The sequence below is a fragment of the Microtus pennsylvanicus genome, chromosome 11 (genome assembly GCF_037038515.1).
Source record: "Microtus pennsylvanicus isolate mMicPen1 chromosome 11, mMicPen1.hap1, whole genome shotgun sequence".
In the NCBI taxonomy this organism is placed as follows: domain Eukaryota; kingdom Metazoa; phylum Chordata; class Mammalia; order Rodentia; family Cricetidae; genus Microtus; species Microtus pennsylvanicus.
In genome coordinates, this window is record NC_134589.1 from 54,695,675 (window position 1) to 54,766,187 (window position 70,513).

The following is a 70,513-nucleotide window of genomic DNA, read 5'->3' on the forward strand; positions in this document are numbered from 1 at the left end:
TTGCTACAACTGAGTGGTTTAAACAGGAGACATCTATTTTCTTAAGGTTCTGGAGATCAGCAGTCTACAATGGAGATGTCAGAAGTTGGTTTCTTCTACACACCTCTTTCTGTGGTTAGTGGATGGGCACCAGTTTCCACCTGTTCTCCTGGGTCCTCATTTCCTACGTTTTTAGGACACCAATATTACTTTAGGGAGGGCCTAACCTAACAGCCTCATTTTAACTAAATGACCTCCTTAAAGACTTAAATCTCCAAATACAGTCACATTCTGAAGTGACTGATTCCAGGACGTGGACACATGAATTGTGAATGACATGATTTGGCCTGTAATAGATACAGGGTATTCTTTCACAGTGATGTAGGTACTCACATTACGCTTAATGTATGTACTGAGACGTTACAAAGCAGGAGATAAGCCCGCATCATGTGCATATAAAAGCTGACTGGTTTATGGAAAGAATGCTTTCCAGCAAGGGTTATTTGTAGCATTTTTGGATTTACTGGAAAGGCTCAAGTTGAAAATGTGCGAGCCAAACCCTGGTATTAGGACAGTTTAATTCAGAAATAAAGTCAAGATGCACCATTACTCAACTAGCATGGTCTTTCTTCTTTTCTTTTTCTGGAGACAAAGTTTCACTGGGTATCCCGCCTGTCCTCAAACTCATAGAGAACCACCTGCCTCTGCCTCTTCCCTGAGTGCTGGGAACCAGCCCAGGCCAACAGCATTTTCTGGAATAGCTGCTGACAACCCCTGGTTATGCTGTTTCTCCATGAGGCACCTGGTCCAGGTGTGGACTCGTATCATTAGCCTGTCAGTCGTCTGTCCCCAGGAAACCCAGGTGTCTGTATGTCACCCAGACAAGAGGTGAGCTCCAAGTCTGGGAGCCTGCATTTAACAAGCACCAATCTACCCACCCATTTCAGCCTGCAGCCTCTGCCCCGAACAGGGGTGCACTAGGCACCCACTCTCCACAGAAGCCAAGTGACACATTTCCAAGCTGCTAAATTGATTACATCTTTATTTTATATGCTGTATAATCTGGTATATGAAAAAAAACTAGACCAGTCATAATTAATATCCTCATTTCCATTTGGTCTATCACTGAAAACCAGCCAAATCATTTAGTTTTTTAAATAACAAAAGCAAGAATTGAGCCAACGGTTACGTCTACACAGAAGTTTTCTCCCTCAGTCGTCCAGGCAGCAGTTGCTGAGGGAACGAAATGCAAACCTGGCAGTCACACTCCTCTCCAAGGAAGACCGAACTCTGCGCTCAAGTATAAAGATGGCTTGGAAGTCTATCTTGACTATTAACCATCGAGCACACAAGTTGAAAATCCAAGAGCACTGTGGAAATTATACGCTGCTGTAGAATCTGGCCCCACAATTTGTCCGAGCAAGGTCCCAGATGCTGTTGGGGTATCAGTGCTGCTGCAAGGGCCATTCCTATGGCCCTGGGAGGCCTGTTCTGCTTACCATGGCCCTTTGGACTTATGGTAGCTACGGGGCAGACTTCAGTTGTTGAGCCCAAGGGTAACATCTTAAGTAGAACGATGATCTCAGGATATGAAAGCCATGTTGTAGAGGCTCCTCTGGGAGATCAAATCTTCAACAAGGCAGTCCTGTGTCTGGTGACACCACTCTAGCTACCTCTTCCTGTGTGATCTCATGTGGGCAGCAATTGAACCAGCTATTTCTGCCGCCTTCTTGTTTTGGCCAAAGTAATCAAGAAACTCTCCATCTGGTCCCACCAAGTACATTATTATTGTATGATCAACCTGTAAAGAGGAAAGAAAGAGACATGTTACTGAAGAGAAAGAGGCTGCAGGGTAAGAGACATTAACATCGGTGCTTAACTAACCATTGTAGCATCTGCTCAGAGAAGCACTGTCTACCAAATGAGCCTTTGCTGACTGCAGCACACCCACAGCCAGGGACTACCTGAAACCTCACGTCCCAGAAATAAGCAATGGCCACTGCTGTGAGTCAGCTTAGGAATATTTTGGTACAATTTTTCATATACTCACCCGAACATTCTTTGAGAGAATTCACCTTCTATCAGCCTTCATAAATACCCTATGTAGTAAAACAGCGATGCTGTTTTGAAACACCTTCCATTTCTGAGGGTATCTCATCTAACCCCTTCTCCATTCATTCATGGAAGCCAGAGCTGGGCTCAGAACTACTCTGAGTAGTTCAGAACACAGTCTGGGTGTCCAACCTCATGTTTAAGAAGAACTGGCTCTCATTACTGCCTAATCTCCGCTTGCCATGGTTTATGGAGAAGCCAGAAAGCCAACCACTAGCTGAAGCATGTAATTTGCAAATCCTAATAGTGATTTAGTCAAGATATTAGTGATTCAAACAAAAACTGGAAGATGTTTTTCTCCCCTGGGAATTGTATTTGCTATTCTGAGCTTTGCAGCTGAAGCAGGCTGCTTGGAAACCCCACAAATGCTGCTCTAGGAGCCTCTTCAATCCATCATCAATTCTCTTGACTATGCTCTTCAAATGCCTCAGTTCCAGTTCAAGTTGAGACTGGTCATTCCTTTTTACTATTCATTTTAAGAGTAGATATGGCATCCTAAGTCCTTGGAATTTGTTGCAGGCTTGTTCAGCAAGACAGGAAAAGATAGGAATGCCATCACACATACCAAATGGAAACTCCCCAGAATATACCCCAACCCACATTATCTGGCCATGAGGCCATTACCTTTTTATACACACACATTCATAAGGAGATAGCAAATGGAAAGAGCCACTTGTCTGCCATCAGGAAAGAATGCCACCAAGGGCTGAGACAGCTGGTGACTTCATGTGGAGAATTTACAGTAGGAGCCAGGCAAGGCCCGACAGAGGATTCAGTACTAAAACTCTGGCTGTCCCCTCAAGCCTTTCTCTGAAGCTTACACTCCTCTTTCCTTCACTGTTTCCTTTTTTAGAGAATTAATTTTTGAAAATTTCATACACACACACACACACTCCATATACACTTTCCTTTTTCTCTATGGACTTTTCTCCTTAAAGAACAGAATTCAGTATGTTGGACTTCTTTTAGCTGTCTGTAGTACAGAAACACAAACCCAGCACTTTCCTATCCTTACTTCCTCAGTGTGTGTGGTGCTTATGTACATGTGGGGTGAGTATGTACACCCACACAGATGCAGAGGCCAGGGGGCCATGTTGGGTGGCCTCCTTTGTCACTTTCAGTCTCATTCCCTTGGAACAAGGGCTCTCACTAAGCCTGTAGCATCGAGCCACTACCATGTTACCGCCCCAACAGGGCTGGAGTTTCAGGAGGGCATGACCATGCCTGGTTTTAAACATGGCTCCTGGGACTGTGATCTCATTCCATGCTTACACAACAGGCACTGTTACCCCCTGAGCTACCGCCCCACCCCTCGCTGTCATTTCAACAGCTATTTTAATATACATTTTTATCGCCTAAAAGAGTAGTGCACGCACACTAGTCTTCCATTCTGGATTCCCCATGTCCTCTGGCTCTTCCAGCAGGGAACCGCTGTCACTAGTTACTGCTATATTCACAGAGAAATCCTCTCCATTTGCTATGTCCATACCCAGCACCATCTACCACTGCCACACAACTGACATTTCTTGACAGCCTCCTGTCCGGGAACACAGAAACCACTCTTCTACACCAGGACAGATAAAGTAACTCTTCAAAAATAGTTGACTCGGGTTTCAGTCCTTGGTCTTTCCCAACAATGCTGTAAGATTCACCTGTGAGCTAATTTCCAAGTAGCACCCATGTTGGTGAAAGCAGCTTTTACACCCTTCCGCACTGCCTGAAGAGGGCCCACCGGATGCATCCTATCTACAGTGCACGGAAACACCTCTTGTTTGGAACTCACGCCAACAACTCTAACAACAGGTGTTCAAACTTCCCAATCACAGCCAAACTAACAGGATTTTAAAAAGATGTACCACTAAACAATCCCACTTTTTTCTTATGAATTTGTCTTAGCTTAAATTTAAAAAGCCATTTGTACTCGTCCTGAACTATTTCTAACATTTATATACAATAATGTGGCATTATGTCTATAATAATTATGCATATAGTATTGTGCAAATTTGGCTTTGTGGTGAATCCTATTTGGCATGCTCAATTTATATCCACTGTCTACAGATTCTACTTCTCTCCCCACTGTCGGAAATCATGAAAATATCATCCCGTTACACCAAGGATAATCTTTAAGCGCTGCCCCCACTGGTCCTTAAACCCTAACATATTTCTATCTATCTACAGCCTTAAGACACAGAGTCACACTAAAGAAAAACTCTAAGAACCTTGGAAGTGTCTCCAGCTCCCCCTGTTGGCTGATGTAGCAAATAAATGCACAGCAATAAAGTCCGGGAGTTCTGTCAGACCAGCAGGCCAGTATGCAGTCTAGGATACATCTTAGAAGGTCAAGGAAGTCTCCATAAAAGCTATGTATGTGTACTTTATCCTTTAAGACAAAAATAACAACTATACTTCAGATTACCTGAATCACAAGTACAGATTTCAAGGCCTAACATGTGCTTGTTTGTGATGAACTCACTGGCTCCAGGCGATGGACTGCTGCAGACCCACAGCTAACAAGGAATGGCAATTTTTACTATATAAAGGGCACCCGATGGAGGTAGACTATGCAATCAAGGGAAAAAAATCAGAAAATTGTGAAGGGGTAGTTGACAGCATTGTGGGACAACACAGGCTAGCTGCCAACCCCATCCCTGCAGTTAAGAACAGCTTTGGCTTCAGTGAAATACTTGCCATTTAAATGGAATGTTTCACTTGCTTTTATTTTTGAGACAGGGTCTCACTTATGTAGCCCTAGTCGGCCTGAAACTTGCTATGTAGATCAGACTGACCTCAAACTCACCAGGTCTGGTTGAACTCAAATGCTACAAATAAAACCAGCCATTGTGTTTACTTGAAGGTTTTTAACTTCGGGTCTATAATAGAATTTAACAAAATTTGTTTATGGCTGGAAGATTAGCCCCTCTGAGGTGAACCAAACCAGTCACTCTAACTGTGTGAAGGGGAGTCTGACAATCCTTCACCAGTCACTCTAACTGTGTGACAGGGAGTCTGACAATCCTTCACCAGTCACTCTAACTGTGTGAAGGGGAGTCTGACAATCCTTCACCAGTCACTCTAACTGTGTGACAGGGAAGTCTGACAATCCTTCACCAGTCACTCTAACCATGTGACAGGGAGTCTGACAATCCTTCACCAGTCACTCTAACTGTGTGAAGGGGAGTCTGACAATCCTTCACCAGTCACTCTAACTGTGTGAAGGGGAGTCTGACAATCCTTCACCAGTCACTCTAACTGTGTGAAGGGGAGTCTGACAATCCTTCACCAGTCACTCTAACTGTGTGACAGGGAGTCTGACAATCCTTCACCAGTCACTCTAACTGTGTGACAGGGAAGTCTGACAATCCTTCACCAGTCACTCTAACTGTGTGAAGGGGAGTCTGACAATCCTTCACCAGTCACTCTAACTGTGTGACAGGGAGTCTGACAATCCTTCACCAGTCACTCTAACTGTGTGACAGGGAGTCTGACAATCCTTCACCAGTCACTCTAACTGTGTGACAGGGAAGTCTGACAATCCTTCACCAGTCACTCTAACTGTGTGAAGGGGAGTCTGACAATCCTTCACCAGTCACTCTAACTGTGTGACAGGGAGTCTGACAATCCTTCACCAGTCACTCTAACTGTGTGACAGGGAGTCTGACAATCCTTCACCAGTCACTCTAACTGTGTGACAGGGAGTCTGACAATCCTTCACCAGTCACTCTAACTGTGTGACAGGGAGTCTGACAATCCTTCACCAGTCACTCTAACTGTGAGTCTGACAATCCTTCACCAGTCACTCTAACTGTGTGAAGGGGAGTCTGACAATCCTTCACCAGTCACTCTAACTGTGTGACAGGGAAGTCTGACAATCCTTCACCAGTCACTCTAACTGTGTGACGGGGAAGTCTGACAATCCTTCACCAGTCACTCTAACTGTGTGAAGGGGAGTCTGACAATCCTTCACCAGTCACTCTAACTGTGTGACAGGGAGTCTGACAATCCTTCACCAGTCACTCTAACTGTGTGACAGGGAGTCTGACAATCCTTCACCAGTCACTCTAACTGTGTGACAGGGAAGTCTGACAATCCTTCACCAGTCACTCTAACTGTGTGACAGGGAGTCTGACAATCCTTCACCAGTCACTCTAACCGTGTGACAGGGAGTCTGACAATCCTTCACCAGTCACTCTAACCGTGTGACAGGGAAGTCTGACAATCCTTCACCAGTCACTCTAACTGTGTGACAGGGAGTCTGACAATCCTTCACCAGTCACTCTAACTGTGTGAAGGGGAGTCTGACAATCCTTCACCAGTCACTCTAACTGTGTGACAGGGAGTCCGAAAATCCTTCACCAGTCACTCTAACTGTGTGACAGGGAAGTCTGACAATCCTTCACCAGTCACTCTAACTGTGTGAAGGGGAGTCTGACAATCCTTCACCAGTCACTCTAACTGTGTGACAGGGAGTCTGACAATCCTTCACCAGTCACTCTAACTGTGTGACAGGGAGTCTGACAAGCCTTCACCAGTCACTCTAACTGTGTGACAGGGAGTCTGACAATCCTTCACCAGTCACTCTAACTGTGTGACAGGGAGTCTGACAATCCTTCACCAGTCACTCTAACTGTGTGAAGGGGAGTCTGACAATCCTTCACCAGTCACTCTAACTGTGTGACGGGGAAGTCTGACAATCCTTCACCAGTCACTCTAACTGTGTGACGGGGAAGTCTGACAAGTCCTTCACCAGTCACTCTAACTGTGTGAAGGGGAAGTCTGACAATCCTTCACCAGTCACTCTAACTGTGTGACGGGGAAGTCTGACAATCCTTCACCAGTCACTCTAACTGTGTGACGGGGAAGTCTGACAAGTCCTTCACCAGTCACTCTAACTGTGTGAAGGGGAAGTCTGACAATCCTTCACCAGTCACTCTAACTGTGTGACAGGGAGTCTGACAATCCTTCACCAGTCACTCTAACCGTGTGACAGGGAGTCTGACAAGTCCTTCACCAGTCACTCTAACTGTGTGACAGGGAAGTCTGACAATCCTTCACCAGTCACTCTAACTGTGTGAAGGGGAGTCTGACAATCCTTCACCAGTCACTCTAACTGTGTGAAGGGGAGTCTGACAATCCTTCACCAGTCACTCTAACTGTGTGACAGGAAGTCTGACAATCCTTCACCAGTCACTCTAACTGTGTGACAGGGAAGTCTGACAATCCTTCACCAGTCACTCTAACTGTGTGAAGGGGAGTCTGACAATCCTTCACCAGTCACTCTAACTGTGTGACAGGGAAGTCTGACAATCCTTCACCAGTCACTCTAACTGTGTGACAGGGAGTCTGACAATCCTTCACCAGTCACTCTAACTGTGTGACAGGGAGTCTGACAATCCTTCACCAGTCACTCTGTGTGACAGGGAGTCTGACAATCCTTCACCAGTCACTCTAACTGTGAGTCTGACAATCCTTCACCAGTCACTCTAACTGTGTGACAGGGAGTCTGACAATCCTTCACCAGTCACTCTAACTGTGTGAAGGGGAGTCTGACAATCCTTCACCAGTCACTCTAACTGTGTGACAGGGAAGTCTGACAATCCTTCACCAGTCACTCTAACTGTGTGACGGGGAAGTCTGACAATCCTTCACCAGTCACTCTAACTGTGTGAAGGGGAGTCTGACAATCCTTCACCAGTCACTCTAACTGTGTGACGGGGAAGTCTGACAATCCTTCACCAGTCACTCTAACTGTGTGAAGGGGAGTCTGACAATCCTTCACCAGTCACTCTAACTGTGTGACGGGGAAGTCTGACAATCCTTCACCAGTCACTCTAACTGTGTGAAGGGGAGTCTGACAATCCTTCACCAGTCACTCTAACTGTGTGACAGGGAAGTCTGACAATCCTTCACCAGTCACTCTAACTGTGTGACGGGGAAGTCTGACAATCCTTCACCAGTCACTCTAACTGTGTGAAGGGGAGTCTGACAATCCTTCACCAGTCACTCTAACTGTGTGACGGGGAAGTCTGACAAGTCCTTCACCAGTCACTCTAACTGTGTGAAGGGGAAGTCTGACAATCCTTCACCAGTCACTCTAACTGTGTGACGGGGAAGTCTGACAATCCTTCACCAGTCACTCTAACTGTGTGACGGGGAAGTCTGACAATCCTTCACCAGTCACTCTAACTGTGTGACAGGGAGTCTGACAATCCTTCACCAGTCACTCTAACTGTGTGACAGGGAAGTCTGACAATCCTTCACCAGTCACTCTAACTGTGTGAAGGGGAAGTCTGACAATCCTTCACCAGTCACTCTAACTGTGTGAAGGGAAGTCTGACAATCCTTCACCAGTCACTCTAACTGTGTGACGGGGAAGTCTGACAATCCTTCACCAGTCACTCTAACTGTGTGACGGGGAAGTCTGACAAGTCCTTCACCAGTCACTCTAACTGTGTGACGGGGAAGTCTGACAATCCTTCACCAGTCACTCTAACTGTGTGACAGGGAGTCTGACAATCCTTCACCAGTCACTCTGTGTGACAGGGAGTCTGACAATCCTTCACCAGTCACTCTAACTGTGTGAAGGGGAGTCTGACAATCCTTCACCAGTCACTCTAACTGTGTGACAGGGAGTCTGACAATCCTTCACCAGTCACTCTAACTGTGTGACGGGGAAGTCTGACAATCATTCACCAGTCACTCTAACTGTGTGACAGGGAGTCTGACAATCCTTCACCAGTCACTCTAACTGTGTGACAGGGAAGTCTGACAATCCTTCACCAGTCACTTTAACTGTGTGAAGGGGAAGTCTGACAATCCTTCACCAGTCACTCTAACTGTGTGAAGGGAAGTCTGACAATCCTTCACCAGTCACTCTAACTGTGTGACGGGGAAGTCTGACAATCCTTCACCAGTCACTCTAACTGTGTGACGGGGAAGTCTGACAAGTCCTTCACCAGTCACTCTAACTGTGTGACGGGGAAGTCTGACAATCCTTCACCAGTCACTCTAACTGTGTGACAGGGAGTCTGACAATCCTTCACCAGTCACTCTAACTGTGTGACAGGGAGTCTGACAATCCTTCACCAGTCACTCTGTGTGACAGGGAGTCTGACAATCCTTCACCAGTCACTCTAACTGTGTGACAGGGAGTCTGACAATCCTTCACCAGTCACTCTAACTGTGTGACGGGGAAGTCTGACAATCCTTCACCAGTCACTCTGTGTGACAGGGAGTCTGACAATCCTTCACCAGTCACTCTAACTGTGTGAAGGGGAAGTCTGACAAGTCCTTCACCCCTTCCTCTCTTGACACTTGCACACTTTTCCACTTCTCACACTGCAGGGGCAGCAAGACATGCTGCAGAGGAGCCTGACTACGCTTTCTACAAACGTAGGGCTTCAGGAAAAACTCACTTTTTTTCTTGTCCTTTCCCCCCACGAATCCCAAGTTTCCTCAATGCTATAAGGCCTCAGGCTTGAAAACTATGGTGCCATGTTGGGCTTAACTGAGGCACTGTGGTCAAAAGTCTGTTTTATTTTGGCCACAGGCTATATGGGCAGAAAAGATGCTATAGGCTCAAAAGGGCTAGAGAGGGGCTGAAGGGATGGCCGCATGTGCCAGCGCTTACTGTGAAAGCAAGAAAAGCGAGAATCGCCTGCATCCAGGTAAAAGTCAACTATGGCCACAGACATCTGTATGTGCAGTGCAGGGGAGCAGAGACTGGCAGATTCTGGAAGCTTGTTTATCAGCATCATAGTCAGCATGTACACACACACACTCACACACATTCACGCACATTCACACACACACACACACACACACTCACGCACATTCACGCACATTCACACACACACACACACTCACACACATTCACGCGAGAAAAGGCACAAACTATAGTGGAGACACTATGCATATTGCTGTAGGGGCAGCCTCAGGATACTGGTGAATCAGTGACTCAGGGTCAGCCTCCCTATCAGTTTTACACATAAAATGAAATTTATAATTAATCACTTTACTCAACTAACATTATAGAAAACCCAGAGACAAGTGGAAAAAAAAAATCAGTAACAATACTATAGCACCATGTCAACTCTGAATGTGCTGAGAAACAAGAACCTAACAGACAAGAAAAGTCAGTCCTTTGCACACCATGAAACAACCAATCGGAAATGGGCTCAGTCGCTCAAGACTTCCCCGACAACACTGATTAACAAGGAAACAGGTCCTTAATTAAAGAACCACAAAGGTAAACTGGGCACATGTCCCATCTCTCATTATTGAACCCCAAGCTGAACTAAACTGTCGCAGACATTAAAACTTGTAGTCTGTTATTTGAAGACTTTATTTTTCCTCTTGCTTTTCAATGAAATAAAAGACTCCCTGGGGATTACACTGCTTCTAAAAAGGAGCACTTGCCTTCCACTTCATCAAGGACCCAGGGCGAACCAATGCAGATACCGATGAACTAAAACTGAAGACCACTGATGCCAGTGATGCTCTTTTGAATCCAACATGGTGCCCGAGTATTTGCTTTTTTTATAATTGTATGTAACTAGGGAAGTCAGACAAGCTATGGAATGAATATAAATTAATCAATAAACACCCACCTTTCAAAAACGTGTGCTACTAGATTTTCAAATAATTTACGGTAGCCTCAGCTTCATTTTTAAAAGTGATTTTTGTTTTACGTATTTGAGTGTTTGCCTACATGTATGTATGTGTAATCATGTGTGTGCCTAATGCCTGTGGAGTCCAGACATTGGATCCCTTGGAACTGGACTGACAGTCAACTACGAGCCACAATGTGGGTACTGGGAACTGAAGCAGGCTCTTTGGAAGTGCTCTTAATCACTGAGCCATCTCTTCCGCCTTTCAGGTTTTCCTTTATCTCAGAAGCCAGTCAGCATGTAAAGAGTGTGAGAACCTGGGACCTGAGGCCAGGCAAGGAGCTGAAAGCTGAGCATTTACTTACTATGTAGTCCTCATCTTCATCCTTAGGGCCAGGGCTGTAATAGACCCTGTATGCTCTGGCCACTCCATCAATCTCTTCTTTTGTGCCAGTCAAACCAACCAATTTGGGAGAAAATTCTAGATATAAAAATAAGAAAGACAGTGAAAATGAAAGACAAGAAATATAACCATCTTTATTTAAAATAAAGACACATGAATAAAAACCCTAATGAATAAAAACACTGTAAAGCAGCTTTGGTGCCACTTTGTTCCCCAGTCACCAAACATTTCTGCATGATTTAAAGAGAAACAAACCCAGAGAAGAAATGAAAATTCTCCCATGATAGATGTTGGATCTTCAGTGACTACAATAAAGATCTAGAGGAAACATATTCTAGTTACTTAGACTATGTTTTAAATTAATTTAGTTACAAACACTTGTAAGTGAGGATTCCTGAAGTACTTCAGGCTTTTCACTGCATCAGATGGAAAGATAATTAGTTCAAGAGGCTGGTAAGATGGCTCAGTGGGTGTGAGAGGCTTGTGTAGTGGTCTGAAAGATTTTGGTCCCCAAGAGAGTGGCACTATTAGGTGTGGCCTTGATGGAGCAGTATGATCTTATTGGAGAAAGTATGTCATATGGAGGTGGGCTTTGAGGTCTCACATACGTTCATGATACCACCCAGTGTTTCCTGCTGCCTGTGACCCTCAGCTCCTGCTGGAGCGCCCTGCCTGTCTGCATGTTGTCCTGTCACATCACGATGACAGTGGACTACATCTCTGAAAATGTAAGCCACCCAATTAAGCGTTTTCCTTTATAGGAGTTGCTGTGGTCATGGTGTCTTCACAGCAATAGGAGACAGCTGGGGAGGACTCAGTCTGAAATGGGATGTCTTCATCAAACCCACTCCCCTCAAGGCTCAGGATCCACATGGAAGAGGTGGAAAGACTGTAGGAGGCAGAAGGGATGGAGGACTCCAAGGAAATAGGCCTGATGCACATATGAACTCAGAGACCGTGACAGCATGCACAAGTCCCGCACATGCTCAAACTGGACAAAATGTGAGCTGAGAAGGGAAAAGTGGACACAAGTTCTTCCCCCAGTCAAGAAGCTATCTGCAACTGATGATGGTTGGGAAAAGGAAGCTCAGGTTTCCCCAGTGAGGTGTTAATGGGACTATCAACTGCTCCAGGACAGGCCCCATGCTCAGGAGAAGTTGGTGCCCAACACAAAAAGGACTCCATGCTTCTTTTGTGAGCTTTTGTCTCATTGTATGAGCACTTTTTGTCTTCTTGGTTTTTTGCCTGTTGGATGGGTGGGAAAACCTGCGAGTAGTTGAGTGGAGAACATGATCAAAATAAACTGTATGAAAAAAACCTTTTTTGTTGTTTTTGGAGAATTTTGAGACAGGCTATCCCTATGTAGCTAAAATGGTTGCTAACACTACCTGTCTATTTAGATGGTTTGCTACTGCAAACTGTTAAATAAGTCTGTGTAAATGATCAGCAAAACACACCTTTCACATAAGCTGAGATGGCTTCTTTTGTGTCCCTTTCTGGGTCAATGGTGATGAAAAGTGGAGTTAAATTCGGCAGGGATGGAATACTGTCTGAAAGAAAGTTTCAATAGTCACCATAAGGGCAAAGGGGGAGGGAGGGAGGGAGGGAGGGAGGGAGGAAGGGAGGGAGGGAGGGAGGGAGGGACGGAGGGAGGGAGAGACCCAGCAACACTAGAGACAGTGGTGCAGCAGCAAAATGTAAGGGGAGCATGGGACAGATTAGACTACCTGGAGTGGAGGAGGAGCCAGCCAGCCGTTCCAGCAAACACCTCTACTGATACATAACTGCTGCTACCCTAGATTCCGTCTTAGCCATCTCACTTCCTAATGCAATCCAATCCCTGCAGTTTTTCCTACCGTAGCTCAGGGACGAGGTTATCAATAAAGACTGAATACACCAAAACAATTTAAAGAGGTATGCTTCCTTCTAATTGCTTTTAATTGACACAAATAAAACATAACCTGCCACTCCAGATTTCCTAATCTAATAACTATCAATGTCACTGGGGAAGCACAATGAGAATGCTTCAGTAAAAGGAGATAGAGGCACAATGACATTTTGAAGTGACCCAACACTTGGCACCCAAACAAGCCTCCTTAGGTAGAGTAGGGTCCTGGAATCACAGCATCTAGCTGAACATGGAAACTTATGTTCTTACAGACCAAACAGTTACAATACCCTGTCTGACACCCTACAGGAGGTGAGAAACAGTACCGTTCAATAGTGCAGTTAGGGCTGCGCGCTTACCTATTTCATCTACAACTTGAATCATTTTTTCTAGTTCTTCTGGACAGATATCAGGGCAATGAGTGAAGCCAAAATAAATCAATACCCACTGGCCCAGGTAGTCCTTGTCAGTCTTGGGCTCGCCATCATGAGTTACGAGGGAAAATGGTCCCCCTAGCAAAGGCTTTCCAATGCTGCGATGCCGCTGCTTCTCCAGCTCTTAAAGAGATACACCAAACAAGTCACTGTAACCAGAGTCACTGAAACATCTGACAGATAATTAGCATAATACTAGGAACAGTATGTGGGTGGAGTAGGAAGTAGAAAATAAATATATCAGCTTTCAAGACACTAACAAAAATATTGTCAGAAAAACAAGCATAAAATAAGAAAAGTAAATGCTGTAACACACGGTAAGCACTGAAATGAGTGGTAAAAAGTCTTCTCCTAGAACAACCCAGCACTAAGCTGTTCAGCGTGGGGGTGAGGGCTGGGTGTGCTAGAGGCAGCCTCAACGGAAAGGGAATGTTTATGGGACCTTAGTTTTATATAGAAAATTAAATAAACAGGAATAAGTGTTACTAATGGAAAGCCGGAACAATGGGCGGGAAAAAACTGGAATGATCTCTGTAGTATTAAGACAATCAGACGTACTGGTATAACTTGATGGTTTCCATATACAGGAATTCTCCAACGAAAAGAAAAAGTTGTTTTTGTTGTTGAGAAATGCTGAAATAAGCTGAAACAAATAAAGTTCAAGGAGAGCCGGTGGCAGAAGGAAAAGCCAAGGATGACTGAAAACAGGTCCTGTGTGAACAGCAAGCTCTTGTTTCCGGTTTCATTTCTGACACTGTGATAAAATAGTCTGTCAAAAACAAACTCAGGGCCGGGAGGTGCTGGTGCCTGCCTTTAATCCCAGCACTCAGAGGCACAGGGTCTCTGTGAGATGGAAGCCATCCTCGTCTATAAGAGCGAGTTCCAGAATAGTCAGGGCTACACAGTGGGACCCTGACTCAAAAACAAAAGTACAAAACAAAACAAAAGAAACTCGGATGAGAAAGGGTTTATCTAACAATTCCTGGTAATAACCCATGTGTGGGGAAGTCCGAGTGGGAGGCCCGAGCAGCAACTAGTCATATCACACCCACAGTCTAGAGGAGAGAGATAGAAACTATGCATGCATAGTTTAGCTAGCTTTCTCTATTCTTACAAAGTACAGGGCCCCAAACCAGGAAATGGGGCTGCCTGCCACTTTCAGGCTGGGTTTTCCCAAAGTCAATTAGGGCAATCAGGAAAATTCCCAAGGTGATATATGTTCACAGGCCAACTGCTAAAATTCTAATGCCTGTGCATTCTCACTCCCATATTCTAACATTTTTCTGTATTAACAGCATCAAGAAACTCTAATTAACTCATTTAAACAATATTTATCCAAATTTTTAAACCAAATCTTAAAGTCTTAGAATATCCAGTAAAATATAAAGTTTGTTTTCTTTTAATCCTGTCAACATTTCGAGATGGCATTTCCTAGTAGTTCCTGGCTTTCCCTCCATCACAGGCAGCCTGTTCCTGTCCACTGCTGCCGCCCTAACTGGTCTGCAGTACCTACTCTCCATGCATGACCTCTAGGAAGTCTTCTCAGATCCCAATGTCAAAGGCCCTCACATACCCTGCCCTGCCCTCCAGCCTGGAAGAACGCCATCCAGTGAAAGCTTTGGTTTCTGTGTCTGTTTCCTCATCAACTGCATTCCAACCGCTGGGCATCTCGGTCATCTTTGTACCCACCCTCGGGACTTCCAACTGCCCACATCCAACCTATTTATAGCTGTCTTTTCAACGATAAAGCAGCGTCATTTTGGATTCCATCCTTGAAAAGTTAAAGACAACGATGGAAAAATACGCAAAATTAAATGCCGCAGTCCGGTTAATTATATCAATTTTAATTTCCTAGTTGTCCATGGCCATATAAAATGTCAACAATGGGGGAGGGGTTGGATGAAAGGTATATGGAGACTTTTCTTTGCCGTCTTCACAACATTCTAAATTAGTAAATCTAAAATCATTTTTAAATTAAAAAAAATTAAAAACAGGGCAGGGCAACAGCTCAGTAGATAAAAGTATTTGATATAAAAACCTGACGGTGCACCCACACACTGAGACAACGGGGGATGTTCTATTGGGAACTCACCAAGGCCAGCTGGCCTGGGTCTGAAAAAGCCTGGGATAAAACCGGACTTGCTGAACATAGCGGGACAATGAGGACTGCTGAGAACTCAAGAACAACAGCAATGGGTTTTTGATCCTACTGCACGTACTGGCTTTGTGGAAGCCTAGGCAGTTTGGATGCTCACCTTACTAGACCTGGATGGAGGTGGGTGGTCCTTGGACTCCCCACAGGGCAGGGAATCCTGATTGCGCTTTGGGCTGATGAGGGAGGGGGAGTTAACTGGGGGAGGGGGAGGGAAATGGGAGGCAGTGGCGGGGGGGGGGGGGGGGGGTAGAGACAGAAATCTTAAACAAACAAACAAACAAACAAACAAAAAAAGACCCTGACTTCAGGAACCCACCATGAAGTAAAGAAGACACTAGCCAGGCAGTGGTGATGCATGCCTTTAATCCTGGCACTCAGGAGGCAGAGACAAGCAGATCTCTGAGTTTGAGGTCAGCCTGGTCTACAGAACTAGTTCCAGAAAGCTAGGGCTGTTACACAGAGAAACCTTGTCTTGGAAAGAAAAAAAGAATACACTAGAACCAACTCCCAAAAGCTGTCTTTTGGCTTCTGCCATGGCATGCTTGCACCTGAACTCATATACACACAAGTATAAATAAACAAAATAAAAAGTTCAAAGACAAAACAAAAAAAACAATGGTCCAAAAGAATGACTACTTACGTTCGATCTTTTCTTTCTTGAAGTACTTCATTCCAGCCAATAAAGATCCTCCAATGGCAAAAGTCAACGCTAAAGACTTCCAAGAAACAGGCTACTGGGGCAGAAAGTTCAACCAAATAAACAAGTAAGATGCAAACCTTTAACCATGCTTACCTATTACAAAGTTTTCAAAGCACGTATATGCACACAAACCATTATCACACACGTTGAATGTGTTAGGCTACTTTGGGATACATCCTGAAAATTTCTGTGAATACAGTTATATCTACTACAAAAGCACTCGTTTCCAGGGCAAAGTTAGTTACCCAAGCTAATTTAAAAACAAAGTAAGGGTTGAAGATGGAGCTCAATTAACTGGCGGAGTGCTTGTTTGGCAAGTACCAAAGCCCTGGGTTCCATGCCAGGCACTGCATAAAACTGGGTGTGGTGATGCACACCTGTAACCTTAGCACGCTGGGAGGGGAAGGCAGGAGGATCAAGCTCAAAGGCATTCTTGGCGAAATATCAAGTTCTACGCCAACCTGAGATATGAGAGACCTGGTCTCAACAAACAGTGCAGAGCCCATAACTGATTACTACTGGCTCAAGCTGCTACTGTACTCTTTAAAACCTAAAATGTTTGCCACCTGTGCCTAAGATTTGCCCCGCTCCCCAAGTCCACATTTCTTACTAGCACGAGCAAGGCAGAGGCTCTGAATTTGAGATACAACTAGAACGAGAGGAAGATAAAAAGGAACAGAAGAGGAAAGGAGGAAAAAAGGAAGAAGAGGAATACCCAAACGCAACAGAGGCCCACATTTTTGCTTCAATTTCAACTTACATAATGAAGCATTGAAGGGGGAATTCAATTCAGTGAGATTATAAAAGTGCTCTGAATTTTGAATCATGATAAAGTTGAGATCCTTAAAACCTAGAATTGATTTTTTTTTTCTGGAGCAAAATCCCGGGCTGTGATGGCGCGGAGGGTGAGTAAATTTCTCAAGTTCTTTCGAGGCAGGGACTACGGGCTGACTAGCAACCAGTTCTGCCAAGGCTAGGACTACCGGCGGACCAGGAAGCAAAGTGACTCTATGGCCCTTTCAGGGCACGCCAGGGAGTTCTGAGGTTGTGACCTAGCCGGATGTAGAGATACCGGGCTGCAGAGAGCAGTGAGTCCGGAAGGCTCCATGTAAACACTCACCCCGGGCTTCATGCGGCGCGACCCGGCTTGGCCGCCCTTGGGCTCTGGCCCTTTGGCCCCCGGCGGTGGCGGCGCGGCGCTGAAAGCCCGGATCCCCAGGCAGCAGCGCGCCTCTCGGGGCCACGGACTCCCCACCGGACCCCAAAGCCCATGGCCGTGAGGGAACAGACGCCAGAGCTGGCGACACTGCGGTCGCATCCCCATACAGCAAGCCCGCACCAACGCCGCCATGAGTTTAGGAGACCACGCCTCCTCTGGGCCTCCCCTCTATTTCCGCAGGAGCTTCCGCTTCCGCAGGAAGCCGGGTGAGGCCGCTCTTTCCTCTCGGCTCGGTGGTGATGCAGTTTACCGGCGGGTTGTCAAGGAGTCCGTGGTTGCACAGCTGCCAGCGGTAGGTGCTTCTCTGGCAGGGAATGGGTGGTGTGGGCAGTAGGCGGCGTACCCTGGGCGGCAGTGCTTCTGGGTCCTGAGCTGAGCCTGGCGGGTGCTGGAACAACCAAACATCCTTGGACAGGACGATGGGACAAGGTGGCCCCGGGTCTCCTAGCGGGGTTCTTGGCCCCGGGTCTCCAAGCGGGGTTCGCTCCTCCCAGTAAGAGACCGGAGATCCCCTCCTCTTGCTCAGTCAAAAAACGGGTCAAGTAGAACAGCAAAGTCTCGGACCTCACAATTAGAAGTCGTCTCATGTCATTTGAAGAAATCCATGACTTAGGGAAAAAAAATACTAATAAGACTTTGGGTGCCTAGGGTGATGATAAGACTTAAGACCAAAGTGCCCGCGCTTGTAACTACCGTACAAGCCGCCTGAGAGCAAGGCACTGCAAAAGTGTGTGCTGCGTCATACATACCACATCCTTCATTTATCCACCGGATCGTTTCGGTTCCGTCGTTTCTCATAAAGGTCTCGCCACTCCCACCCCCCGACCCCCGATTTTAAAGTTTGTTGAAGGTTTCCTCCTTTGGGACTGTTTAGTTAGTTGGCTACAGCTACATACTTAGTTTTCGTTTCTGGAGAAATTTTAACTCGTATTCCGCTCATTTGCTTGTTGTTATTTGCTGTGCCTGGGCTGGGTAGTTACCGGCTCTTCTTTCTGTCTCAGTGTCAGCAACCTTTGCCCCTCCCTTCCCACCTTGCCTCCGTGGTTGCCTGGGGTTTGTAAAGCAACAGCCCCTACCCTTTAATAAAAGCTTTTTTTTCCCAACCCCAGTGAGATCCCATCATTGCTTCGGTAGTTGTTGCATTAAAGCGTGATATTGTTTATCTCAATGTTTGGACCGTCTGACCTATTGTGCTGCTCTCCAACACAGCAATTATCTTCTGAAATTTATGCTCAAAGCTAATAGTTTTTTTTTGTTTGTTTAAAGAAATCATTGTTGAAGTTTATGGAGAGGTTTTTCAAATTTAAAGAACAGCATTAACAGAAATATGGTTAGGAGGAGAGTACACAGCCAAAAGCATGGGTGCGGGCCTCTTAGGAGAGTCACACTTACTTGTCTTTATAACATATAAGTGTGTGTGTGTGTGTGTGTGTATGATTTGGAAGGCTTCTGAAGGTATATCTCAAAAGACTGTCTAACATATTTTCATTTTCATTTTCCTGGGAAATGAGATTATAGACTGGCTCCGGCGGTGCACTACATAGAATTACACAAAGGCCGTGAGATGTATTTAGTGCAAATAAAGTTTATAGTCTTGTTTGTAAAGTTTCCAGAAACTGTAGCTTTGTGTCTGGGAAAGGAGCAGGACCACACTCCAAGGTGATAATTGTGCTTAGGCCTTAAGCATAGTTCATTGCTGTCTTAACATTATTTGAAATCTCTATATAAAGGGAATATTGTTCCTTTGTAGGCAACCTTCACAGCAAACACTATTAATAGTGGGAAGATCCTGACTCTCGGCTGACAAGGGACTCCAACCCAATCCCTTTCCATGTCTCCTACCTCACTTCCCCTCTGAGACTTTGATCCCTTGATTTTAAGAGTTAATGGTAGTTGTAGTTGGTGTTGGTTGTATAACTTATTTGCTGGACAGGGATATATACCCTGCCTATCCAGCCATCAGCTGTCTCAAGCTGTCTCGTTTGTATAGGATGAGAGGGAATCTGAGCATGCAAGATCATCATTCCACGGGGATGTAGATGAGAGGATGTCATTACTCGCCACATCTAACCACGGAAACAATAAAGATTGTTACACCTGGTCCTAAGATTAGCACCGAAGTAACCAGGCCTTTAGCTACATGGTACCTGAGACCTGTGATGCTAATGAATCATTAGAACTTGCCACAAAACCCTACAGTGATTTAATTGTGGTGTGTAAATCTTGGAGGATTGAGGATACATGTCCTGGTTGTTGGTATATATACCCAACACTTTAATGGTGGCGCAGGTTCTCCTTGTGCTATTGACAGACTACCAGGGGCCATCAGTGTGACTGTCCTCATCTTCACTTTTGGGTTAAGAATTGGAAGAAGTATACACCTGATTATCTACTGAGAGTACGGGAAAATACAAAGAACAATGCTAGAAAAGTTCTGAAAATGTGTGTGTGCATATGAGTGCGGGTGCCCAAAGAGGCCAGAGGTGACAGATCCTCTAGAGTTGGAGCTCCAGGTGGTTGTGAGCCAGCTGACATGGGTGCTGGGAACTGAACTCATATACTTTGCAAGGACAGTCTTCACTCTTTAATTTTTGAGCCATTGCTTCTGTCTATGGATTCTTAATTTTTTTAAAGACTTACTTTGTGTGGATGTGCCCTATCTGTGTGGTGCCCTCAGATACCAGAAGAGGACTTTGGATCCCTTGGAGATAGAGTTGCAGCAAGTTGTGAGTCACTCAGTATGGTTGCCAGGGTCTGAACTGTTTCTCAGGAATGACCAGCAAACAAACTCAACTACTGAGCCATCTCTCCAGCCCCCAAGAAAGATTTTAATGGTTAAGATGATTATGTGGATAAAAGGGCAATAATGTAAAGTTGTAGCTATTGATTATGTATTATATCAACAGCACCCAGAAGAAAAACAGTGATGCAAATCGAGACACAAAGTAAGGTTTCAGTTACTGGTAGATTTTTAAAATGGGGCTTAGCTTTGTTTTTAAGAAGGTAAGCATTTTTCTCTCTTGTCTGAAAAGAGCTTTCATGTCTTCTCATGCTTTGCAGAAACCAGAGATCTTTTCGTGGGGTGCTCTTGAAGCAACACTACATTATGGACTGTCCCTTTGCAGCTGCCAGGAAAGACGGCAGCCCCATGGGGCAGGAGCAGGAAGCAAAGCTTCCTGCTGCTACCTCTAGCCGGCTCAGTCACTCTCTTTAGAGTCCTGTGCTTGGGTGAAGCTAGGGTTCTCAGCTGCAGAAAGGAGTTTCAGGATGAATCAGTATGATGCATATTTGGAGTTTATTACGACATTTTATAGATTTAAGCCTGATGTTAATAGGAAAGAGGTGCTTAGGAGAAAGAGAGCCACAAGAGCGTAGGTGTGGACTTCTCAAGAGAGTAGTGAGTTGTTAAATTTCTACTGGGCATTTTGGCTTACTGTCAGTCAAAACTCATTTTTTTCCCTCCATTTTATTTGTTTACCAAAATATCTTTATCTATTGGATGTGACACTGTATTTTAATTGTAACCAGATATTGAATGTATCACAGATATTCCCTCTAAGCCAGACTCTGTAGAGCACTGGCAAAAGTAGCTGGTTGTATAGTGTAAATTTGGAACTTTTATTATTAACAGAAACCACCACGGTATCAGATGGGTTTGCTTACAATTTAGGAGCTTCTCTTGAAAGAGACAGGGCATGCATAGTACCATTTGATGCCTGTTTTATCATTAGTTGACGAGGCTACTTAAATTGTGTGCTGGCTGGGGCAGTGGGCTGGCCTAAGTGGGATGAGCTAAACTGGAAGTTTTCTCAACTTGCTGGCACTGTAGCATGACTGCTTCATCGTAGGTCCAGACTCTTGTGCCTAATCACTGTTAGGGTCCGAGAAAGGCCCCCAAAGAAGGCCAACAACCACATATGCAATAACAAGAGAGCTTTATTGATTCCAACGTTGGGGTGGCAAAAGAATAACCCCCAAAGTGACCTACAAGCTCCTTTAAATGGAGTTAGGGGAATTCCAAAGAGGAGGGACTAATCTGGGTTGATTGGTGAAGGAAAGGTTAATATGGAGGTTGACTGGTGGAAAGTCCTGGTGGTTAGGGACCTTCCAGCAGCAGGGTGGGGAAAGCTATCATTAGCCTGCAGAAGTTTGCGAGCATCTCCTGAGCCAGCACAAGGGCTTTGGGGGCCTGCTGAGCCAGCACAAGGGCTTGTGGGAGTGCTTGCTGATGGTCACCCATAAGTTATGGTTTTCATGAGACCTGCTTGCTCAGCTCTGTCCCTCTCTAGTGAAGTGAAACTGAGGTCTGGTCTCCGTCAGGACTGTGGTTGGCTGCCCCTCTCCCCTTCCAGCCTTTTCAGTCACAAGCATGCCCTGCCTCACACTTTACCGTATTGACACTAACATTGTGAAATACTTTTCTTTGAGTGTTGTGTGGGTGTTTTGTGTAGATGGGGATTGTGAAAAAGTTCAATTTGTTCCTTATTCTCCATTTCCCCACTGGAGATGGATTTGAATTTCTGGTCTCTGTCCACAAGCCCTCTTGCATCTATTTCCCTGAACCATGAAGCACAGCCCAGAACTAGCCGAATAATTTCTCTCCATGCGTAGTTCTCTTTGCCCACCCTTACTCACTGTGATCCTAACCGTCTGTCCATGAATGTAGCCTGGCCCTTCCACCTGGACTCTTAGCTTTCCCTTAAGGGGTCACAGGTAGAGCAGAGACACTCATGGGGATAAAAGATAGGTACCCAGGCCTTCACTCATTACTAGCTACCCAGGGCTACTGATAAAACCAGGAGACAGAAATTGGTGGAAGGAAATTGGCTTACGAGGGGTGAGAGGGTGGAGAGTTAGATGTCAAAGCTTTTAAGAGATACAAGTAGCCGCACCAAGATAATGTGTAATTATCCCCTGAACTGTGCAACCTTTTTCTTTGAAAGTCAGAGCTGACCCAAAACTTGTGGGGAATTGGCACTTGTATTTCCTTTTTAGAGGCTCTGTTTTTCTGCCCGTCAGCTCATGTGAGTTGAGAGAGGCTGCTGATAGAAACGCCCTTAGAACTCAGAGTGGCAGGTGAGAGGGGGTGGGTCTGTAGAAGACAAGCAGAAGTAATCGCTTGCAATGCTTACATTACACATCAAGGCAGCTCCAAAGGGAAGACGAGCTCACTCTGTTAAATAGTTCCCGAAAAGAATGCTAAGTTTCAGGTCCAGTACATCGTGAGTAGAAGGAACTGCCAGACCCAGCACCTCTCATGCAGCCCAATAAAATTTGCTTCTCCTGTCCATAGGCTTGGTCCTCATCCTTTTTCCTTTCAGGTAAATCTTTTGCCTTCCCCCCGCCCCCCACATACACACACAACTTCTCTTCTCTTATTATTGAGGTCGAGCATCCCTTGTGTCCAGTATCACCAGTCTGATTTTTTGTGTTTTCTGTTTATTCAAGATGATTTAGTTAATAACACTATATTGCCTCCCTTTCATTGAGCTCACGTATATTTTGTTCAAGGCTGGCTTTGAAATCATGATCCTCCTGCCTTGGCCTCCAGAATCCAGGGTTTACAGGCATTCATCATGGGAGCTGGCCCTTGCCTTACTTATGAAGGTCGAGGACAACGTGTGGCCTGGGGTTCACTTTTTTCACCATGTGGGTCTTAGGAATTAAGCTCAGCTCATTAGCCTTGGCATTTAGCAGTGCCTTTACCCAGTGAGCCATCCAGTGCCAGCACTCTCAGAGTAGGGGAGCCCCTCGTGCTCCTCCCGGCTGCGTCTGGCCCCTGCGCTGAGAATGGAGCAGGAGCCTCTGGTAGGAGTACACTTAACTGGGATTAGATAGGAACTCCAGAACTAGGTGGAACAGGTGGCTGGCCACCGGGAGTCAGAAGGGTTTTAGTCAGAGAGTTTTTAGGAAGTCTTAATCAGTTCAGATAGAACTGCAGTGGTTTATCTTTCATAGTAAGAATAGTTGATAATTTAGCACCTAGACCTTCTATGTTTGTCATAATCCTTAGTATTCTGGGTTCTTTTAGAGTTACATGTTCTGCTTATAAATAACCTAATGAGATTCTTTTCCCAAGTTTAAATGGAGACTATGTGTGGAATGAAAAGATTTGTTTTCTGTTCTGGTTCAGGGATGGGGGTTGATGCTAAGATTACTGGTTCAAATTAGAACTCAGCTGTTGAAGCGGGGCCTGCTGCTCATGGAAAGGACGAGTGCTTACACTGATTTCGTACTGTTTGTATTTTTATTTATTTCTATATATTTACACCCACATATATTTGAGCGGCCAGAAGAGGATACCAGCTCCCTTGTGACTGGAGTTACAGGTTGTGTGAGCTTTCTGACATGGGTCCTTGCAATTCTGGTACCTGCAGGAAGCTCTCTAAACCACTGGGTATCTATCTCTCCAGCCCCTGCCCTGGCTTTTTTAAACTCAAAATTATTCTTCTTGGTACTAGTTACTTTTCTGTTGTGACTTTTTAAAAAGTGGTCAAATAATAACCTGAGGAAGAGTTTATTTTGGCTTATAGTTCAGAGGGATAAGAATCTTTTTTAGCCGGGCAAGGTAGCACAGCCTTTAGTGCTAGTTCTCTGAAGGTAGAGGAAGATGAATCTGTATGAGTTTCAGGCCAGCCTGATCTGCACAAGGAGTTCCAGGATAGCCAGGGCTACATAGAGACCCTATCTCCAACACCTCCTTCCTCCACCCCATGAGTATGTTGTAGCAGGCAGCAGGCATGGTGGCATAGCAGAAAACTGAAAGATTACATGTTCAAAGGCAGCGTGAACCAGAGATTTAACTTTAAACTCTGAAAGCCCATCCTCGGTGGCTTACTTATGCCAACAAGGCTGCACCTCCCCATAACGCCTCCAACTGGGGGTGGTACACCAAATTCCCAAGCCTCTGGGGACATTCCTTTTTAAACCACCTCCTTCTCTTTTCATATCACTGTCTTTCCTTATACTCCAGACACAGAAAAGGGAGAGACTGATTCTCAGGCTGCTCATCAACAAAGAGAAAAGACTTGGCCTGCTCGAGTGTCCCAGAGTGGAAGTCTGCTCTGGAAATAGAGGGGATGAGTGTGCATGTCATGGGATAGTGCCACGGCTGGGTTCCGGGGAATTGTTTGACTTGGGAGAGGGTGTGTCATCATATTTTAAATGGGTGGGAGGTGAGAAATGGTTCCAGATTTGAATTTGGCTGTTGTAGTTGGAGTTCTGATGGTCACTATGATAGTGCCCTTTTGTAAATTGTTAGTCTTCTGAGCAACAGAGGTTATCGTCTTTTTACAGATGAGAACTGAAGCATTTTAGAGCTAAGACTTTGGCCTCTAGAGCCTGCACACTTGTCTGTCTTGCTGTCTGGTCAGTTAACCTGTTCTGTCGTTTTCTTCTGTCCATTGGAAAGCTGCAGTATTTTAACTTGAATATCTTCTCTCTCTTGGTAGCTTACTTAGAAGCCTGCTTGGAGGTAATGGCTGAGAAGCTGGACCCTGATGCCCTGTCCGATGGTTCCGAACCACTTTTTTCCTTTGGAGTTATAGCAGATATTCAATATGCTGATTTAGAAGATGGATTCAATTATCAAAGAAGCAGGCGGAGGTACTACAGACACAGTCTTGTTCACTTACAGGGTGCCATTGAAGACTGGAATAAAGAAAGCATCCTGCCCTGCTGTGTCCTCCAGCTTGGAGACATCATCGATGGCTACAACGCACAGTATAAAGTATCGGAAAAGTCTCTAGAAGTTGTCATGAACACATTCAAATTACTTAAAACCCCAGTTCACCACACATGGGGAAACCATGAATTCTATAACTTCAGTAGAGACTTCTTAACGAACTCTAAACTTAACAGCAAGTTTCTAGAAGACCGAATTGTGCAGCATCCTGAGACCATGCCATCAGAGAACTATTATGCTTATCACTTTGTACCATTCCCTAAATTCCGGTTCATTTTACTTGATGCTTATGACCTGAGTGTCCTGGGCATAGATCAGTCTTCTCCAAAATATGAGCAGTGTATGAAGATGCTGAGGGAACACAACCCAAATGTGGAGTTAAATAGTCCCCAAGGTGAATTATTGCTTTGAACTGAGAATCTAATACATTGTCTTTAAATCTTCAGCTACCTTTTATTCAGCAGGAAGATGGATGATTAAGGTAAAAGTTTATTGTTGCCATTGTTCAGGGTCAGGATTCTTACAAGCTTGATGTCACATAAATTGGTTATAACTAACACAAACCTCAGACATTGAGCAGATATTTGAGTGCCCGTTCTGGAATAAGATGGATGGATAGATAGATAGATAGATAGATAGATAGATAGATAGATAGATAGATAGATAGATAGATAGATAACCATAGCAGTAGGTAGGTAAGACAGAAAATAAATGTATACCTAAAATAATCAACTTACAAGGAGGAAAGGTCTGTCTTGGCTTATAGGTTTGGGGGCGGGGGTTAGTCCATAGTCCCTTGACGTGGTTGCATATGGGCTGTGCTGAAGCAGCATGCGAGGACAGGGGATACAAACTAGAACAAGCTGCTTACTCATAGCCAGGAAGCAGAGTGGGAAAAGAGGGCCTGAGCTCATAGTCTCCCTCATGACTTGACTTCCCTCACTAGCTACTGCCTCTAAAAGATGCTACCACCTCCTAATAGCACCACAGTTAGTGACCAAGTCTTCAACACAGGAGCCATATTGAACATTTCAGATCCAACTGTAGCAGTAAATGAAACAAAAGCAAGGTTGTCTCCCCAGTGGTAACAGTTTGTTACAGCAGAGAACTAGGGATGCTGTTGTAGATAGGTGAGCAGAAGCGTCCTGTGAACTCAGGTATTCAAACTGTTGTCTAGATGACAGGATTTACACTTGGAAAGTGTTGGGTAGGAAACTGGCAGGCACAGGGAGACACAAATGCAGGGGCACTGGGTTGCATAAGACTTTGACATTATTAAGAAGCACAGGATCCACTGGGGTGAAGGTTACAAGTACAAGACTATGTAGTAGGGCCCAGTAGACACAGAAAGAAAGGGTTGTATTTTCAATGTCGTGGAAAGGCAGTGAAGTAAGCAGAGGAGGCCAAGACTAGAACTCACATCGCTGTATTTATGTATTGCTCTACATTCTGAAGATGGTGATCAGAAGAACGTGTTCTTTATGTTACTCAAACTCGAATGTGCAAACGAGGGAGGGAATGATATGCGATGGGTCTAATTTGCTGAATTCATTCAGGACTTTCTGAGCCCCAGTATGTCCAGTTTAATGGAGGATTCAGCCAAGAGCAGCTGAACTGGTTGAATGAAGTTCTTACGTTCTCTGACCTGAACGAGGAAAAGGTGGTGATCGTGAGTAAGTATGTAAATTGTTTCTTTGGTTACAGTGGCATTTTAGAAACTGGGAAGTTATCCATAAAAGAATAGTAATATTCCCAACTTTAATCAGTTTTCTCAGCTGCAAATTGGATCTGGCAGCCTTGATCTCCAGAGGTTCTTTAAAGTCCCATGCACTGTTTTTGTTCAGTGATGTTTTTATGTAACACAACCCCTGGGAAGCTCCTAACCATTTTTGTTTGGTTTGGTTTGGTTTTTTTTGTTTGTTTTGTTTTTGTTTTAAGCTACATCATTCTTTATATGTAACATTCCTATTTACTGATATCAGTGAGATTGGATTCCAGCACAGAATCTGGCTGACTCCTGGCTGCCCTTACAGATGCCCGGCACAGGATGGCCTGGGGATTCTGTGGGCTTCGGACATCGTTTTTTATACAAATGTCTTCCACCTTATATCTGAACCAGCTACCCATCTGTGTGTTCTGTGTGCTGGAGATGAGGCTATAGGTTGCCCGCTCCATAGCTCAGTCTGGCTTTGAACTCATGATCCTCCTCCTGCAGCTTCCTAAGTGCTGAAATTATAGAGCACATTGCCACCTTGGTCTTCATGTGGATGAAGAAGGATCATACTTAGGTTTGGTTTTCCCAAATACTAGCTTTCAGTCTTTTTTTCTTGATTTAATTGGCTTCTAATTTTTCTTTAACAGGCCATCTTCCCATTTACCCAGAGGCCTCTGACAGCGTGTGCCTGGCTTGGAACTACATGGATGCCCTGTCAATCATATGGTCTCACAAGTGTGTGGTGTGTTTCCTTGCCGGTCATACACATGACGGTGGTTACTCTGAGGATTCTTTTGGTGTGCACCATGTCAACCTTGAAGGAGTTATTGAAACAGCTCCAGATAGCCAGGCCTTCGGCACAGTTCACGTCTACCCTGACAAAATGCTTCTGAAAGGGAGAGGCAGAGTTCCAGACAGAGTTATGAACTACAGAAGGGAGCAGGCTGTGTGTTTGTAGTCTATTATCTTGCCTGTCTTTGTATGTTGCTGTTTTGTGTTTACTCCATTGCATAAAAAGTTAAACTCTCACTGGGGGTGGTGGCGCACACCTTTAATCCCAGCACTTGGGAGGCAGAGGTAGGCAGATCTCTGAGTTTGAGGCCAGCCTGGTCTACAGAGTGAGTTCCAGGATAGCCAGGGCTATTAACACAGAGAAACCCTATCTTGAAAACAAACAAACAAACAAAAAAAGCTAGATTCTCAGTCCCTTTTTTAAGTATTCTGTTTGTGTACAAAATGAATTTGTGGCTTTCAATATGTGTGAGTGAAGATGAAATTCAGAAGTGTTGTTTTTAGACAATATATCCAAGCCCCAACAGCTAGACATAAAGTAAACCGGGAAGGAGACTCATGGGCATATAGTCTGATAAGGGACTGTATGCAGCCTAATTTGAATTTCTTCTTTTTTGTGCAAGGAGTATGTGCACTTGTGTTAACTCTAGAGCTTCATACGTGAAAGCCCAGGCAAGTCTGCCTTGCTTTCCTGCTGTGTGGACCATTTTAGTTCAGAACACCTATACTTAGATAAAGGTGACATTCCTGTTCTGTGAAGAAAAACTGAGAAGTTATTTCAGTGAAAGCATGGTGCTTCCATCTCAGAAGGGCCTTAAAGGGAAGTACTAAGTAACACCAGGACCAAGTGCTGAGTGCTGGCTAGCCTGCTCTGTTTGAGATGCCCAGTACTCTGTGGGACCACACTCTATAAAATGGTTTATTTTTTACTTCTTCTCTAGACAGATGGAGCCCATTTAACTCCATTTTTGCTTGTATCAAAGCTTATCTGCAGAAAGTCTTGACAGCAAACAGACCATTGATGAGTAGAGTTGATTCAAGGCTGAAAAATAGAAATAGTAGTCAGTGTAAATACCTGTGAAGTGCTTACCAGAAAACAGGTGCATTTTCTGTGACTGCTTTGGTGAATTCTTGGCATAGGTGCTGACCTACCACGTGTATTTGTTCTCAGGTCATTCTAAAGGTCAGGACTCTGAAACCATTTCATCAGGCTGCAAACAAAGTGTTTGTTGGTGGGATGCTCTGGGCAGAGTCCTCTTTCTTACCTCTTCCAGCCTCTCCAGTCTAAGCTCCTGTCCATGTCAGGATTCAGGATTCTTTCTTTTCTTTTTTCTTTTTTTTTTCTCTTTGGTTTTTCGAGACAGGGTTTCTCTGGAGCTTTGGAGCCTGTCCAGGAACTAGCTCTTGTAGACCAGGCTGGCCTCCAACTCACAGAGATCCGCCTGCCTTTGCCTCCTGAGTGCTGGGATTAAAGGCGTGTGCCACCACCGCCCGGCTCCATGTCAGGATTCTTGATCTCATGTGCAAAGTTCATCTCACAGCGTAAGGCCCCAGGGATCGTGACTCTACCCAGCCGGCCACAGCATGACTCATGTGTTCCTGTGTACATTGATGTCACCAGGATGCAAAGAGACATACAAACACAAGTACAAATTGAGAAATTGCCCACCACATATAAAAGGACGAAAAATGTGGAAGAGAAACTTGAATTTAATTTAAAGAGATTAGGGATGACATGGGGGAGAAAAGGAAAGAAAAATGGTTTGGATGGATGGGGAAGATGAGTGAGTGAGGGCTGGAGAGCTAAGGCCTAGGAGGAACTCTTGGTTCCTGAGCTGTGGGTGTGTCTAGAGAGCAAACTGTGATGAGCAAGCATAGGAAAAGGGAGAAGACTGTGGGGCTCTGGGGAAACATTCTGAGAACTGGAGTGTTAAATCTGCTATCGATTCTTAAACGCAGTAGAAAAATAGAGTGTAGTCTTTACCCCTCCAAAGCACTGTGTGGACCAGTGGCTGCCCTCTCAGTGTCATTTCTGAAGCCAGAAAGTTCTTCCTGTGCCATTCAGACCGATGATAGGTCAAAACTAAGTATAACTAGCAGAAATCCAGAAATATCGAGGTACAGAGAAGATTCCAGGCCAAAGTTTGATGCCCACTATTGGTTATGGAAAGGACAAGAAAACAGTACTGCCCAGTGGTTTTTGGAAGTCCTGGTCTAGAAGTGCCCCTGATAAACAGCAAGTGTCTCTGTGCTGAGATCGTTCAGTCTCGCCTCCAAGAACTGCAAAAACCCTCATGGAGAGAGCAGTGTAACTGGCCAGCAAGGCCACCCAAAGCAGGTTGCACAGCACAGAAAATGGACTGACGGTTCCCATACACATTTTATTTATACTGAAATAAAACCATAAATACTCAAGGAAGAGGAAGTTTAGCCTCCATGTTGGCTAGCCTTAACTACAATGACCTGCCTAAAAATAAATAAAAACTATTCCATGGGTAAGGACCAAAGACAAGTACAGACCAAAAGTAGGAGGCATAGATGCTGGGAATGGCCTGAGTCTTTCGAAAGCTCAAATCTCATCCCCAGTGACAGCTTCCAGCCATGCCACATGTTCTAGCTACCCAAATAGGGCTGCTACCTGGGGACCATCCAGGCATATGGGGGCTGTTCTCATCCAAACCACTTATCTGGTTATGGAGTTTCATTCCAGCCTAGATAAACTAGGCTAATTAAATAACATACTCAAGCAGTCACACTTTAAAAAGTAAATACAGGGCTGGAGAGATGGCTCAGTGGTTAAGAGGACTGGCTGTTCTTCCACAGGTTGTGAGTTCAATTGCCAGCAACCACATGGTGGGTCACAACCATCTGTAATGAGATCTGGTGCCCTCTTCTGGTGTGTCAGCATATATGGAGGCAGAATGTTGTATACATAATAAATATTTAAATAAGTAAATACAATATATTTTATTTAGCTTAATTTATCTCAATTATTTTTCAGCATATAATCAGTATAAAATACAATTTGTGTTTATATCTCTAAACTTTATTGTTTGTACTGGAGCACAGTCTCCTGACTACACTGTTCCAAATACTTGGTGCATGCACACATACGCACGTCATTCCAAGCACACAACTTTTTCTGGCAATTGAGTACCCGCTTCTAAAAGTACAAAGTTACGAATTTACTTCCTTGTTCACCCTGCCCACAAGCCAAGTGCTCAGGAAGGTGTGGCTGCTCTGGATGGTGTCACCCTACAGTGCTCTCAGTATGGTTACATCCATATCCATTAAAAGAACATAGATTTCCATCTTATTTTCCACTGAGAATAAGAAATTATGATTAATATTCCCTATCCATCTTTTCTATATTCCAAATTAATCTTTTCTATACTTTGTTTAATTTCTACGGTTTTCTACTTTCATTGCAGGACAAGCCTATCATTTGACTCACATGTCCTAGAGTTTTCTGTAGTTCATGTCACTGAGCCAGGGATTACAGTCTTTTCCTGAATTGACCGCTGTGTCCGCATATTTCCCAACTTCTGCCCCCTCTCTCTGTAATCACAGACAGTCCTTTGTAATCTGCACACTCTATCTTCTCGGGGTGCCTTCACATCTGTTCGGTTGCAGTAACTAAGGAGCTCTGACACCCTACTTTATACACGAGGAAATATCTATCCACCAGGACATTCCTGGTTTTGCCCCAGTCACATAGCACGAAGGCTGAATTCAAGCTCAAATTTCTGCTCAGTGCCTGTTCCACTGCTGTGCGAGAAGAGGCCTCTGGAGAATAGGGGCCCCCTTCTTATCTGTCCAGTCTTCACATTGCAGGCAGTCCTGTTAAATTCTCAAGACTTTGAATCATCTCTAGTATTCACTCAAATCTCTTGAAGTAAACCGGGAAACTGTCCTATTTCCTGATTTATTGATACCTAATGTGTACAAAATATTGAAAATACTAATTTAAACGCTATTGAATTCATCTAGATGACTGTCTTGCAGTGCGCTGGCCAGGAGGACCGCATCTCCTTGTTTCTGTATACGTAGACCCATGAAATGAGTGGGAAAAGAGCGATCGCAACAGCAAAAGCCAAGTGCATTCTTCCACCAACTGGATTCCTATAAAAACAAAGCGTATTATGAAGTCCAAGACAACAAATTGCCTTGGAAATATACATGAAGTTTGAATTGGTGAAACATTACATCGTATTAGTTTCCCTTTATTGAAACTAATATTTTGTACAAAATCTTTATATACTTAATCTTGATATATGTTGCAAATGCCTTTTCCCACTCTGTATTTGAGGAATGTTGATTAATTAGATTGTACTAAAATGAGTCTTTCTCTTTTTATTTTCGTCCCCTTGTAAGAAATCTTTCCCTCCCTGAGACTTTTTGCTTGCTTGAGGCAGGGTCTTACTGTAGAGCCCTTGCTGGCCTTATATTTGTTATGTAGCTCAGGCTGGCCTTGAACTCATAGCAATCTTCCTGCCTCGCTCCCTGAGTATTAGTGTAAGATGTAGCTAGCAACTTTTCCAGGGTCTTGAAGACACTATTGCTTTCTCTAGAAATTTTGTTGTTTTGTAATTTAAAATTAGATTGATAATCCACCTGGAAGTGATTTTTACAGTTCTTTTTTTTTCATAACAATAAGATCTTTAAAAATAAAGATTGTGCCCTCTGTGCTTATGAGTGAAATTACTATAAATCTATTTTTTAAATGTTTTTGGTAATTTTGTTGTAGAGGTTCTGCCCTCACCACATGCGTTGGAAAGTGGCCCCTCCCTCCTGCTTAGGGGGCACTTGCTAATGGTCAGCCCTGTCCCTCCTCCTTAGGGGGCGCTTGCTAATGGTCAGCACTGTCCCTCCTTAGGGGGGCACTTGCTAATGGTCAGCCCTGTCCCTCCTGTGTGTCAGTCTTCGTCAGCTGTGCCAGCCAGGTCTAGAGTTGTGTTGTAGGGAAAATTAAAAAAATAAATAAATAAGTAAAAAGTCCTACTTAACAAAAAGACTGAAATGTGATGAACTAAACTTCCAAGACATAAGGAGGATCCAGCTGAGTGAGGATGGGCTCGTGGTCCCCTACCCCCACAACAAACTAGTTGTTGTGGTTTACGGTTGTTTTGGGAGGGAGAGTCAGCTTTCTTTAAGGGTGTGGTCCATGGTAGGTTGGCCATGGCCCAGTGGATGGCCACAGTCCTGGTGATGCCGTTCTGTGATCCCAGCTACTCAGGAGACTGAAGCAGGAGGATTGGAAATATAAGACCAGCCTGACAGAGTTCAAGGCCAGACTGGGCAACTGAGACCTTGCCTCAACATAAAAAATAAAGAAGTCGGGATATAGCTCACTGGTTGAACAAATGCCTTAGCATGCACAAGCCCTATATTCAGTCTCCAGTACCTGAACGAAAAATGAATAAATTTTATAAATGAAGTCTAGAATAGGAATCCCCTTAAATGCCTTACAATATTGTTGATAACCTCTTTAAGTCAACTGAATGTTTTCATGGATTTGTTGACTTCATCTAGGATTTTAAGTACAATGCACAGTTGTTTGCAGTGCTGTCTGAGGACTTGATTCATTAACTGTGGCGTGTGTTCTCATTTACCCTAACGTTTCTTTTATCCGTGCCTCCTCAGGATCCTGTCTTGTATGTATACGTAAAATAAATATGGATTTATATTAGGTTTTGCCAGGGCTTATTCAGGTGATGATTTTAGAGAGTCCTTATTTGGCCTTATTGGTTCTCTTATCTTTGTGTGTCAGTTTTTCATTCAATTGGTTTTTTGCTTTAATGCTTATTTCTTGATTCGGGGGGCGTTTAATTTGATGTTCCTCTAACCCTGAAGCTAGCTCATTTATCCCAGGCTCCTCACCCCTTCATATCAAACATGCACTTAAGTCCAGAACTTACACCTGAGAGTGGTTCTCAACTGCATTTCATCAATGTTAGAATTGCCCTTTCCATTCCAGGTGTTTCTGATTTCCACTGTGCTTTCTTTTTTGGCCCACATATATTTGGAAGCAAATATCCTAATTTCCAAATGTACAGCAGTTGCCTAATTATATTGTTAATGGTTTCTATGTCAGTTACACTATGCTCAGAGAATATACTTTGTAGGATATAAGTTCTTTGAACTATGTAGGGGGTATTTTATGGCTGAGCCTATAGTGGTTTTGAAATAATGTGCCCCTGAAAAGAAAGTGGATTCTGCCAGCCGTGTGCATGTGAGTGCGTGTGTGTGCGAGTGCGTGTGTGTGTGTGTGTGTATGTGCCAGAGGTTGACACTGACTGTCTTATCACTCACTGTCTACAGCTGTTCTAAGATTTATTTTTATTTTGTGTGTATAAGTATTTGCCTACATGTAGGTAAGAGCACCACATGTGTGCCTACCTGGTGCCCCTGGAGGCCACAGGGTATTGGATCCCCCAGGACTGGAGCTATGGACTGTTGTGAGACATCATGTGGGTGCTGGGCACTGAACGCAGGGCTTCTCCAAGAGCAGCAGGTGCTCCTAGCTGCTGAGGCATCGCGCCAGCCTCACAGTCCACCTTTTTTGGAGGCAGAGCATCTTACAGAACTTAGAGCTCACAGATTGGCTAGGCTGGCTGGCCAGCAAACCCCTAGGACCCACCAGTCTCCAGCCTCTTAAACACTAGGGTTACATGTGTGCACAGATGTACTTGGTTTTACATGGGTGCTGGGAATCTGAACTCAGGTCCTCAGACTTTCACTGCAAGTACTGTCGGCTGATTGGTTGGCACCACGTTGGGTTGCTATTTGTTGAGGACCAGTCAAAACTCCTTCCTGCTACTATCCAATATGTTTCTCCATTTTGTTTTTCCAATATTTCAATATTTTAATTCGCGCCTTCATATTCTTTACTATATTTCTAATTCCACGCCCTTACCCTGATGAGAGGTATTTTTGTCGAGGCTGATCCTTAACAAAGTGCTTTAACAACAACTGAGCCATCATCTTTCCCCAGCCCCAGATTCTTTCATGCATAATCATGAGTCCTAGAATGTTCATGAGGTCTAGTTTCTTATTGTGTAAGTAACATCTGTATCTACACTGCCTTTGTTTGTTTGTATTAATGGATAGGAGTTTGCTAATGTCTCACAAAGTAATTGTGAATTTTTGTTTTTAACTGGCAACATTATTGTGGAGGCCCGAAGATGGCATCAGATCTCCTGGGACTGGGCTAACAGATAGCCAGCTATGAGCTATGCTGTGGGTGCTAGAAATTGAACTCAGGTCCTCTGGAAAAGCAGCCAGTGATCTTAACCCCTGAGCTGTCTCTCCCGTCCCTGAGCCCTTGATTTTTAACTGATGGGTTGAACTTACTTTGCTGAACTGTGACACAGTGCCATCCAGGCTGTGATGATCACCAGGCCAGACAGCTCTCTGAAAAACACCATATTTCACATTATGAAGTGACTGCCATTCCCCTGCTGTGTGTCACTAGGAGTGATACAGCCCTGGAAACAGCCTGGGGGTCATTTGTCATTAGTTTTGAGCTTTTAAAGATGCCAGTGCTTTGCAGGGACTCCAACCAATACAAACTCTAAGCAGACTGAGCTAGCTGGGGAAGATTGCAGGGAGAATAAAGGCTTGCAGTGTTAATGAGACTAACTCGAGGGGACTATGTTCATGGAATTGTGTGTCAGGTGGGTGTGCCTCTTGCATTGGCTGAATAAGGGCTTGCAGTGTTAGTGAGACTAACTCGAGGGGACTGTGTTCATGGAGTTGTGTGTCGGGTGGGTGTGCCTCTTGCATTGGCTGAATAAGGGCTTGCAGTGTTAATGAGACTAACTCGAGGGGACTGTGTTCATGGAGTTGTGTGTCAGGTGGGTGTGCCTCTTGCATTGGCTGAATAAGCGTATTGTCACTGCCACTGGAGGCCCCACTTTGAGTGTACCCTGATTCCCGGGCTTCACACTGGAGATGACAATCCACTTAGTATAAATCCCCATCTGCAGACCCAGCCCGGCCACCTCTCCAATTTACATAGGCTAGGGTCCAGAGCAAACCACACCTTGTCAGAGACACCTAACATACAAGGCTCTGGAGCACGGTGCCAGCAGACACCAGCAGCGGGAAGAAAGTGAGTGAAGGTCTCTTAGTAAGACTGGGAGCCAAGCAAAGGAAGGTCAGAATAAGTGGTCCTGACCAAGGGGATGGATATGCGGTACAGCAAACAAGGCTGGCAGAGGTTGATTCAGACTACTGACTTCTGAGGCAGCACTTGCACATTAGACTCTGACCTAAGAGTGATTCAGGATGTCACCAGCTCGTCAGACTGGAACATTACTGTACTGTGCCCTTACTAGTTATAGGGGAAACGGTGTGTGTGTGTGTGTGTGTGTCAAGGTCCGCCTGCCCGGCAGTAATGTGGAATTGGTAATGGCTGTGAGGAGTCTAAGAGACCACCATTTACTGTACTATGCCCTTCCTAGTTACAGTGTGTGTGTGTGTGTGTGTGTGTGTGTGTGTGTGTGTGTGAAGGTCCGCCTGCCCGGCAGTAATGTGGAATTGGTAATGGCTGTGAGAGCTGCGATAGAGGAATTCAAGAGACAATGCTGGGTTTGAATCCTGGCTCCACCATTTCCACATTTTCTTTATCCTATAATGGCTGTTAATGTCCCTGCTCCTCCAGGTACATTTCTGGGGGAGTGAAACCTTCATTGTGCACAGGCAAGTTGCTGTTGTAAAGGATTACTCAGGTCTGCCCCATCCCTCCAAAGAGCAAAAGTCACTGCTCACCTGCCTTCTTCCTCGTTTAGGATGCTCTGCTGTGCATGGCGCAAGAAGTGGTATGCCAAGCCGCCGGCCCACAGCACGCAGATCAGCATGTGTATCACAGACACACTCTTCCAGATGAAATTACCTACAAGTACATATCCTGCAGCTGTTAATCAGGTTGAATCCAGAAGCAGGCTTTTACTTGCTTTATGAGAATTTACTAATTTTCTTGGGAGAGCCACCCTTCCCACACCACTTGCCCATCACCAGCACCTGACTCCAACACTCTCTGTTGCTTAGCTTAGTGGAATAATACATGTAAGCTTATGCAAGGAGGCATAAAGCATGCTCTTGCTTGTAAGGAGCTTGCCCCTCCTGGGGTACACATAAAAGCATGCCGTATGTTGCTGTAAGTACCTTGCGTCGGGAGATTGGAAGGAGCAACATACACTAGTGAAGAAAGCAGAGGTGGTTACAGACATGACAAGCACTTTCCATACACAAGTGGCAGTCTGTAGACATAGATTTTGAATAAATTCCAAATAAGAAAGTAGTTATCAGGAGTGGTGGTGTTCTAAAAAAGTGCAAAGTAAAGGAGTTGATCTGGATTAGAAGATAAAAATCACCTAAGAGGCAATGATTGCCCGAGTCTGAGAAGACAAGATCACCGCTGCAATTGATGTCCATTAGACACCAGCTGGAGGCTTAGGAAGTCAGTGCAGCACCAAACCCATCTCCCTTATGAGCTAAATCTCATACACAACAATCAGCCCAAGAGGTCTCGAGTCACCGATGAGAACGGCTAGTATGCCAAGACCTTGGAAAGTCTCCCTAGGATGGCCTAGCTAAAGAGGAGCTCCTCGTTATGAGAAGGGGGAGGAAATGCCTGGAATCCCAGTTTTCTCTTGGGAGTGGGCCAGGTAGATTCTCACCATTCTAAGAACTCTGATTTGCCGAGCCTCTATGGAGAATCCACTGTTCATACCTGTGACAAGAGGATTAAACCCAACAAGCAGGGTAAGCAATGCAGGGATCATATACACCACCTGTCAGCAAAAAGGAAACGGGAGGGTTAGGAAGTGTGCCCAAACCGGGGGTGTAGCCCAGTCGTAGAGTGTCCTCATCCCCAGCACTGAAAATGGGAGTGTGCTCAACACGTAGCACGTTCGGAAGATCTAGCAAATAAATGTGTGATCAGTGGTCACCAAGCTGTGCGATTTTCCTGTTTTAGTCGTCACCGAGGATGTGATAACGCTTGCTATTATGACCTCATCACCACATCAGGCTGTGATCTTTTACCTCCCTTGGTCGGCTCTTCCAAGAAACACTTTTCATCCCCAAGATGTAGGTCTGAGCAGAGTGTTTAGTCATTGTTGGCCTCCCAGTCTCTCCCAAGCAACTTCCACACCCAGAATGACCTTCCCCACCTGCATAAAAGAGCATTCTCTGCAAAACAGAGTGGGAACAGTCGCAAATGATCAGATGGCCCTGCTGGGCTGGACCTCACAGACCACGTGATTCGGTATTCCACCTCTGCAAGTGAAGTCACAGGAAAGCATCCAAACTATGTGTGTGGATCTGATGTACCCAATACTAAGACCAGGCTCTCCTTTTTGGAAAGGGAGTTGGAAGATCGGTCCTAAAGAAGTCTCATTCCCAAATCTCATCATAACAGACTCTGGTTGCATGCATGAGTGTGTGTGTGCACGCGTGTGTTTCATAAAACCTGGAGACTTTTGAAGTGAGGTGGTTGCTTGCACTGTTTAGAGCAGAACCTTCAGTTCCGAAGAGCAGTCTTTTCGGAAGTTATCAGAGCCGTTTGTCTTAAGTGACCAGTTTTCACCTTGACCCCAGCGAGCATTTGGATCACAGTGTCGGCATTTGGACCCATCTTTCCTGCTCCATCCCAGCTCACGACTGGAATATCAGCCAGCTGGTAGCTGCAAGTCAGGTTGTCCCTGACAGATGGGCAGTCACGCTCTTTACGGGTAGCCCTCCACTTGCCAGTCTTTAGCATGAAGGAATCACCTGGGGTCTTGTTTAAATGCAGGTGCTGACTGGGGAGGTCTACAGGAGGTCTCAGCATTCTGCCTTTCTGACAAGTCCCTGGAGGGGCCACTGCTGCTCTTCTGAGGACACTTGGGTCAGTCCGCATAGAAAACTATGACTCGGCTCCCAGGAGTGAGACATACCAGGATAGAGAGAATTAGAGACAGAAGACAATAGGCAAGCACCCACCATACAATATTCAATTGTGCTCTATGAGAAATGTTTGGCATAGATTTTTTAAATGTGCATCCAAGTGCCTGGATATCTGTCTTAACAGATTACACAGCCTTATTACAGTGTCTTATATGAACAAATTTATCCTTTAAACTAAGTAAGTCTCAAGCCGGGCGGTGGTGGTGCACGCCTTTAATCCCAGCACTTGGGAGGCAGAGATAGGTGGATCTCTGTGAGTTCGAGACCAGCCTCGTCTACAAGAGCTAGTTCCAGGACAGGCTCCAAAACCACAGAGAAACCCTGTCTCGAAAAACAAAATAAATAAATAAATAAATAAACTAAGTAAGTCTCTTATGGCAATTGTGATGTGGTAATCCTTATTAAAATGCTTTTCCCTATTTATAATGGAAGAAGATGAAAAAAAAAACTGGGGGCAGAGAGACCGAAAAGAACTGCTTCTAATATACAAGCTCAAACAGTGCTCAGCAAAGATATAAACCCAGTACAATCCACTTATAATGTTCTTTTCTGTTACTGTTGGGATTTAATAAATGTAATTAATTTATTGTTTTACAAGTAAATGATTGTGTGTCTATATGTATCTATGTGTGTACAATGTATGTGTTGTGGTCAGAGGACAACTTTGTGAGGTTAGTTCTCTCATTCTACTTTTATGTGGATGACCAGGGCCAACATCAGTTTGTCAGGCTTTGGGGCGAGTGCCTCTACTCACTGAGCCATCTTGCCAGTCCTTTGTTGGTATTTTACAATGGAAAAACTAAAGGTATCATAGTACTCACTTAACAGAACTTAATTCAGTGGCATCGTAGAGTACCCTGGACTCATTTCTAATTCTTGTCTACTGCAAAACTATGTTTTCTACTTCTTTGGCAGCTAGAAATGGTTCATGTCCAGAAATAATTTTAGGTGATGCCTTCCAGGGTCCCAGTTAATCACATACAAAGCACGGTTGCTTAGGCATCAGATTGGGACCTCAACAACATGGCATGCTGATTTGTGAAAACTGAAGAACTCTTGTCCAAGGGGCTCCTTGGAAAACATTTTCTCTGTAACTTAAGGGATGAAAGCCCAGGAAGAAAACCATCTTACCCCGGCTTTGATTCTTATTACATTAGATTTACTTCTCTGGGGACGGGGGATCTGGAGCCGCAGCAACTGTTCTGTAAACATGAAGGCGGCTCAGAAGAGAAAGCCCGAGCTGTCTGTGTCACTGCTGACCATCAAACAACCCGCTGAGTTTCTTTTTTAAAAAATATTTATTTATTATATATACAGTATTCTTTCTGCAGCCCAGAAGAGGGCACCAAGCCTCATTACAGATGGTTGTGAGCCACCATGTGGTTGCTGGGAATTGAACTCAGGACCTTTGGAAGAGCAGGCAATGCTCTTAACCACTGAGCCATCTCTCCAGCCCCCCCCCCCCGAGTTTCTTAAGTGACATGTCCTGTATTTTTATAAACTATTGTTGCAATCCATATCCATTATTTGCCTCTGTGAGCATCCTATGCAAATAGCCTCCATGAACAAGAGGAAGCAGGGACCACGGGAATGAGCTTGGTGAAATCCTAGTCCCCAGAGCCCAGAGAGTATTGTTCTATTGTTCATCTGTACATCCGTTCAATCTGCACTTTCCTCGGGAGGATTTCTATGAGGAAGCTTTGGTAAAGGCTCCTAAGAAGAGAAAAGAGCGTGTCTTTGTCCCCCTGGAAGCTGGCTGCACAGAACACAAGCCAAAGGAGTTGTTGCTACAGTAAGAGTTCAAAGGAAAGCTGGTCAGATCCTCTGGGGGAGAGGCAGAGTAAACTGCTTTTGGGTGAGACAGCATCTGGGATAGTTCCAGAAGCCTGGGCAGACAGCGACACACTAGGAGCACGCTGCAATAGCCGTCGTTTCTGGACTAGACTTCACTCTGGAAATGTGGGCGGGGCCATGCTAAGATGAGCCTAAAGACCAAATAGAGGCTCTTCAACTTAGCTTGAGGAATAACAAATGTTTAGAAGCAGGCAGTGACATGCAGGTGACCTAGGAACAGGCGACAGGAGGCAGGCACAAGAGTTAGAAGGCTGTCAGAGGAGGTGAGGGAGGGCTGAGTGGAAATGAGGAGGACGGTCAGAATGTGTGGCCTGTTTGCCATTATCCATACACAGGTGAGGTGGAGCGCTCAGGCACCGGGCACATAGCTATCTCTAGAGTGGGTTTGGTTGAATTTTTTTACTTTTACCTAGGATGGCATCTCAAGGCAGTGATGTGCAAAGCTGCCTGAGTAGTTCTGCTGAGAACAGAAATGGCTGGGTCAGCAGGAGCGGTATGGTGGCACAGGTGGCGATTTGCTGCAGTCTTTTGGAGATTCATCATGACCTTGTATTATCATGACTGGTGACGTGATTGTCAAGGGGATGAGAGTTGCTGGAAAGACTTCATGTCGCCAGAAAGTTCAGAATTTACCCCACCCGGAGCAAGTTTTATTATCACAGTGATTTTCCCCCTCAAGGAGAAAAATTTAGAAAACAAGCTCCCAAGTGTTGAGTTTTTAGGTTTTAGACAAATGGCGCTGGCATCAGAGGCACAGTTGTGTCAAATGGAGGAACATAGTAGTTCATACTCACCACCCAGAACTCTGCATCTGGATCATTCACCTAGAATGTCAAAACATCAAGATGTTAGCCGACATCAGACCCGAAGCGCCCTATGTCTGGTCTGACCTCATATTTACTATTCGTTACGAAGAGCCTGGCGCTGCAGTGAGCTCAGGGTACTGAACACCTGCCAACTCGTCTAGGGGTCGCACAGGCACAGAAACCCATTCACTCTCACGGGAACTGAAGATTCGGAAAGGTGCCAGAGTGGCAGGCAGTTCTGGGTCCCTTTCTGAGAAATCAGCCACCAGGTCAGGCTCTCAGTGTGTTGCTTAATCACACGAACTTATCCGTGTTCTGGTAGAGAGGGTTCAGCAGTTTGGGGAAACGGAAACCCCCGTTCTGCTTCATCCTGCGAACTGGCTGCCCGGGCGTCTCCGCGGTGCCGCTGCCCCTGCCCACTCTCCTCAGCCCGTCTGACCTGCACCACGGCGGCCAGGGCGAAGAAGGTTGACATGAGCAAGTTGCAGGCCCGCCACAAGCCGGGAGCCCAGGGAGCTCCTGTAGGCGCCATTGCCTGGAAGCGGGAGGAGCAGGCGTGGCCAGAGGCAGGGCACGGCTAGTGGGGCAGGACCCAGAAGGAAGGGCGGGGTGCAGAGGGCGGAGGCTGGGCGCAGCGAGGGCAGAACTCAAAAGGCGGGGACGGGCTAGAGGGGCAGGACTCAAATGGCGGGGGCGGGGCTAAAGGGACAGAACTCAGATGGCGGGGCGGGAGGGGCAGAACTCAGATGGAGGGGCGGGGCTGGAGGGGCAGAACTCAGATGGAGGGGCGGGGCTAGAGGGTCAGGACTCGGAGGGGCGAGGCTAGCGGGGGCAGGACTCATATGGCGGGAGCGGGGCTAGAAGGGCAGGACTGAGGTGGCGGGGCTAGCGGGGCAGGACTCGGCGGGGCGGGGCTAGTGGGACGGGACTCAGATGGCGGGGCGGGGCTAGCGGGGCAGGACTCAGATGGAAGGGCGGGACTAGCTGGTCAGGACTCAGGTGGAGGGGCGGAGCTAGTGGGGCAGGACTCAGATGGAGGGGCGGGGCTAGTGGGGCAGGACTCAGATGGCGGGGGCGGAACTATAGGGGCGGGACTCAGATGGAGGGGCGGGGCTAGTGGGGCAGAACTCAGAAGGCGGACTGGCCTCCCCGCACTCCCTAGTCCTAGGACGGTCTCTCGGTGCCCCCTAGCGGAGAAGTGTGGCATCGGCCTTGCTGTGCTGTCTTCCTTGGGGTGCCCTGGAGGCAGGGTTGACGCTGTCCCCATTTCACTGTTGGAAAGTGACTCCTACAGGGTCCAGGTGACTTGCTGGACCTTGCTAAGGTCGCCCAGTTGGTGGAGAGATAGAAGGAAATCGGATTTGAACTCTTGTAGAGAGGTGTAGTTCCAAAGGCTGTGTCCCCTAGGCTAAGGCTGTGCTTTCTTATACCAAAAAAAAAAAAAAAAAAAAAGAGAAAAAACACAATAAGCACAAACCAGATATGGAAGTGAAGAATAAAAAAAAAAGGAAAAGAAGTGTGTGTGTGTGTGAGAGAGAGAGAGACAGAGAGAGACAAAAAGAGAATGTTCCAGTTAAAGTTTCCCTTCCTTCCTTCCTTCCTTCCTCCCTCCCTCCCTCCCTTCCTTCCTTCCTTCGTTTCTTTTCTTTCTTTCTTTCTTTCTTTCTTTCTTTCTTTCTTTCTTTCTTTCTTTCTTCCTTCCTTCCTTCCTTCCTTCCTTCCTTTCTAATGCATTCCTTTCCTTTTTTGATTTTTGTTTTTTTGTTTTTATTTTGTTTTGTTTTGTTTGAATCAAGGCCTCACTACATACCCCTGACTGACCTGGAATTTACTATGATGACAGACTGGCCTTGAATTCAGAGATCTGCCAGCCTCCAGTGCTGGGATTAAAGGCCTGCACCACCATGCCTGGCCTTTTGGGTTAGTATGTATGTGCTCCTTTCCAAAGCTCCTGTACTTTCAGAGCCAGAAAAGGGCTGTGACAATTTCCTAAGTGAGTGACAGACACAGCTGTTCGGCAGCTAGCCTTTTTCACCTTCATGCAAGCTCTCTTACTATAAAAGATATTTCCATATTATACGCATTTACATTTCCCTCCTACCGGCAAAACCAACATTTCCAACACTCATTTGCTCATCCACTTTTTAGAGAGAAAGGTATGACAGTATTCGCAGCTCCCTGTTCGCCTGCTTCAGCCTGCTCTGTTGTGTAAGCTTCCCTTCTGACAGCGCTTCTCTGGGTTCATTTACACACCCATCGGCCTCATCAGTTTTTATTCTAAAGAGTCTTTGTCACCTCACATCCTGCACTTGGGGTTTGACTGTTCCCCTTTCCTTTTGGCTAAATTTCTTTAAACTGCTCAGAAGGGTTTCCCTTCCGTTTCATTCTTTAGACCAGGGTTCCGTGTCGGAGACCAGCTTTGACAAAAAGACCACTTACCAGGGCAAGGGCGTGGGGATCAAATATGTTAGTAAAGAGTACGAAGATGTGAGTAAAATAATAAAACAGAAACATAGGATAGTACCAGGAGGGAGTTCCAGTGAAATTGCCTGCCTGCATTTTAACTTGCCATGTGCTTTTATACACCAATATAAGGGGGAAGGGAAGAAGGCAACAAAAAACTTATTTAACATGATACAAAGGACAATTGGAACAGTTAATTGCTTCAATATTTTGAGACATCAAGTCATCAGCACTCTGTTGTTTAGGCAGTGAACCCATCCTAGACCAAATAAATGAAGCCATTCGCTAGGTCAAACCTCCTGTTACAAAATAAGGAGCAGAAGTAAGCTTGACTACCCTGTTATCTGTCAGAATGGAATGGATCTACCTGTATGTGCCATCTTAATGCCAAAAGCACCAAGTCACCACATCCTTGGGTCAGGCTGTGTAGCCCTTGCTGTTGTCAACAATTCTGAGCAACCCCTAATTCTCTGACCTTCAGACAAGTGGAAATGGGCTCACATTTTTGGATTTTCACAGTTTCGCAACCTGCAACCTATGGGACCCAACAGATGACCTCCTGAAATAAGGGATTTCTCTGGAGCAGCGGTTCTCAACCTTCCTAATGCTGCGACCCTTTAATCCTGTTCCTCATGTTGTGTTGACCCCCAACCATAAAATTATTTTCCTTGCTACTTCATAACTTTAATTTTGCTACTATTAGGAACCATAATGTAAATACCTGTGTTTTCTGACGGCCTTAGGTGACCCCTGTGAAAGGATCATTCAACCCTGAAGGGGTCACAGCTCAGAGGTTGAGAAACACCCTCCTGGTGTGGGATGTCCTTCTGCAGACGGGTGGCCGGGAAACAACAGCGCGATCTCTGTCTATGCTGCCCTTCAGGGTTTTGAGATACACAGTAAAGATTTCCAGGGAATACTGCTTTCCCTCCCTGCATGACCTAGGGAGGCTTAAGGGTCTTCTGTAAGGTGTGGTCTCATTTATCCAAGTCTGAAAGAGGGATTCCTTAGGACCTGATTGATACCACTTTGATTACCTCTTAGATGTTTTGAAGACCAAAAGAATTTTCCACTCACGGTCTTGTCCTTTTGCACTAATAAGATAAAGGTCCGGGGTAGACAGGAGATTAAAACCCATCTTGACTTGGGCGTTTAAGGATTAGGCTGTTGGAACCATGAGTGTCCACAAGATGGCGGACTTTCGCTGCGAACCGAGTCCTGGGAGCGGAGGATATGCCTTCCCTTGGATCTCCCTGGAGAGGTGTGTGATGTAGATTTCCAGGGTGGATATGAACTTGGAGTCAGCCCTAGGTGAAGAAATAAATAGAATTTTGTACCAGAACCTTTAACATTCAAGCCGGGGCGCCGCGAGGAACGAACTAAGCTTTGCTGTGCTATTGGCAGAGCTTAAACCCATTTGCTACCCCGAGATTCCAGGAAAACCAGAAGAGATTGTAAAGCGCGATTCCCGAAGCAAACAAAGATGAGAATAACTGTCTATTGCTGAGTCTTTATGCAAGACGGAGGTAGCTTTGGGCATCTTAACGCCACCTCAGATTCTGCCTTTGTAAATCTAAGCGACTCCCAGGAGACCTGAGCTTCTCCGGTGCCCTTCTTTTCACGGATGACACCATCATGATCATGTACACAGTTGCTCTTTTTGTTAGTGGTATAAAGGTGCCTTAGCAAATTAACATGAAAGCAAAGAAAGAATGATCTCACAGTTCTGGAGTCTGGAAGTCCAAACTGAAGGTGTCAACGGGACCACATTCCCCGGAAAGCACTTAGGGGAAACATCTGCCTTGTTTGGTTTTTCGAGACAGGGTTTCTCTGTGGTTTTGGAGCCTGTCCTGGAACTAGCTCTGTAGACCAGGCTGGTCTCGAACTCACAGAGATCCGCCTGCCTCTGCCTCCCGAGTGCTGGGATTAAAGGCGTGCGCCACCATCGCCCGGCTTTTCCGGGTTTTGGAGGTTTCTTCTGGCCAGCTCTGTCTTGTAGACTCTGTCTTTGCCTAGTCTTCTCTGTGTAGGCATCTTCCCTCTGCCTTCATCCTATTAAAGTGTCTGTGTGTGTGTGTGCTAAGGTGTGCTTGCTGGAGTCAGCTCTCTCCTTCCAGTATGCCACGCTCAGGGGTTAAACTCAGGTCACATCAGGCTTGGCAGCAATCACCTTTACTCACGAGTCATCTTGCTGTCCCCCTCCTCTCTGTCTTCTAGGTAGACCAATCATGGGACTCAAGGCCCACCTGGAGAATCCAGACTGATCTCATTTCTAATTATCAAGTTGGTCATATTTTCAATGATTCTTTTCTTTTTCTTTTTGTTCTTCAAATAAGGTCATGTGCACAGACTTCTAGGGTTGAGGGTGGACGTATCTTCGGGGAGCTACCGTCCAGCATGTTAACTGTAGAAACCTATCAGTCCCTCCCTCCTCCTTCCTCGGGCAGCCCACCTGTGATTCTGGCAGACCTTTCTGCAGTGTCACCCCATCTTCACTGATACACCCCCCAAAAGCTGCTTATGTGCCCTTCTAGGCCCCAGTGATCTCCAGCCTGGTTTCTCTCTTATCGTGGACTGTGTTGAGTTCCCCCAAATCCATATACTGGCTGTATGCAGACAGGGCTTTTAAGGAAATAGTTAAGTGAGGTCACTAGATTGGGACCCTAATCTATAGGGTTAGTGTTTTACGGAGAGAGGATTCAATACAAAAATCTACACATCTTTCTCTCCTCCTGAGAGTGCCCAGAGAAAGCCACAGGAAGGCCTGTGAGCAGAAGGCTGTGTACAAGTCAGGAGGAAAGCACTCTCTAGTCGTCAGCCCTGATGGCATTGAGAACTCCCAGCTTCCAGTAACACATGACAATAACCGTCTGTTGTTTAAGCTGCCCCGCCCCATGTAGTACCTGTGAGCGTAGTCAAGCCAAAGAAGACCAATGTTCTGAGCTTGCTCTCACCCACATTGCAACCAGTAATCTCTACAAGACACAAATCTCAAAACTTCTACATCAAACCACCCCTCCTTCCTTCTCTACCTCTTTCATCCTTTCTTCCTCCCTCCCTTTGCTCCTTCTTCAGGTTGATGCAGGGCACTGCTCTGGGCATCACCAGAGTGAGCAGAATAGACAACCTCAGTTAATCCTCACCTGGGAACCTCCAAAGTCAGGGACCAACGGTTTGAACAATCTGCAATGCCCTGCAAAGCTGGAGACAGCAGGCTGAGCCTGCTGCCCTAGCTTGCTGTCTGCTGCCCTCCTTTCCCCACCACTTCACAGGGCTTCGTGTGCTCACAGCCCTGTGGTAACACAGGCCTCCTACCATGCAGCTCTCTTTCCTGCACACAAGGGCTCTGCATGCTTCCTTTCCCTTGCTTACTTAACTCCCACCCCTGTTTGCACTCATTCTCCTGGAGCAATCCAGCCACACCCTCGGCATCTGCTTTTTGCTTTGGTAGTATTGATCACACCGGCAATGACACAATCAGTTTCTTGGTGTTTGTGTAGCTTACCAGACTGCAAACCCCATGAGGACAATATCTGCGTCTATTGTTTTTTTTCTTCCTGTTGCTTTCCCACTTAGCACAGAGCTGGTGCTCATTAGCATTGACAGGAATGAGCCTCAGATTCAGGAACCATCCTGATAAACACCTGCCATCCTTTACAAAGTGAATCCTTGGCACTCACGGAAACAATTACCTAGAAAAAAAATTCTTTTTCTGACAAAAAAAAATAAGGTTTGGTTACATGTTAAATGACCAGAGCAAAATACAAAGCAAACTAAGACATCATATTAACAGGCAACCGTGGCCTAGGCCTGCCCTCATGTCCTATATCACGGTTGCTGTGCGGCAGCTTTTAGATGTTTTATTCCCAGTTGATGGATGTGTTAGCTTTATATTTTAATATATTTGTATTTGCATGTGCTGGTCTGTACATGCATGTGGGTGTGTGTACATGCATGTGTATGTATGTGCACGCATGCGGGTGTGTGTACATGCATGTGTGTGTATGTGCATGCATGCGGGTGTGTGTACATGCATGTGTGCATGTGCATGCATGTGTGTGTACATGCATGTGTTTGTATGTGCATGCATGAGGGTGTAGGTGTGTGAACATGCATGTGTGTGTGCATGCATGTGTGTGTACATGCGTTTGTATGTGCATGCATGCAGGTGTGGGTGTGTATACATGCATGTGTGTGTACATGCATGTATGTGTATGTGCATGCATGTATGTGTATGTGCATGCATGTGGGTGTGTATACATGCATGTGTGCACGTGCATGCATGTGTGTGTACATGCATGTGTTTGTATGTGCATGCATGCGGGTGTGGGTGTGTGAACATGCATGTGTGTGCATGTGCACGCATGTGTGTGTGTACATGCGTTTGTATGTGCATGCATGCGGGTGTGGGTATGTGTACATGCATGTGTGTGTATGTGCATGCATGTGGGTGTGGGCGTGTGTACATGCATGTGGGTGTGGGCGTGTGTACATGCATGTGTGTATGTGCATGCATGTGTGTGTGGGTGGGTGTACATGCATGTGTGTATGTGCATGCATGCAGGTGTGGGTATGTGTACATGCATGTGTGTGTATGTGCATGCATGTGGGTGTGGGCGTGTGTACATGCATGTGTGTGTATGTGCATGCATGCGGGTGTGGGCGTGTGTACATGCATGTGTGTGTGTAATACATGTGTGTATGTGCATGCATGCGGGTGTGGGCGTGTGTACATGCATACATGGAGGTCAGAGGATAACTTGTGGGTTTCAGTTTTCTGCTTTTACCATGTGGTTCCTGGGATTGAACTCCGGTCCTCAGGCTTGGAGGCAAGTGCTTTTACCTCTGAGCTGTCTTGCCAGCCTCCTGCTAGTTTTAAATGATAAGAGAATTCTTAACAGAATTATTTTTCAATTCACATATTTATTATTACATGCAGGCTTGAGAATGCCACAGCACACAGGTTGAGGTCAGAGGCCAAATCTCAGGCATTGGTTCCCGCCTCCCTCCAGGAGTTCTGGGAATCAATCTCGGGTGTCAGGTTTGTGGAGCAAGCGCTCTTTCCAGCAGAACTGTCTCTCTGACCCTTAGCACTAAGAGGAAGTTTGCTAATGAATAACACTTTTCTTTATTAAGTAACTGCTGCCGTCAGGAGAACAGTCATACTGCGTGCTGACAGAAACAAGAGGAAAGGAAGTCCCTAGCATCCTCAATAGGGAGCTATGCTGGGAAGGAGGGGAACAGGGAAGGGAGGCTGTTTATGAGACAAAGCCTTTGATTTGATCACAAATCCCATCCCGCATCCCATTAGCAGTTCCTCCGGGATAAGTGGGGACTGACTGGGAGAGGTCATGAGGGAGGGGTTGTTATCTGTGTGTGTGTGTTAATACATTAGTGTCTGCATGCGTCAGAGTTGCTGATTTCTCTGTTTGCAAACTATGTCACCAAAAATAAACCCTTTGAGCAGACACTAGATTGGGGTTGATGAGACACACACTGGAGCGCTTGGGGCAAATTGCACAGTGGCTTAAAGAAAGCACGGATTGATGGTGGCAGAGGGAGGACTGGATGGGTAGCTGTGTGACAAGCAAGGTGGACTGAGCTGTCCCTATGAACAAGAGGTGGGGGAAGGAGAGGGGCTCCCTGCACAGTGCCTTCCAACTTTGTCCGGTGTCTGCACATTTTCATAATAAAATGCTGGAAAAAAAACCCGAAACACAGTAAACTACAAAAGAAGTGTTTCAAAAGTAGCTAAAATTCACTGTACTTATAAGACAACACAGAGATATATGGGTAGAAGATAACTCTTTTTTTTAGTTGTTTGTTTTATTTTATTTATTTTTGATTCATCGATTCCCTACATAGCCCAGGTCAGCCTAGAACTTGCTCTCTATCCTGGGGGTTCTGCTTGTCTTTCAAGTGTTGATATTTCAGGTCTGTGCCACTATATCTGACCACTTGTTCTTGATATTACAGTGGCTCCCTTTATCCTTAGTGGACATGTCCGAAGTCCCTCAGCGGATGCCTGACACCAGAAATAGTTCCAAACCCTATCTACGTACGCTATGCTCTCCCTCTCTATACACACACCTATGATTGAGTTTAAGCTATAAATTAGCACAGAGAATCACAACTGATAATAAAATACAGCATGTGCAATGACAGGCTGTACTAAAAATAACATGAATTTGGTCATATTAATCTCTCCAAACTGCTGTTCCTCGTGGGTGACTAAAACTCTGAGGAGGGAAAGCAGTTAAGATTGCTGAGGGTGAAGGGGGATGATAGGCAGGGAGGATGCTGAGCGGTGGGGGTGGGGCAGACGTCAGGAGTCTTGGCAGGATCTGAGGGAGGAAGCAGCCAGTGGATCCTCCAGCACAGAGGAGTGGAAGGCAACTGCCTGCTTCTTGGTGTTCCTGACTTGTGAAACTGGTTCTCCAAACTTGTTTCTCTATGGAGACGGCAAAATCGACCAAGTGATAGTGTATTGTGTGACCTGCCAGGAACAAAGATATTCTAAAGAGAAATGTGTCTCTCAGTGGAAACAATGGACCCACAAATAAACGGGAACTTCCCCAGGAATCTCATGCCCTGAGAAGCAAAGGACACCATACTAGTCAGAGGGGGGAGTCTGTCTCCCTGAAAGGGATTCCACACATTCCTAAGAATTTGGCAGGCCTTCTTACAGGGCGAGACTAAAACCCAGATGCTGATGGGGCAGTGGTGGGCAGGAGCACATCTTGACACTGCTGAGATGCGCTATCCTTAGGTTTCTGGTCTTACTTCTAAACCCCTCAGACTGACTTGCAGGGCTTTGCTGGATCCTTTTGTCCCCCCTCCCCCTCCCAGTACGGCCACATTGAATAAACCTTCTTTTCTGCTTTCTACTTTTAATTTGGCTTTTTAACTCGGCTTATTGAGGATGAGTGACCACACCTCACGTGGTTATGATCTCAAGCCTGATGACATTAGGAGTAAACTTGGCAGGAGAGAAGTACCGAGTTCTGCTTTGAGCGGGATCAAGCCCTTCCGAGGGCTGCAGGCCCATATTTCCTACCTGATAGTACTGTAAACTCACACCTTCTGTGGCTGGGTGGTTGCTGTGCCTCCATGGCCTGGGTGTGGTGTTTTGATGAAAATGGTGCCTCAAATACCTACAATCTAATCGTTCTCCCAACACTCATAGGTGTGTGGCCCTGGCACTATCTGTTAAAATGGAGACAGTGATATTGGGCTGGCAGAGTTGTATGGCAGCTTTGTGTTATGACTGGTTCAAGCTCAGCTGTCATTCTCGGATCTGAGGTATACTCAGCCTCTATCCTCAGCTTAAAATTTCTACTCTCACACACATACCCCCAACAACAGTGGTCACAAGTGTCCCAAACAAACAAACAAACAAACAGCAAAACCCACGTGGGACCAGCATGTCCAGTGTGGCTCAGTGTGGACAAACACCTGCTGCCTAACTCGATAACCAGGATCCGCTCCCCAGGACCCACATGGAGGAAGGAGAGAATGGGCTCCTGCAAGTTGTCCTTTGACCTCACACGCACACCATGCAACCCCCAAGAAATAAATAAGTAAGTAGGTGTAAAGACAAAACAGAATGAAACCCCCCAACAACTCATGACTCTCTTCACCCCAAAGCTCTTTAACAATTTTGTAACATAATCCCCATCTCCTAGCCAGGCCTGGTGATGCGGGGCAGTGATCCCAGCCCCTGGAGAGACAGAGGCAGGTGGAACTCAAGTTTAAGGCAGGGCTGGATTCAAGGCCAGCATGAACACTCTGTGTCAAAAAAAAATTTTTTTAAGTGCCCCCTCTACAAAAAAAAAGGGCTGGCGTTACAGTCTGGGGCCTAGCGTGCATAAGACCCCAGCTTCAAGCCCCAGTGTTTATTAGAGAAAAAACAAACCCACGTCCTGAGGATTTCTGCAGGACTCAAGACTTCTGATGGGGAACTGTAACTGCAGCTGGCTGGAAACTCCATGTGTAGACCAGACTGGCCTCAGACTCACAGAGATCCCTCTGCCTCTGCTTCCTGAGTTCTAGGATTAAAGCTTAAAGGTGTTCTGTGCTCAACAAGGTCTTCCCTATCTTATGCTCGCTAATGAACTATGACTTATTTGTTTATCTATTTATATTGTTTGGGTGGGGCTGAGGATCAAGACCGGGGGGGGGGAACATGCTAAGCACACACTCCACTAATGAGTCATTTCCCACGTCCTGACATTTTTTTAGATACAGACCTGGCTGCGTCTCACTTCTTTAGGTTCCTGATCAGATCATGCCTCAAAGGAAGGCCATCTCCCCGACTCCATGAAGGCGCACTCCATCTCCTGACTTTGTCATGATTTTCTTTCTAGGGCCCTTGTTGCTTGATGTGCGTTCACTCATATAAAGGTTCAGAGGGCAGGTGAATGAAGGAGAGGACACTTGGCTCTGTCCAGCTCTGTGCAGGGCCTGGGAAATGCCCCCAGTAAACTGACGACAGGAGCCATGCTCATATTCCTTTATGGAGAAAATGGGCAGTATTGGAGGAGGTCACAGGAGTCCTGAATCAAAGATTGGTCTTGGATGGAAAAACAATCCCTGGGCCGTTTGTTCACGGGTTGCCTTTGGATTTGGAAGTGGAAGCAAGCCCTGGTCTGCGAACTACCGCCCCTGATTTCTGGACAGTCATTCTGTTTTCCTAACCAACTCTTCTTCACCTGGCGCCTGGTTTCCAGGCAGCGATGCCGAGTTCAGCAAAGGCTATTGAAAGACGTTTGTCAGATCTGTCTACCGGGCACGCTTTGAAGTCACTTCTGCTGAGATACTGGTTTCTCTTGTTCCTGCAGAAAAAATGGAAGCGGTCCTATGCACCACTGGCAGGAAGTGAGGCCTTTCATCTCTGGTGGGCCCTTGCTTTGTGCTCCTTTAAAAAAAAATCGAATTACATTCAGTCCAGTGTAAGTGTATTTTTAAGATGCCATGGCCGATAGAAAGAAGCAGGATTCCCTTATCAGAGGGAGAGTGTACTTCTCACAGTAATACAGGTCGAGTGTGTCCTTGGCTGATTACACTTGGTACAATTTAAATACCCGATGGAGTGTAGGACGACAGACAGGAAACTGAGAAATACTGGAGAGATGGGAACGTGGAAGCTGGCAAGGGGTAAAGGAGGAGGGGAGGCAAAAAGATGTACAGAGGGAGGGGAAAGGGATAAGGAAGGGGTGAGAAGAGAAAAAAACCAGGAGAGTCACACCAAAAAGAGAACAGAGAAAGAGAAAAGAGGAATAGAGGGGGAAGACCATAAAGAGCAGGAGGAAGGAGAAGGGAGAGAAGGGAAAGAGGCGGAGAGGACAAGAAAGGAGAGGGAGAGAGGGAGGAGATAAAGACAAAAAAGAGAGAGATAGAGATGGGAATGCGGAGGGTGCAGGAGAAAAGGAGAGAGAGAAAGGGAGAGGGAGGGAAAAGGAAAAAAGGAGGAAGTAGGAGAGGGAAGTAGGGAGAGGAGTAGATAGAGAAAGGAGACAGACAGACAGATGTAGTGGCATATTATTTGTATTTTGATAAATAAGTCTTGCCTAAAGACCAGAGGCAAAGCTAAAGCCACCGGAAGTCAGACAATAGTGACACACACCTTTAATCCCAGGCTTGGGGAAACAGAGGCAGGTGGCTCTCTGTGAGTTCAAGGCCACCCTGGGCTACACAAGATTGATACAGAAACAAATCCAGGTGGTGATAGCTCACACTTTTAATCCCTGTACTAGGGAGTCATGCATTTAATCCCATCACGAGAGGGAATGTAAAACAAGAGGAGAGAGGGGTTTAGTTTGCTTAGTTTTGCGGTGGCCCAGCCTTGGTAGAGGTAAGACTCGCTAGTGTTTTGGTTGCATTGCTTTTCTGGTTTTCGGGTTGAACCCCGATTTCTGTCTCTGGGTTTTTATTACTTGTGCTACAAGCAGACACAACACACTTGAAGAGAGAGAGGGAGAGAGAGAGAGAGAGAGAGAGAGAGAGAGAGAGAGAGAGAGAGAGAGAGAGAGATCAGTGAAGAAGAAGAGAAGCCTACCTAGCCTAGTAACAGTCCACACTTGAGTGAGAGTGGTTCCAAGTTTAAGCCCACAACAGACGGAGTCTCTCTGCAGTTTGTTTCTGAATCCAGTTGGTGAACTGGGAGCAGAGTAAGGTTTGCCCCCTCCTTCTCTCCCTCCCTCCCTCCCTCCCTCCCTCCCTCCCTCCCTCCCTCCCTCCCTCCTTCCCTCCCTTCCTCCCTCCCTTCCTTTTCCTTTTCTTTATGTAGCGTCTAACCTTTCTAGACCAGAGATCACTGGCCTGGTCTAACCCACAAAGAACAGACTGTGATGTGTAGAGTGTCTGGTCCCTTATGAGTTACAGCCCAACTGTGACACCTGAGGGGACACAGAATCAGAGTGAATGGAACTCTCCCCCGGAAATCCACATTGCAGAAGCCCCACCTCCTACCCTTCTTTGGCTCAGATTACCAAGTTCGGGGTGGGGTAGGAACACCACAGACAGAGAGATGGACACATATCTCTGAAGACCAGGCTGGGTTTTTGAATGCAACGCTACTGTGGTGTGCTTCCCTGGGCCTGGAACCTGGTAGGCTTTTGTTGTGATGGTCCATTGCTAATGACCCCCAGCTACTTTATAGGTTATCTTTTGCTTTTCTGCTGTGCCTATGCCTGGCTGGTCTCTGTCTCCCTCCCCCCTTTCTTCTTCTCTCTTTTTCTCTCCCTCCATCTCTCCTCTCTCTCTTCTTCCTTCCCTCCCACCCCCTCCCTCTCTTCTAGCTTCCCCCTGCCTTTTCTGCTGTCTCAGTACATAGCATGAGCATCACAACCAAATTCCAGACACATAGCACAGAGCTGTTTTGGGGACTCACATTGCTCTCCTCAGCAGTTGACTATTTCATCCATCTGCCTATGATCCATTCATCTTTCCATCATTTGTTCAGGGATTGATTATCTTGTCCATCTGCCTATGATCCATTTATCTTTCCATCATTTGTTCAGGGATTGATTATCTTGTCCATCTGCCTATGATCCATTCATCTTTCCATCATTTGTTCAGGGATTGATTATCTTGTCCATCTGCCTATGATACAGTCATCTTTCCATCACTTGCTCAGGGATTGATTATTTCGTCCATCTGCCTATGATCCATTCATCTTTCCATCATTTGTTTCTAGTGGGTGGGGATTTCCCTCCTCATTCTCCCTTCTGTCTTTGGGCTTGGTGGAGATAGACCCACCTGTGTGGGTCAGCTTTCCGTTACTGCAATAAATAGCAGGCTTTAGAGAGAGAAGCGTGGTTTGGGCTCACAGTGTTTGAGTTTTCAGTCCATGACTGATTGTGCCTGTGACAGCACACCGTGACAAGAGTGCACAGGGATAGCAAAGCCACTCATCCTAGTGGCCAGGAACAAAAAAGAGGAAGCTGGGGTCCTCCCATCCCCTTCAAAGCCACATCCCTAGATTTAAGACCTCTCGTTAGGTCCCACCACCTCCCAGCGCCACCCAGTTGGGGACTAGACCTTTAACGGGACCTTTAGAGGACATTCCAGATCCAAGCTGTCACCACCCCAAGCTCTAGACATTCCAACTTTGGGTGCAGGGATGGATTAGTTCAGCTAGTGAGAGGGGGCTCCCCTCTCCTGACTATGTTGTTGTGTGAGAAAGAGATCTGGCCTACCCAGAGGGGCCTAAGGATAACTCTAACAGTAGATGAAGGGTGTTGTGTGTGTCTGTGTGTGTATGAGAGAAAGAGAGAGAGAGAGAGAGAGAGAGAGAGAGAGACAGAGAGACAGAGAGACAGAGAGACAGAGAGACAGAGAGACAGAGAGAGAGAGAGCTGGATTAAGGAGTTGAATCAATTTTCACTTGCAGTTAGAATGGTTTCTCATCCTGTAAGATTCTCAGAGATTGCCTTTTGTTAGCCAGTTTTCATTGCACACCCAATTAGGTCACTCACAACTCAAGGGATTCTGAGACAGCAGCCAACCAGCTAACATTTAAGGGGTGAGTGCTCTGTGCCAGGTGCCTTGCCCCAGATCAGTAGTAGACTTGGTTGTATACCCCCATCTTGAGGCTACATTTCACTGTAAAAAGAGCCATAAATGCCATGGCAATCTACCATGGCCACCCTACCATCATAATGCTGTTGGAACATTGCACTCTGTGTTTTTAATACTGGTATTTACATATCTTCGTGTATGCCTGTGCATAGGGTAGCGTCAAGGGGCTGTGACCTGTGGGTGTAGAGGTGATATGATTTGCTCAATTCTACACCATGCTCTATTTTTTGCAATGAACCTTAATTACTCTAATGATCTAGAGGGGAAATGCTATTAAAATAAAAATGATAAGCACCAAAGTGGGATACCGGAGAGGACTGGATGCTCTTAGGAGCACTTAGCACGCATTAGCTCTGGGTCCCTGTATGACTATGCGGGGAGCAGCTGGAGAGAAGGCTCCTGAGGTTCTTCTGTGCCTGGAGACCCACCTGCTCCTGCCTACACTTGTGGGGTAGAGGGTCAGGGGGTCAGGGAAGCCAGGTGCAGAGTCTGCCAGGTACTTAACCTGTCCCAGATCCAGCGGGGAACAGCATTTCTGAAGCTCATTTCTCCCCCTTAGTGGAGAGCTGGTTACTGGAAACACAAGGCCCTTTGCTCTGAGGCTCCAGAAGCCAAACATTAAGAAACCGTTGCAAATACAGTAATTGCTCAGAATGAACATTAATGTCCTATTAAGAAGAGTCGCTGAGCAGGCTGCAACCTCTAATTCAGCAGCTGAGCACCATGCTAATGTGATTTGAGCTCCTTCCCTCCCCAGGGCCTGGGGCCCAGGCCAGAACTGTCTTAGCTTCCTGCCCTCCCTTCTTGGCAGACGCTCAAAAATCCCAAGTTCTATCTTTCAGGGGCAGGTATCCTAGAGGAAGCTGTCACACAACCATTGGTTGTTGCCTCTACATTGGACTAGATGTGTGTATCAGTGGGGGTTGGCTCCAAGAGATTTATTAAATCTGGAGTACCGTTGGGACTGCAGATATTTGTCTAAAATTTCAGGAAAATTGTGATCAAGAGATAAGAGAGTTGGAGGATTAGCATACTGTCTTAGTTTGCTTTCTGTCACTGCCTTGGTAAAAGCAAATTGGTGTGGTGGGGGAGGGTATATTTGGCTTACACATTCTGATGACAGTCCATCAGTGAGGAAAGCCAAGGCAGGAACTCAAGCAGGACTGGACCTGGAGGCAGGAACAGAAGCAGGGACCATGGAGGAGTGCTGCTTACTCGCTTGCTCCCATAGCTTTCCCAGCCTGCTTTCTTCTACAACCCAGGACCAAGACCCAGCGGTGACATCACCCACAATGGGCTGGACCCGCTCACATTGGTCAAAAATCAAAATTATGCCCCTACAGACTGATGTATAGGTCAGTCTGATGGAAGGTCTTTCTCAACTGAGGTTCCTCTTCGCAGATACCTCTAGCTTGCGTTAAGTTGACCAAAGCGTACCAAGACAGACACAGAGTGTACTCTTGGTTAGGTGTTTCCTTCTGGGGATACACTGGTCACGAAGACAGCTTTGGCCCCTCTATCATGGAGCTCATATTCCAGTGAGACAGGCAGTGAGCAAGCAGTTACACACTACAGATTTAACTATGATAGTCACATGCACAACAAATAATACAGCGGTTCCTGATGTTCCTGCAGTGTTTAGCTTGAAAGCTGGGTCCTGGCAATCTCAATAAGCAAGGTTTGGTCACCCATCCTCAATATACCGAGTAACCAGAAAACAGTAGAAAGCAGAGAAAGGAGAATTATTCACACACTGGAAAGAGGGACCAATAAAGAGGTCCAGCGACCATCCCTCTAAAAACCATCTTGGGAGTACTGACCTAAGGTTTAGATTTCAATGTGGGAGCCAGAATGTCACTAGCAATCGTGGTCAAGGTGTGGTCCCACCCATCACTGACTCATGATTTGTTTGGCTCCAGTCTCTCTTGCAAGTGGTCTGATCAGCTGCCAGGACTGGGACATCTTTTCTCAAAGACAAGTCCCTCCTCTGGCTGGCACCGGGGCTTTAGCTCTTTTCTCCCTCAAGCATGAAATCTGGGGAAACCACACCTTCTGGGAGGCCATTGTTTCAACAGTCAGTCTGATTGCTATGCAGAGGGCACACCTGTCTCTCTGAAGAGGCTATCTTCTCTCTTCTCAGGGATAAAGGGGACAATGGGGTGGGGCTGATCTAGTCTGGAAGTCCAAAAAAAGCTCCCTAAGGGAGATAGGTGGGAGTGCTGGGCAGCGATGAGGATCCAAGGGGAGAAGGGGCTTGGCGGGCTGAGGGGAGAATCAGTACTGCTGGAGAACATGAGAGACTTCCTGCAAAAGACAAGGCAGCCTGGCATGGTGCCCAAGACCAGGAGTCAGGAGACCCTTGGGGAGAGTAAGGTTCTAGTCCACCTCTCTGCCATTAGCTTTACGTTGTTGTACAGGATACTTATGTGATACTGAGAACCCCCACTTGGCCTGCATGGATCTCAAATCCTCAGTTTCACTTTCTTAACATTCCGTGGTGTAAAAAAGTTGCAGATATGCCTTCTCGTCAGTCTTTTTTATCTTGGTGGAGAATGCAAGATGGCGAAGGGGATCTTACCATGTGAAGGCATCATTACTCGACACACACACACACATTGAGCTATGCTGTGGCTCTATCACCTTCAGAGGCGGATATGTAGCAAACGTGGCTGCCCTACTAAGTGCAAGAGAAAGTGGAACTGGAGTGCCAAGGCTCGGAGAGAAACTACCCCCGGGACTGGGTGAATGAGGTTCCTTCCTATCAATGGTCTATCTCCTGGTTAGCTAAGGACTCTGTGAAGGAACCAAACCCAAGAGGGGTTGCTGCTGGAGCATCCAGTTCATCTCAAGGATTTCAGCGACTGGCTTTAAAGGAAAGAAACATTTACAATTTGACTTCTAGGCTCTGAGTTGGGGCCAGTTGGTCAGAAGATAAAGTGAAGCCAAGTTAGACTATACGATAGAGGTGTAAAGCAAAGGGTGACCCACCCCATGACCAGGGCTGAGTTCTGTACTTTTGCAGACCTTGAATGGCAGGTCTGTACACTATGCTGGGACTGTTTTTGGGGGTCCATTCCTCACCCTTGCAGTTTGAGAGGTTACCCTGAATGTCTTAGAACCCCAGTCATGAGATCACTCGAATTCTTCCAATTGGCATGAAGGCTGGGACTTGATGACAGAGGGAAGGGGCTATGCTGAAGCATTGGAGTGGAGGGGGCATTTCCAGCCCTGCTCTTCATTACCGAGGGACTGTCAAATGCTACAGCCTGTGCCCCCACCCTCTTCAGGGATGCAGAAATTCTTTGCCCTCTACCATCTCAGGTAGCTCTCAGCAATCAGCCTTGAACTCCCTCATGTACCTAGCCTGAGGTCATACCTCCCATAATGGGCAACCTACGACAGTGATGATCAAAGCCAGGTTATAAAAGTATGGCTCCTTCTTTTCTGCTTGGGGCGGCCCCACAGCGCTGATGGGGCTCTTCATTTCAACTATACTGTGGCTCCTTTTTTTTCTTCTTCATCTAACTGTCTCAACACCACACACTTTGTGTCATGTCTGCCTACCTGGGACACTAACCTGCCATAATGGTCTTTAGCAAATCTCTCTAAACGTTGAAGTCTGGGCTTCCTGGTTTACAAAAAGAGAATATTAAAGCCCATGCCGTAGGTTGTGAGGATTGAAAGCACTCACCCTTGGTGGTATGGTATTTATTTGTGGGTTGGGCAAACAGCTCAGGGGTTAAGTCCTTATAGCACAAGCATGAAAAGCGGTGGAGACTAGAACTTGGATCTCCAGAACCCATGTGTCTTAGTTAGGGTTGCCGTTGCTGTGATGAAATACCATGACCATAGGAACTTGGGGAAGAAAGGGGTTATCTGGCTAATGCATTACTGTTCATCACCGAAGGAAGTAAGGACAGGAACTCAAACAGGGCAGGAACCTGGAAGCGGGAGCTGATACAGAGCTCACGGAGGGTTGCGGCTTATTAGTTTGCCCCTCCTACTTTCTTGAAGCACCAAGGACCACCAGCCCAGGGGCAACCCCACCCACAATGGATCGAGACCTCCCCCATCGATCACTAATGAAGAACAAAGGACATGTATGTGTGTTGTATTCGTGTGTGACGTCAGAAGAACATGGTCAAGGCACTGAGTGGCTTCACCTCTCAGTTATAATAGGGTTTGCACTCAGGAATGAAAACTGACTTTTCCCAACATCCTGGAGACCACATCCATGCTTGATCTGGGATATAGAACCTTGTGATGAGGGAGAGCTAGGCTGACTTCCCTGAGTCTGATGTGTGCTCAGAGGTCTTCCTTTTGGGTGAGCGCTTGCTCTCAGTCCCTCTTTACTCAGGTGGAGGAGCGACTGTGGAGATCAAGAGCAATGGGGAACCCTTCTTAGTTAAGACTTCATTCCCTGAAGGTTCCCTGATGAGCCTGCCTGGAGGGTCTTGATTGGCAGGCAGACTGGCAGTGTTGGGAGGGGTGAGGGAGTAGTAGGTGGAGTGGGGCTAGGGGCAGTTAGACTTGTGCACAGATGAACACCAGGGCCTGAGACCACTCCCATTTCCCCTAGTCCTTATTATCTTTCTCCCTCCCTGAATTCTCAGGTGAACACAACAAAAGTCCTCTTGCTGACTGAGGTTGAATTTTTCTTACCTTACTTAATAGGAGTTCCCAGATTCTTGACTTTCTGCTCTGCCTTACCAGGTCATACCGTCCTTTGATGGCAAAGGAAAAGGGGGAGTGTGGCCGGGCGATGGTGGCGCACGCCTTTAATCCCAGCAATCGGGAGGCAGAGGTAGGCAGATCTCTGTGAGTTCGAGACCAGCCTGGTCTACAGAGCTAGTTCCAGGACAGGCTCCAAAGCCACAGAGAAACCCTATCTCGAAAAACCAAAAAAAAAAAAAAAAAAAAAAAAAGAAAGAAAAAAGAAAAGGGGGAGTGTGGAGGGACCCAGGACAGTTGTATATTATCTGTCCCTTAGTGGTGAGGGACTCCTCACACATAGTCGGTGCTCAATGATTGTTCTCTTTTAGTTCTTCCTATTCCTGCCGCTGATCCACTGTGGTGATAAGTGTGTGTTATGTCTTCAGAGAGACTTAGAGATACAAAATGATGGATGTTAGAGAGGACTCCACTTGGATGTAACTCTACGGTGTTGGTTACATCCTAAACCTCGGTCATTCTCAGAGCAGGTGTCTCAGCAGTGATGACATTTTGGGCTGAGTAACTCTTTGCTTCTTTTTTTTCCCTGTTGTTGTTCTGTGTGTGGTAGGTTGGTTAGACAGCCTCTCCAGTCACCAGATGCCAGTAAGACACCCAACTCATGCTAATCAAAACTGTCTTCGGATGTGGCCAAATGTCTCTGAAGACTGAGGGAATCAAAGTCAGCTCCAGTTTAGAAGTCCTGGTGTCAGTGGTTTGGAAGAAAACAGAAAGTATTCCTCCACCTCCTTCGGAAGAACACAGCATGGACCGCCCCCCCCCCCCCCCCGCACCAAACCCCGAAAACCCCAAACCTCTCAATATGCCATCACCTTCACTGTCATCCTGACTTGTACCCCCTGCTACCCATCCTGCTTTGGGAAAGACTGAGAGCCGCTGTTTCCTTCCTGGAGAAGCTGGGCATCTGACCATCTGACTTCATCTGGTTGACAGGGAGTAGAAGGAACCCCTAGTTCGTGTAAGAGAACACCCAGGTGAGGTGCTTTTGGTTTCCTCACAGTCCTTTCAGGGACTCTCGGCAGCAGGGAGCAGAAGTACTTTCAGACCGCAACTCTTCTGGCACTGCTCAGTGTTGCCTAGCAACAGCGCGGGGACCTCAGCAGCCCCAGTAGTACAAACTGTGGACAAAGAGCAGAGAAGACAAAGAGTCGTGCCCCGCTCTTTGCGGGCTTTGTATAAAGTTGTTTGCACTCACGATCTCCTGGCTCCATTCCTGCCCCTGGTCACCCTGGCCTTTGAGCCTCTCACAGAGCATCAGCCTGAGCTCTGGGCTGCAACCCTGAGAAAGAACCCAGAGGAGGGTTTGTCCTAGGTCCCCTTTCCAGCCTAAACTCCATGTAGACTGAATTCATTCATTTATTCACATTCCCAATCACTCATTCGGCAGATTAATTTTGTGCTTTGGCTCTGTGTGTATTAGACTACTCTGTGTGTATGTGTGTGTGTTTCTAAAAATACTGGAATGACTGAGGCATGACCTAATACTCGGTGCAACAGTGAGGATTTAATTTTATATATTTTTCAGACAGTGGTGGGTCAGTGATGGACAGGCACATACCTTGACTAGGACTACTTAGCTATGCCCAATTCCATTTAAATATAAGCCTCGCATCAGCACTGGGTCACTGGGTCTCTTTGTTGACTCCACCTCCCAATGTAACCACATCAAATCCATCTCCTCCCCCTATTTACTGTTACTTGGCTCTTTAGTGGGTACACTGAGGATGAGTGAATGAACCTATCTTGTTTAGATTGCCATAGACCAGACTCATACCCTTAAACTTTCGGTAACTGACTCCACCCGCTAGATGCCAGTAATAACCTCCCATGATGTTTGATGATTAGAAAAATCTCCAGACATTGCCAAATGTCTTCTACAGGGGGTGGGTGTGTAGCAAAATGACCCTGGTTGAGAACCATTGCTGTTGATCTTGGTGGTGGTGGTAGGGCTTAGGGGGAACAGTGCCTAGAGGCTTGGCCACTCTACTAACTACATACTAAAAGTACACACCCCTGAAGCCTAATTGAGTTAGTTGGAACATGCAGCCCATGCACTGACGTGTTGTATCCATTACATTTCTGCTGCAAAAGACAGAGCTGAGTGGCTGGGAGAGAAACCGTCTGGTTTATGAGCTCTGAAGTGATTACTACATAATGCTAAATAGGAAAGCTCAGGATCCTCTCTAGTTTTCGAAGGGATCTAGTGAGATGGGCTAGGGTGGGAAGACACACATAAATCTTCTTCTCTCCCGCTCTCAGTGGCTTCATGCATGTGCCAGCTGGGTGCTATGGCCCAGCAGGTTTGGTGCCAGGCTGGAATTTTCCACTGCTGTCTGGCTCCTGGCCAAGCCGTGCCCAGCTCCCTTTGACCAGCCCTCAGCTCCACTTATCTCTAGGGTAAACAAATGCTGTGCCCAGAGCCTAGGGAGGAACCGGGCTCAGGAGTGTGGCAGAGGGTACAGAGAATGGGAGTCTGATCTGCCTGTGGGGAGAAAGGAAGAAATGGTGAACTGAGTGAAAGAAGGAAAGATGTTCATTATATTTGGCATTTACAGAGCACCAACTGGGTTCTAGTCACCGTATGAAGAACAAACGCAGTGAGATGCTGTCCTTGTCCTTTCAGATTTGATAGGGTTTGGGGAGAAAATCAGGGAGGGGATCGGTACCCTAAGGAAGCACGGAGGGATGAGAACATGCAGGACTGACCTACCCTTGGTTTTGTTAGAGGTCAGAGGGGCTTTGAGATAGGACACTGATGCCCATGTGTGAGCTCCAAGTCTATCCTCTTCCCCTTGCCCTCACTGAGCAGGCTGGAAGCTCCCCAGACACATAACTGTCCGTTCTCCATCATTCACGTCTGTGCCTTGATTTTCATGTCTCCCTGCAAGTTAAGACCTTAGTCTCCAAGGAAGGGCCTCAGTCATTCCCATTTCTTTTCTGCAAACCATGCGACATGCTGGGATGTTTGTGGTGACCACATAGCCCAGTAGAGCGGCTGCTGCTGAGATATGGCTCATGCCAGGCCCTCAGGATGGTCAGCATCCCTCTGTCTTCCAAGGGAACTAAATAGAAACCCAGCCAGTCTACCTCTGCCTTCTCACGTGCTCTCTTATTGTGTTGAGGAGGAGTGCATTGTGGGTGATGGTTACACAGGCAACTGTCTTCAACACCAGGTCCTGTATTTCATAAGGTGAACATGGATGAATGTCTGAAGGGCCTGGGGATGAGGGTGGTGCTGTTGCCAAGCTTTTATTATTCATACCTGTCTGGTGCTTAATAGTTTGCAAAGCAGTTTGAAGCTACCTCATGAATCACACCACACGAGCTTTATGAGGCCAACAGGGCGAGCACTATTTATCAGTCAGGTGTTTTTGGATGCTGAGAAAATGACTTTTGCTCTGTGGGGGTAGGAAAATGAAAATCAATCAAAAGAACTTGTGAGGAAAGACAGAGGGAGGCTCACAGATTCGTCGGGGTTCTTAGAACCAGCTCTTGGGTCCCAGATAAGGGACACAACTTTTCAGAGCCACTTGACAGAGTAGGTTGGTCCTGGGTCTTTCTGTTCAAGGCTCCATCCTGTGGGACAGTACTGGATGAACTTGGTTTAGGGCAGGCACACATGTTCACTGGACAGAGCCCTGGAGGTGTTCTTGGGTACCATGTCTGCTCCATTTTCTCCACAGGCAAATATACATGTCCTCCAGGGCCAAGCTCAGGTCAGGAACCTTCACCCCCAGACACTAGGAACACAGTCTTTTCCTCTTCATCCTCTCTCTCTGAGTCTTCAGGGAACTTGTATCCCCTTTTCACCTTTGGCTTCTAGTTCTCCACTCCCCTCTATATGAGCATCAGCGGAGTTCATCCCTCTGTTAATTGCCTGTCTTCTGGTGAACGGATAAGCCTTGGGCTTATCCTCCAGGACTGTCTGCCTAGTCGGTGGCAGAGTGATGGTTCCATGTTGCAAATCCCATCATGCCCTTGTCCAAACACACTCAGAGATCTCTGGGCTGCCTGTGACATGATTCTCAACTTCCTGTCACCTTAACCTACTGTAAAACTCTTTTCAAAGGTTGCAATGGAATTTTCTAATACATTTATTTATATAAAGGAAGCAAAACTTACACGAATCAATACTTAACCTATATTTCTGGTCTAAATCACATTTGGGAACTGCCTATCAGAATCCACTAAATTGATTTCACTATCTGCTAGTGAGTCATCTGTTTAGAAACTATTGACTCAGGAATCAAGTTGAATTCCTTTGGAATGATGGAAAAGATCTTGTCCACCTCCTGTGTTCACCTGTTTCTAGTGTTTTGGTTTCTTGCCTGTCAATCTGTTTCTTTGGTTCCTCTGTATATGGCCTGTACTAGGTGAGTTCGCTCACCCCATTCGCTCTCCCTCTGCCTCACTTCCTTCAAGTCTTAGCTCACCTCTTTGGCATAGGTTCCAGCATCTTGATGCCCTCAGGGTACCTTGTGTGTGGTGTTGGGGTCTGCTTAGGTGTCTCTAGTGTAGAGATTTGAATTTATAGATATTCCAAGCCCTATAAAACCAGTCTTTTGAAGCGGTGTGGTTTTACTCCCTGACCACAGTTGACTCTCATGCGCACAGACCTTAGCACTGAAGACTGGACTGGTCATAGAAGCGGACAGGCCCTGCCGTGCTACCTCATGGAAACACTGAAAGTGTCTGCCTCAAGGAAGGGGCTTCTGCACGGGTAGTGTTTTAATAATGGAGAGGATCATTAGTAGTGATGTTCTGGGTAGCTTAGAATGCCAAGTGCCCATGCAGGGCCAAGGTTAGAACTTAGATTCTAGTTTTCGACCAGGAGGAAGCAGCTGCTTCTTAATGGGCTTCCACAAAGCACAGACACATTCACTTTTTCATATGGTAATTTCAGTCCTAAGGAATGGCAAAGCTGATGTTTACCTGTCTAGGGCTACCTGGCCTGAAGTAACCATGAGGGGGGGGGGGCATTCTCGTTGGTCTCTAAGACCATTTTTTCCTGTAATAATATCTGTATAAAAAGAACAGAATTCATTACGATGTTTTCTCACATGTACACAATATCCTCTGATTGTATCTATCCCCCCCATTGCCTTCCCTGGTTCCATCCACATCCCGTTGGACTCCCCCTGTGAAAATTAGAACCTGTTGTAGTCTCATGTTTCTCTTTTTAAAAATCTAGATTCCATATATGAGAGAAAAATATGTAATATGTGTCTTTCTGGGTTATTTTAATTAATGGGATGATATCCAGTTATATACATTTTTTTCTGTAAATTACATGATTTTGTTCTATACAGCTAAGCTATGCTTGTGTGTGTGTGTGTGTGTGTGTGTGTGTGTACGTATATATTACATTTTCCTTATTCCTTCACCTGTTGATGAACACAGAGGCTAATTCCATCACTTGGCTATTGTAAGTAATGTCACAATAAGCATGGATATACAAGTTTCTCTGTAAAATGCTGACTTTGCTTTTTATTGGTATGCTTGGGAGTTCTGTCATGCACCTTAAAATTTTTTTAGTTACATTTTAATTATTTATTTGTGTGCGTGTATGCACATGCACAGCATGGTTCATGGGTGGAGCCCAGAAGACAGCTTGAGGGAGTCAGTGAACAGTGCTCTCCATCCACTTTGTGGGTCCTAGGGCTTGAACTCAGGTTTCAAGTCTTGGTGACAAATGCCTTTCCTGCTGAAACTTTTTACTGGCCCCGCCCTCCATCTTAATGTGAAACACTACCAATTATCCATAGATGCCCAAAGATCCAAAGGACCAGACACTGCTTTTCCTTTTCCCTGGCATTTCTCCACAAGCCAGGCTTGTGGTCCAGTATCAGCCATGCTGGTTCACACACAAGGGAGCTTGAATAAGGAGCTGGTGATGGGAAGCGGAAGAGACGAGGATTCAGTGAAATAGGCAGACCACTGAGCAGAATAACAGGGAACTGACCTCTGGATTTACTGGCAAGATCATTGGCGCAATTTAGCTTAGCTTCCCCTTGCTTTCTGTGTTAGGAAACGGACTCCCCAGCATTTGTGGTCATTAGGGGACCCATTCTGCGTTAATGACTTTCTCTCTTAATCTACCAATGTTGACTCGCTTGCCACTTGCAGGGACAACCCTCACAAACGCACTTTGCAGAGTAAATATTTGCTGCCAGGAGGATCAGCGACTCTATGACCCAAATCTTCTCTTCTGGCTTTCACTTAATTATTTTTAATTCCACCCTGGCCTCCATCGCAAGCACCTAGCAACAAGACCTTGATCTTGGCCATCTTTTCCACCAGGGAGACCTAATATTGACAGAGACCCAGCTGGTGTTCACTCCCTAGGGAGATAGAGTCAATCCCCAGCTGACTCCTGGGGCGGCAAGGGTAGGTGGGTGGGGGCAGGGAATGCTGCTCCTGTAGAGCAGGAAAGGTAGATTCAGGATTTTAATGTGAGGGTGCAAGGCATCGCAAAGAAATTCTCTGGTGTAGGCTTGCTAAGGAAGTGAATGAGCTTGCTTCCAGAGAGCAGGGATTCTTGCGGAGAAGACACATTTGTCCTCACTGTCAATCATCTTCCCATTTCTACAAGTCCTGAGCCAACCAGCTAGGGCCAGTGAATAAGACTTCAGACATCAAGAGACAGCCAGTGTAGCTAGCAGTTCTCGTTTGGATACTGGCTCAGATGCAGAGTATGATGCCAACAATGTATCAAGTCAGGGATGCAGTTGGTGTGATGCCAACAATGTATCAGTAACTCCCTGGGCATGGCTGGTAGGAAGCACCATAAGAGACATGGAGAAGGTCCAGAAAGGTACTGTCCACAGGGTAGAAGGATGACAAGAAACCATGACTAATGCGCCAGGAACCAGTCTCTGCCAACTCTAGACTAGGCAACAAGAGGATGGAGCTTAAACTTAGAGGCGAGGGAGAGGGACAGCATGCTCTCCAAATATTTCTAAGACCTTAGAAGGATTTCCACTCTCACTTTGGCTTCTGGAACCTGGCTACTTCCTCTGTTTAGAGGTGGGGTTTGTGTGCTTGCTCCTTGAGACTGCTTCAATGGGTTACGTTTGGCAGAAGAGATGCCAGCTGACTTTGAACACTGCTATCATGTTGTAAGGAAGTGCAGGCTGCACAAAAGTGATCTGTAGATTCATCAGCTTGGGCTTAAGCCAGCAGGCAGCATCATGCTCTAATAGCATGAGAGAGTGCGTCTCCAGATGTTTTCAGCCCGCATCTTCCAGGCTGCATGCAACAGAGACAAGGTACCTCTGTTGAGCCCTACTCAACCCTCACATCTGTTCATCAAATGATTTCTATTATTTGTATAAGCCAGTAAAGCTTTGTTATTAAAAAAAAAAAACCTCTAAGTGGAAAACCCTGTGCCCACCCAGGTTGTGTGCCATGGCCTACACAGGCCTGGACTTTGTTCATGAAGCCTGATACCAGCTCAAAGCTTCACCAGCAGAATGTGGCGTTTTTTGGGCCTCACATCATTACCGAGCATCTAACTCTGTTTTTCACAAGGACACCTGCCTCCCTGCTTACATTGATTTGAGTTCTTAGAATGTCCTCTTGGTAAGCCTAAAACCTCTTCATTTAAGTTCCCATTCATTTTTCTCGATTCTATTTTCTGTAGAATTAACCTAGTTTCTTTCTTTTTTATCGATGGCTATAGAAGTCACATGGGATCTCCTGGGACTGTCGCCTTATATGGCTAAAATATCACCATTATTTTGTTCTTTCATCTTAGAGGAAAGTTCATAGATTGTTCTGTGTTCCTCACTACCTCATCTTTGGTCTGTGGCGGAGGCAGGCTCTGACCTATGCATCTCTGCCCAGGTAGAATCTAGCTTATATATGAAGTGATTGGCGGCTTCATGGGGGTTTTGATCAGAGGTCTAGAAAGGGCAGTTTAATCAGGCCTTAAGAGGTGACATCTAGAAGGGAACAGTCTCTGCTACTGGAACATGTGGCGAGGTCGCCCCTTGTGTCTGGGAATATAGACCAAGCAGGCACGCTGGCTGCCCTCAGCTACCCACCAGGCTTCTCTCCACTACCCGGGACTGCAGAGTAGCAACCATCGGCCGCATCTAGTTTCCAAACATTTCTCTCCGCTCCTGGGGAGACCCTGTACTCGAAAGCAGTGATCCTCCGGTCTCATCCCGTGCCACAGCAGCAGCTCTCTGCCAGGCCCTACATCTTCCTCTTCTGGACAACACATGCAAACAGAATCATCGAATAGGCTCCTCTTGGGTCCGGCTTTTTTACTCAACAAGATGGCTTTGAGTTTCCTCCACATTACAGCATCTCTTTTCTAGCTCTGTCCCATCAAATATACTGACCCTGGTGAGTGGTGGTCCCTGGTTTCTGCCCTTTTGCCCTGGGAGAATTTAGGTCTGTGACTGGCCCTGGATGTGAGGGCCCAGCATCTGCGGGTCATTGTCCAAGGGCCAGGCCATCCTCTTCTGGTCAGGAAGGTGGGTGGTGGGCACCTTTGCTGATCTCAGGTCCTTTCTTTCTTGATATGTGAGAAGGGATTGCTGGCCTCTGGTTACTCAGACTGGAACTTGGATAGGGTCCTAATAAGGGGACAGTGTAGAGTGACACCCACCATGTCATCTTCCACACAACATTTGGAGCAAGGCCAGTGAGAGTCACTTAGCTCATTCTCTCCTGGACCCTTGTCTTTCACCATGCACAGGACCTAGCCCATTGGAGCAAAGGTTGTGACACGGGCCACGGTCAGCTCTGAGGATAGCCAGGTCTTGCTTAGGCAAGGATATATGTTGGAGCATAGGTAGATGGGATGATGTCTGCTTAGATTTCCCAAGGCGTCTATTTGACCGGGAAGTGGGAATGGGAGGGAGGCGCATCCATAAGAGAAGAGCAAGTACCAGGGGTTTAGTGCCCCCTCCCCATGCCTGGCTGCCAGACATCCCTCTGTAAACACTTCTTTCCTCCCCCTTCCTTTTCCATTTCCCCCTTGTCTCTACCTGACTCCTTTTAGGGTCTCATCTTGTTCAGAGTAATAGCCAAGGCTTTAAAAAGTCCTCTTTGTGTTTCTCCCTTTCCTGATCTCATCGTCTTGCTGTTTCTCGAGTGCCCTGGGCCCATGGCTGCCCCAGGATCTTTGTAACTGAGGTTCCTATCCGGCATCCAGATAGTTCTACACTGCCCGCTTACTGACTTCAGTCAGTGTTGTCTCTGCTACTCTCAGATTCCAGTATTTCCTCCTGCCCTTTTATTAACGTGTCTTCTACTGAGTATCAGCCACTAGCAAGCTAGTGTATGTGTGTGTGTGCATATGTGTGTAAATGCATATATGTGTGTATATGCATGCACACATATGTGTTCATATGTGAATTAGTAGCCATCTTGTTCTGTCTCTTCATTGACTAGAACGGCATCTTGATGATTTTGTCGGTGTGGCCCTTTGCTATGCACCCAGTACCTGGCACAGTGTGTTTGTTGAATGAATGGATGCTCTGAATTCACACCCAGGGGACCTGAAACCCTGCTGGGCTGAACTTGAATGTACAGCTGCCTGCATCTTCATCGACATCAATGTGAGTATGGCTCTCTTCAGCTCCAGCTGGACCAGGGCTCTGGCCATACAGGTCTGGAGGACACAGCAGGTGTCTGATTGTTGACTTGACTTCAACCCAGTCGAGGAAATGCGTGGCTCAAAAAACATGTCATAACTTGTACAAAGGAAACCTGAGGCGGTTTCTCCAGTTTTCTTCCTGGCTGGCCCAAGATCTTCTGAGCTTCCTGGTCCTCAGCACTCTTTTGAGTCCTGTCATCTGACAAGGCCACGTCCAATGTCCAAAGGAGATCCCATAACCCTGGAACCTGGTAATCTCCTTCTTAGGTGTGGGTACGGGTTATTTAGAGAAGAGGGGAGTCCAGCTCAGAAAAGTAGTGTGCATCCCT

The 70,513-nt window shown here is 46.1% G+C and overlaps 3 protein-coding genes across 5 annotated transcripts; 1 reads left to right on the forward strand and 2 right to left on the reverse strand.

Annotated features, from left to right (window-relative positions):
• Positions 1 to 992: 992 nt before the first annotated feature.
• Positions 993 to 17,681, reverse strand: Sco1 (synthesis of cytochrome C oxidase 1). The gene is made up of 6 exons (XM_075992127.1): positions 17,398 to 17,681; positions 16,218 to 16,308; positions 13,348 to 13,545; positions 12,558 to 12,650; positions 11,063 to 11,178; positions 993 to 1,780 (listed from the first exon to the last, which is right to left on the reverse strand). Exons 1-6 carry the CDS (start codon positions 17,626 to 17,628, stop codon positions 1,649 to 1,651), a joined length of 861 nt encoding a protein of 286 aa, XP_075848242.1. The 5' UTR covers positions 17,629 to 17,681; the 3' UTR covers positions 993 to 1,648.
• A 3-nt stretch (positions 17,682 to 17,684) lies between these two features.
• Adprm (ADP-ribose/CDP-alcohol diphosphatase, manganese dependent) lies at positions 17,685 to 32,387 on the forward strand. The gene is made up of 4 exons (XM_075992126.1): positions 17,685 to 17,788; positions 24,948 to 25,574; positions 26,737 to 26,853; positions 27,542 to 32,387. The coding sequence occupies exons 2-4, from the start codon at positions 24,974 to 24,976 to the stop codon at positions 27,850 to 27,852; spliced, it is 1,029 nt and encodes a 342-aa protein (XP_075848241.1). The 5' UTR covers positions 17,685 to 17,788; positions 24,948 to 24,973; the 3' UTR covers positions 27,853 to 32,387.
• On the reverse strand, positions 28,648 to 41,892 carry Tmem220 (transmembrane protein 220). Of its 3 annotated transcripts, none has more exons than XM_075992130.1 (6): positions 41,739 to 41,892; positions 41,288 to 41,317; positions 37,423 to 37,483; positions 36,459 to 36,582; positions 35,040 to 35,099; positions 28,648 to 28,728 (listed from the first exon to the last, which is right to left on the reverse strand). In XM_075992130.1, exons 1-6 carry the CDS (start codon positions 41,829 to 41,831, stop codon positions 28,671 to 28,673), a joined length of 426 nt encoding a protein of 141 aa, XP_075848245.1. In that variant the 5' UTR covers positions 41,832 to 41,892; the 3' UTR covers positions 28,648 to 28,670. The 3 variants fall into 3 exon arrangements, with proteins under 3 accessions (XP_075848245.1, XP_075848243.1, XP_075848244.1); XM_075992128.1 differs by lacking the exon at positions 28,648 to 28,728 and adding an exon at positions 30,635 to 31,808 and having other exon boundaries at positions 41,739 to 41,890; XM_075992129.1 differs by lacking the exons at positions 28,648 to 28,728; positions 35,040 to 35,099 and adding an exon at positions 30,635 to 31,808.
• Between the last annotated feature and the right edge of the window lie 28,621 nt (positions 41,893 to 70,513).

Bases quoted from the DNA above. Each gene is read 5' to 3' on its own strand.
- Tmem220 (XM_075992128.1), bottom strand. From the start codon at position 41,831: ATGGCGCCTACAGGAGCTCCCTGGGCTCCCGGCTTGTGGCGGGCCTGC. The intron at 41,318-41,738 runs GTCAGACGGGCT...TTGACATTCTAG, and splicing joins CCCTGGCCGCCGTGGTGCAG to GTGAATGATCCAGATGCAGA. The intron at 37,484-41,287 runs GTGAGTATGAAC...TTTTGCTGACAG, and splicing joins CAGATGCAGAGTTCTGGGTG to GTGGTGTATATGATCCCTGC.
- Adprm (XM_075992126.1), top strand. From the start codon at position 24,974: ATGGCTGAGAAGCTGGACCCTGATGCCCTGTCCGATGGTTCCGAACCA. The intron at 25,575-26,736 runs GTGAATTATTGC...GAATTCATTCAG, and splicing joins GGAGTTAAATAGTCCCCAAG to GACTTTCTGAGCCCCAGTAT. The intron at 26,854-27,541 runs GTAAGTATGTAA...TTTCTTTAACAG, and splicing joins GGAAAAGGTGGTGATCGTGA to GCCATCTTCCCATTTACCCA.
- Sco1 (XM_075992127.1), bottom strand. From the start codon at position 17,628: ATGGCGGCGTTGGTGCGGGCTTGCTGTATGGGGATGCGACCGCAGTGT. The intron at 16,309-17,397 runs GTGAGTGTTTAC...CTGCCCCAGTAG, and splicing joins CGCGCCGCATGAAGCCCGGG to CCTGTTTCTTGGAAGTCTTT. The intron at 1,781-11,062 runs GTAAGTAAATGC...TCCTCTTTACAG, and splicing joins ATGAAGATGAGGACTACATA to GTTGATCATACAATAATAAT.